At 39.2% G+C, this 72,089-nt stretch overlaps 1 protein-coding gene across 1 annotated transcript; it reads right to left on the reverse strand.

The window, feature by feature from the left end:
* Window positions 1-26,096: 26,096 nt before the first annotated feature.
* On the reverse strand, window positions 26,097-48,358 carry HDAC2 (histone deacetylase 2). The gene is made up of 14 exons (XM_054063223.1): window positions 48,206-48,358; window positions 40,989-41,101; window positions 40,415-40,532; window positions 39,466-39,540; window positions 39,028-39,166; window positions 37,541-37,682; window positions 33,861-33,953; window positions 33,639-33,747; window positions 32,073-32,213; window positions 30,090-30,198; window positions 27,841-27,971; window positions 26,807-26,962; window positions 26,420-26,477; window positions 26,097-26,211 (listed from the first exon to the last, which is right to left on the reverse strand). The coding sequence occupies exons 1-14, from the start codon at window positions 48,255-48,257 to the stop codon at window positions 26,181-26,183; spliced, it is 1,467 nt and encodes a 488-aa protein (XP_053919198.1). The 5' UTR covers window positions 48,258-48,358; the 3' UTR covers window positions 26,097-26,180.
* Between the last annotated feature and the right edge of the window lie 23,731 nt (window positions 48,359-72,089).

Genomic DNA, 72,089 nt, shown 5'->3' on the forward strand with positions numbered 1-72,089 from the left:
GCAGTGTACATGCACAGGAAACACATAGTCCTTTCTTTCCTCCTAAAGCTCTCTCCTGCTAAAATTTAGCCTACCTGTTACATTAATGACATGACAGGCATTAAGCCTGACCTTTTCTTAAGGACTATGTAAGAGCTCTATAAAACTTATTTTCCTAATGAAAAAATATGCCTGTAGGGAAGTCCTTCCTGCCTCACCATATGCATCCCATATGAAATCCCCACTGCTCTTCGCCCTCCTCCAAAGTGCCATGGGATCAAGATCCTTTTTGGTCCCTAGAGATTTATATTCCCTGCCCCCTCTTGTTCTCAGATCTATCAAGAACTTGCACGTGGAGGATGGTCAGAGAGAAGAAATGGGTCCTCCCAGTTGCTTGGCTCCCTCCTGTTCCTTCCTCAAAGCAGATGAAATAACAAAGGATGCCAATAGCATCACCATTTACTCTGGCTGCCAACAACCAGAAAAGAGAATTAGAGTAACCCAGGCACATACTCTGTCAGGTATTCCACCCTGTATTTTTAGACAGAATCTTCCATACAAAACCATATACTCTTTCACAGGAACTGCAGCCATCAGAGACACTACACACATTGCCTGCCTGAATCCGGTATGTCAGAAACAATGCTACTCATATGTCCAGGAAGACTAGTCATGAATACACATAATCACAAACTATAAGCTAGACATCTGAAATTCTACCTAAAAAAAACTTTCCTGTTTTTTTGGGGGGGTTTTTTTTGGGTTTTTTTCTGTGACAATACTGTTGTTACACTACCAATTCCAAACCAGGAGACCAGTGCACAGCAGAGAAAGAAGTTATATTTGTATTTTCTGATTTCTCATCTTGTTAGAAGTTTTCTCTTTATACCAGAAGACTCCTCGAAGCAATGTGCTATCGCAAGACTGCCTCCATTGCAGCTATTTTCCAATGACCCATTTGGTCAGAGACAGGGAAAGCAATTAAATCTTTAAGTATTTCTTTCCAGCTGTTGACAGGATCCTATCTTTGTGCTCCAAACTGAAGGGAAACAGCCACAAATTAAATCTGCTTTTCCAGGAAGAAGAGGACCAGAATTTTATGACAAATACTCAAAGTTTTCATAAGATAAGAAGACCTGAAAAATAAGGCACCATATGGGAGCTCATCTGTCGTGCAAGATGACACTGTAGGACAGTTGATACAAGGTGCCTGTGGCCTCTGGGAAAGCCTCACTTGGAGGCCCGACTGAGAGAGGTTTTGAAGACTAGATGTAATACCCTATGACTTGTATACCTAAAGAAGAAAACATAGGTGTAACTTTCATACAGCAATTTTCCAGGCCCAAGGGGATCTGAAACTGGTATTTAGGCATTTCTGCAGGGTCTACCATTACATACAAAGCGGCCTTCCCACTGCTTTGGTAGCTGGAAGGGGTCTCCTTTTCCCATGGTGTGGTGTTTGCTGGGCTAGTTTTCTGCTGGTAGCTTTGTGAAAGCAGCGTGTCAGCTGGAGGGGGGTGTCTGTATGACCACTTGGACTGAAGGCTCGAGGTTGTCCTTCACATGTGCCCCCTGCCCCCGTTACACGTATGGTTTTAACACAATGCTGAAGAAAGGAGAGGAGAGCTTTCCACCATGTTTTCTGTGCAATACTAGCACAACAGAAATTATATTCCCATCGGTTTCTGCTGTCTAACTAACATCTCAAGGCAGAACAGATGCTGCCTTTAAGGTGCCCTGCACACAAGGAAGGCCGTGTAATGTAAGCCACTATGGGCAGTTCACCCTTTCTCATTCCACTGAGGCTGGTGACCTGATTTTATGCCCTCTGTTACACTATATTGTAGACATGGATGTCCCTCAGGAGGTAGTGTTAAGGAGCACCTTAATTCCCTAGATTTCAGCGACTGTGTCTTGCCCCTCAGGTGAGACTTGCACAAGTTCAATATAATTATGCTATTCCATACCAGTATGAGATGCAAATAGTAGCAAAATCATAGTAGAGAGTGTCTCATATGTAGGCAATATTAACTGCTCATAATCCCTTCTCTTACAGCCTGATGTTATTTTCATGCCTGTACTTCTGTTGTTTGTTTCTGCTGAAACAGAGCTTTTCAAAATTTGGGAGCCGAAGGGCTAGGTTTGCTGATATTCATGGAATCAGGAGGATAATTGAGGCTGAAACAGTTGCTGCACCAGCTCTGTGCTGCCAAGCCACTGCATTCCCTACTCAGCAGCCAAAAGAGCTTCAAGCCTGCATCTCAGAAAAGATTACCTCCTTCTTGTTGAGAACATAATATTGTTTGGTATGTATTCATAAAAGAGAATCTGAGCCCTAAAACCATGAGAGACACTGAAAGATTACCCTTGCACTTAACTTTAGCTGTGTTTTCTGATTACCGTTTCACTCACATAATGCTATTTCTTACACTGGAGCTGAATAGATTCAATGAAGATAAAAATTTAGTTCTTACTAAATTTCTGCAGCCAAAGAAGGTAGATCTTGTGGCCCCAGAAGTCTGAGAAGGGATGGTCATGGAAACAAAAGAGTAAAAGCTGCATCATAAAATAGCCCAAAGACCTTTTTGTAGTTTTTCTTGAGTCAGTCAAGAATGAGAGGATGGTGTACACAAAGAAGACTGGATCAAGACCTGGCTGAAAGAAGGAGGGCATTATGTCTATCCCACATCTCAAACTCCTCTTAGGAACCATCTTTGTTGGAAAGGTATCTAATCTAAACCTCTATATTTTTGAAGAAAGTGTTTACACAACTTGCTATGACAAATTTAATCTCTTTGTAACTCTACAAATGAAGAGTTCTCCATTTGGGCTAATTTTTCTCTGCTGCTACTTTAACCTCAGTGTTTCTGTTTTATTGTCATTAACTGGTAATAGGAATTTGATTGTAGCCTGTTCTTTTAGTATCTCTTAACAAAATCAACAATCATGTTCATTCCTGCTTCCCCCATCAAAGTAAATCTTCATTAAGAGGCAGTTAAAGTTGCTCAAGCAATGTGCCTCCAGAACAACAACTGAAAGGACAGACCTTTCCAGGTCACCCTGTCCCCATTGGGTTTGGCTGTTTTCTCTGGAACACTTCATCTGCAGCCTTGCAGCCTTTCTGCCAGACTTTTCAAACTTTGCATAACGACTCTCAGAAAATGTCATTTTTTAACTGGCTGTAGTTACAAGCTGGTGAGATTTTGAATATGAATCCTGCACAGCTTTGAATTTCACTGAACAGCCATTGCTGAAGCCTGTCGTAGTAACACCAGAGTTCAGACATTGCTGATAGACCTGAATTGGTTAGTGTTCATAAAATTCAACAAGCCTATGCTTTTGCTGTTGGGCACGTGACTAATAAGATCTTGACCTCAGCTTTGGACTAAGGTGCCGAAAGATGGACATCCCACAGAACAGCAATGATAAATTCCTATTCCAGCTCTGTTCTTGAAAAGCGGTGAATTTAAGACATAAGCTCCTTTTTCCCATTTCCAATCAGCATATACTTCGGTGTACCACTCTGCAGACTGGCTTTTGTGGGTTTGTTTCTCCGTGCTCCCAGGGACCATACTCAGATATCCTAAATTCCACCTAAGTCCATGTTTCCTCATGGTAGTGCTAAGCTCTCAGAGGCCTCTTGCTGACAAGAAATGGTGGGCTCAGAACTAGGCTTGAATTGAGGCCACCTGAATACGACCCTGATGGTTGTCTGTATGAGGCTCTTACTGCCTTAAGAGAAGGGGGTGCCTAGAAGTACTGCAATGCCATTCCTTTATCACCTGTACCAATATATTACTTCTTTTCTTGCCAGATGTCTAATAAAATAGTTTGCAGAATCTCATAGATTAGTTTTAAAATAAATTGAAAATCTCATGTAAAGAGGAAAAACCCTGAGCTATTAGCTAGTATTACAGAAAATATGAACCCACACTGTTATAGCTAAGCAGTATATATGAGACTCTATCAGAGGAATTCTGGATTCAGCAAAAAAGCAAAAATAGATATTGCTGGAGACACTGTATTTAGCACTTTTATGTTGTTCCCTGGGAGCAATACTTCAATAATTATGCTTTATCTGAATCCTGTCATTCAGAGAAGAATAATAATTTTCCATGTAGGGTAGAAATAACAATCTACATAAGCTGTTTCTGGATCCTTCTTGTCTCCAGGGAAGCACAGGTAATGCACAGTAATGGGTACTCTTTCCTGCAGAAACTTCAGGGGTAAATTGCTGATGGAGAAAGGGAAACAAGGCCAGGCTTTAGAGAGAATCACATGGCAAAACCCAAGCCAACCTTTAACACACATTTTCCTTCTGGAGCACTATTGTTACAAGTAGTATATTTACATTTACCTAAACGCCTGGCTGTTTGCCTTCCCTTTTCAAACTCACACTCAGACTTCCGTTTCTTCCATTTGCAATTCCTTGTTGCCTACTTTGCTATGTTCTTTGTTAACCGGTAGTTCATTGCCTAGCCTAAAAGACCAAAAATTATCATCCATTAAACAACATTGTACTAGCATCAATCAGAGTGCCCTGTATATTTAAAACAGAGCAAATGGCTCTAAGGGACATCTCAGTCACTGAGATAATCAGAAGCTTCTGTAAATAAAATTCTTTCGCTATAGCTATCAAAACATTAATTCAGGAAAGCTAGAACTGAAAAAAAAGTGGAGTTAACCTGTATTTGCCCTTCTCTTTACACATACATACATTTACAGAAAGTTTCTGTCTCTTCTGGTTGTGAAGATAACCTTTCAAGTATAAACTGAGGGGAATGCTGGCTTAAGTCTGGAGCCGAACACATGGAAACAATAACACTAGACATAAACTGCCTTCATTCATCTCAGTGGGATGCTAGCAATGAAGTCTGCTTATGACAATGTAAAAGCCAGACTTGTTAACTATTTCACTGCTGCATTTTGTAACATAAAATCTGATGCAGCTGATCTGTCATAGCCTTACAATCTTTTTCTTTGAAAGGATATGCCACTGATATGACTATATATTTGAAATACGTGCATAATCCATCTTTACTTTTGCCTGGACTAGATTACACTTTATGTGACTGTCTTAATAACTGATGTTCTGCATATCAAATAACTGCACATTAATACCTTTTTTTTTCCCAAGGAATTTTTTCTCTCAAGGTTTTCTTTTATTTTTTTTTCAATGAGGAATTTTGGCTGAGCAATCCAAGGACTAAATTTAATCATCCAAGTATCTGTCTGTCCTGTATTTTTTCTAGATAGCAGTGCTTCATTTCATGCAGAGAGGGAATGAACATGGTGTGTGCAGATAGAAAACAAGGTCTCAGTCAAAGGAAGTTTTCTCTAGTTCCTTACAGCGTTCACTAACAGGATCTGTAGGATCTGAAAATCAGTCTACCTTAAGTCTCTGTTGACTGAGATCTTTGGCTGTATTTACCAAGCTCAAAAGAATGAAGTATGACAAACTTCATAGCTAAACAGGAAACTTCTATGTCTGAAAAAAAAACGTTATGGCAATGTGTTTTGTAGAAGAAAATAATTTTTTTTTTTTACCATGAAGTGCATTATAAGAAAAAGCAATCATCAATTCTCCTGTCTCTGCTGTACCCATTCTTACATCTACTCTGCTTCTCTCTGCTTCAGTTGGAAGCAAGGGCCCCAGTTTGAGACAGGAGCAGTGGTTCTTGCTACCACCTCTCTCCAGTTTGTATTGAGACTGATAGGAAACAAATGTATTTACTAATATAATCCTTTTATGTTATTTACTCTTCGTGGCTATCTCTGTCCCCTGTCCTCTGTCCCTTGCAGAGCAAATAAAGCTGAAATGGAACATGATAGCATCACTCCAGTGACTGGGCTGGGTTATAACATCAGAGCGATACAAGAACTCAAAGAAGTTAATGTTCTAGCATGTTAAACCTCCATATATCCTGGATTTTAAAAGATGCTGACACTTCCTAATAATGAATCCTGTTTTGAACCTTGCAGGTTTTTTCCGAAGAAATCCTCAATAATCTGTTTCTTCATTCTTGGCCATTGATTCTATTTGCATAAAAGGTCTCATCCTACTCAGTCTTACTGGAAAATGAGGAGTGATATTTTATTTCAGTGGATTTGTGATCAGGCTTGTAATGGAGGTATGAATGGCTGTGTGGAAGTCTCTCTATGCAAACAGACTGGCTTTTGCTGAACCCCATGAAGCTGAACAAGTTGTAGCAATAGTAAGAAGTATTTGAAATGACTCAGTCTTATCAGAGACATCTGGTACACTGGATCTTGTTTTCAAGTTGCAAGTTCTTTCTCTAGAAATTTTTCTTCAGGAAAACTGCACTTTCTTCCCATTAAACTGTTTAACATAGTTCTTAATGTTTACACATAAATGTTGTGGCATTCTCTTTCTCCAGCTGCATGCTGCTGTATTTCAGAAAGTGCTTGGGTATGTAGCATGCATTTACAGAAGTTTACTTTCTTAGAAGTACCACTTCTCTAATTGTCTTTTTTAAGCTCAAAACATCATTGTGATCATTGTTTAGTTCTGTGTTTGAGTTTTTGTTGAAGGCTGCTGCTGGTGGGCCTGAGGGCTGTTCTTTGGGTTGGATGGGAGATTTAGGAGGTTCCTTGTTCTCTTCTTTCAGCATTTGGACTTCATATGTTGCCCTGTGAACATACACCCCCTGAATCCAGTTTAGCATACTGCTTTATACACGTTAAAAAGTGAATGCTTGGATGATTGAAGAAGATCAGAGACATAGGACTGGGGTATGATGTCTTCCAACACTCAGGCAAGTTAGGTCCTACCCCTCCAGAAAACCACTCGGAGCTCTTAACTAAGTGAGGGTTCTTCAGTAGCTTATATGAAATATGTGAGATGTGCTCAGCCCAGCTCCCAGGGGAAATACATCTGTCTGAGAAACGCCTGCCTGCTCCTTTTCACTCCCTCACTCATCACAGACGGGCATCTTGCTGGGGCAGGACACTGTAGGACTTCCAGCTGTGATCTCTTTACGGGAATTTGATGGGTGTGTGATCCTGTTCATAGGCTGTCTGTGGGCTGGTCGCACATGTGCAGGCTCATGGAGAGGCGTAGCAGCTTTATGAAATAAACTAAACCAGTTCAAACTAGCTGGTATTTAGTGCAGCCTGTTCAAAGCAGAACCTGGGTGTACTGGTGGGACAATATGAATTCATTTCTATCCTTTTCTTTCAAATACCTCATAGTGCTCTAGGTAAAGAGCAGAAACTGTCTTTCCATCAACATTAAAACCACACTGTTCACTTAAATGGGTAAACGCAGGCACAAACACCATTCCTAGCATAAATACAGTTTCACATCATTTGCAAGAAATATTGTGTTCCCTGGGTTCTTGCTTTACTGTTGTGATGACTGCATGTATCTGGATAAAATTCCAATGCTGACAACATTGGGAAAGGTTTGTACCTGTTAAACTGTCATTCAGTATGTTATTTTCTTGTCAGTTTGGGTACTGCTGAAAAGAGTTACAGGCTTGCTCCATTTCAGCTTTCTTTTTTCTGTTTTATACTTTCTCTCTCATCTCTTTTATTGGGGTTATAGAAAATTAAACTGTGAACTTGTCCACCTAAAAGGCTTTCTCATAACAGTACAGTCCTGGCTGAAATGAAAATTTCCAATTTGATTGTGTTGGGACATCAGCACATGCATAGAAACACACACACACACACACACATATAACGTGTAATACTGTGCTTTTTCTGTTGCTGTGATGGGAAACAGTAAAGATCTTCAACATCCATCTAGACTATTAAATAAGGTAAATGTAGCAATGTGGTGTTTTCCTTCAGCCTCTCCACTCTTGCCTGCTGATGTTGTTTGTCCTCAGCAGTGAAAAATCTATCACTTTTTTCTCAGGGTGGAAGGAATTTAAAGCTCTGGAAGATCTGAAGCTGTTTTTCTCAGGAAAATGACCATCATCAGAGGGAAGTATCCTGCCTTCCAATATAACTGTGTTTGGCTGAATTAATTTCTTGTACTTCTATCCACCTCAGCTGCTTGAGTTTCCATCCCTTCTCCAGCACTGACATGGACATTTTTACCCTGAAACCCAAGCTCCTGTGATTGAATGATCATCACAATTTCTTTTATGTTTGTACATACATTAATTTGTGATTCTCTTGAGTGCTTCGTGGTGCTTAGAATTTAGAATTCTGTCACTATGAGGCTTTCAACTTATGCATTGCAAAGAAACTATATTTCCTCAGACTAAAAGAACATTTCTGGGATTAACAAGTCCATCAGGTGACTAAAAGTTCCTATAGCAAAACTAAGCAAAACTGTATTTTATAGGGTGAACGTTTATTAGCTCAAGGCCTTGTCACTGCACTGAACAGGAACTGTCATTTATTCTGATAGCTGTAGCTGTATGAAAGGATGATGCATTCACAGGATCCACTGTAGTGACTGTGTTTCCATAGAAGATTTTCTTCACTGGGGTATACATGCAATGGTGCCGCCCAACTGGTGAGCTCAGTGACTGCAAATCAAAGCCAGCCTGAAGCTGCAAACAGCACAGAGCAGTTTCTGGGGCCATTGGGCATAGGTGTGGTGATCTACAAGCAGCCACTTTGGGCACCTGCACTGCAAGAGATGGTGACAGTCCTCTGAGTAAAGGCTTCTGTAACAGCACAAGGGACGCTTGGGTCCTGTCATGAGAACTCCACAAGCTCGCAAGGCTGATTGCAATGTTTGGGCATTTTTCTTCTGTAGATACAACACTAGGGGAAACTGGGAGAACACAAGTGTTATAAAGGGGCGAGTTGTTTGATTTAATCCATTTATAGTTGGCTTCTCCATACTGCTCTGCTAAACCGAAACAGAAAATACCAATCTGGTCAAACAGCACTGAAATACTGCTGTAAAAGCCAAAAGCTCTGGTCCACGTTTTAAAAACTAACCTTCCTACCCCAGCACTCAGGTCATAACATCACCACAGCTAAGGACAAGAGCACAAGCAGAACTCAGCCCTTCCAACCTCTGAGGCAATTCTCTGAGGTCTTCTGACCACCCAGCTGCCTTATTTCCTAAAATCTGTCTTTAGCCAGCTGCTCGGCTCTGTCTGAGAGCACCCAGAGGTGCCTAGCATGGTGCGGAAGGGTCTTGCCTTCACCACAAACTATTTTGGCTGTGCACAGGGCTAAGCTCACCCATGTCAGAGCACTTGGGGTGAAATCAAAATGTATTCGCTCTCGCAGGTTTTCTGTTTTGGCAATGAGAGCGCTTTAGAAAGCTGACAACAGTTTAGTTGCCTTGAGTTCTTCCTTTGAGCTCCTGGCATTCTGCTGGGGAGAAATCCAGCTCAACAAACATACGTGTTATTGTAAAAGGAGTTGCTGCCCAGCAGAGGGATGCTGGGGGAATGCCTGGAGGACAAGGGTGGCACCAGGACCTTCTGCAGATGTCACTGTCATGGCTAATATCCACCCTGTCTTGAAATTAAAAGCAAGAAGATGCAAAAATGGGCTGCAAAATACATAACTGCAGTTTTTCATAGCAGACAGGCATTTTTCAAGCCTCTTGTGCTGATGGTGATTCTTGAACAAATGCGTATCTTCAGCTTATAGGGCAGGCTTTGGCTGTGATGTGGGTGTGTCTGGGATTAAAGAAAAAAGCCTTGGCACTTTGGAGGCTGTTCAACTGCATATGTAGTTCCCAGGGCTCAAAACCAACAGGGCTTTGATCCAGAAGGGCATATTTTAGGGTAGCATGACCTTCTTCTATTTCCACATGAAAAACTGAATGAGAGCTCTTTAATGGAAGAAGTCTGCCTCAGACTTCTTCATTTTCGCTAAATCAGGGGCACACATGATTTGAAAGGCCAAAGCAAGTAAAACTTCATAGTTACTGGAATCTTTGAAATGTTCCTCTCATATCTTTGTAGAGGTAGGGAACATTGCCTGTCACCTTTGTGTAGAGACAGCCTTTATGTGGTGGAGAAAAATAAAAGAAGTAATAAAAATAAATCCTCTGTTGGGGTCTGCCTACAACAGAGTTTGTGTCTACAGTTTAAATGTTTGTTTCTGTTTAAATAAGTAAATGGAGACTGTGACAAGCTCTTTAAAGTGTGAATATTGTACACTCCTGGGAAGTTACAAAGAACTTTTGAAACTGTAAGCATTTCTCCAAGCTCAGTGTTATTCCCTTAAGACCACAGATGGCATTCTTGTCCCTCAGGGGATGAACTGTAGCAATCCATTATATTTTATGCTTTTGAAAAGAAAATAATTAATCAATTATGTCACACCTTTGGGTCAGTTTGACAGCCAGGCAGTGGTAATGGTTTAGGTTCCCTGCAGTTATACACCCTGGCACATAATAATGTCAAAAAATAGTCACTGGATTTTTTTTTTCCTAGTTAATTAATCAGTATAAGAAATTAATTGGCTTTATTCATTTTAATACTAATTTGTCTGTACCCTCTCATTCTCAGATATACTCTTGTTTTACTCTTAAAAATCTCTATAGATAACTTGTTTGTTGCTTTAGCAATTATGAGGTGTGAAAGCCCTCTTTTAATTCAACACATAGACACTACATGATCAGCCTTCTCAACACATATATCTAACCATTACAGTCTCTGTTCAGCAGATAACATGGTTGCAGTCCTTCTGGCCAGATACATAAATGAACTTCAGTGGCTTCAAGAAAGCCTGGTGGTTACTGAACTCACCAAGGAAACTTGGATTCTAGCCTTAATCCAAAAACCACCTCAGTAGTCTGTGGATAGTAAACTGGCGTCAAAAGGAGAAAATAAATGTAATCCTGTTCTAACAAGAGAGCTGACTTCAATTTCCACCATGCCCAATTCCAAGGTTTGAAACATCTAAGTATTGGCAGGATGAACACAAAGTGCTGCTCATTTCTCACTCCTTTTTGTGGGAATAGCTTTACTCAGATTACTGATAAAAACTTGAAGCCAGATAGGGTAACGCCTTATCCAAGGTACAAGTTTATGGTTATCATTAAGCTACTTAACACTCCTGAATGCTGGACAACTTTGCCTCCAGCAGAAATGGGTCAGCTAGGATTTTTTCTGGAAGAAATATAGGAATTAGGAGATGTAGACACACTGTTTATACACACAGAATCAGAATGGTCATTTTCACAAATTCTCACCTCAGCTTCCTGTCTCGCAGAAACACATATAGCACTATTAATGCACATGGACCCAGAAGTATTCCCTGCCTTAAAAATAAATTTACTCACATCTAAGTAATCAGCTGTATTTCTGCGGAACATACTGTCAGGCGTTCAGAGTTGCTGTGCCAGACTGTCCTGGAGGAAGGAGAAAAAATGTAATGGGAGGGAGCTAGTAAGGGCCATGCTGCCACACTTTTCTACTCCTTTTATATGTGTCTTTTTTGAATACTTATACATAAACTCTTGTTTCTCTCACACACCCCTTATGCCCACTGGTTTGCTCTGTGATGTGGATGAGGTAAACTGGAGAGGGGAAACTGGAAATATGATACAATTCTTTTCCAGGTCAGACCATTTACCATCAGAAGGTACAGCCCAAGAAAAGATAGCTTTCTACTTTATGATGTCTCCTAGTCAAGCCTGGAGGTCTTTCTGAAAGACTCACATTGCCTCTGGAGTATTGGAATGTGGAATTACACCTGATGTAAAGGGTAAGAAAAAGGTTAGAAACTTAGTAATCAGTAAAGTCCTGATTAAATCACTCCATTCAGGTAGTTGTAGACAGTGATAAAGTCTCCCCTCAGCCTCCTCTTTTCTAGGCTAAACAATCACAGTTCCCTCAGTTGCTCCTTGTAAGGCTTGTTCTCCAGCCCCTTCACCAGATTAGGTTTACTTCTAGAATTGAAATTTACTTAAAGATACTTAGTTTGCTAGGAAAAAATATCAAAATGAAAGGAAATTTTTTTAATGAAATATTTGACTGTTCTACATAGTGTTAGCTCTAAAAGTGCTCAAATGGTTTTAGTCAATTCTAAGTGACATATTTTGGGAATAAGATCTGAAAAACTTAATCTTATTCTGACTCCGAATGACCTATTTTACAGCTAAAACCAAAATTATAAAAACAAAACTGAAAAAAAAAATCTGGAAACAGCTGAAAGGTCCAATCTTTAAGTAAGGGCTGAGAGCCTGGATAATTCTAGCAGGTCATGATATCTGCATTGAGAAAAAGGGGACAGACTTACTGTGTACAGAGGTCCAAAATCTGTAACTTGTTGCATGTCTAAACAGTCCACTTGAAATAGCAGGCAGAAAGTTTGCTGGGATTGCAGAAAGCCTGAAAAGAATTTGCTTCAGAGCAGGATGGGACTGCAAAATAGTTTTGGTTTTACAAATAAAAGTGAAAGGGAACAGGAAAATTTTTGTAACGCAGAATCCTGGGCTCTGCTTCGTCAGTGGAGATCATAAACACAGATATCAGAAAGCTGCAATTGCAGCATGTGATGTACACTGCAAATAAATTATCAAGCAGAATGCATCACACAGAAAACCCACACAGGTCACATGTTTTAATACATCAAATAGTTTCACAGCACTAACACTTTTTGCTTTCAAGAACAAACACTGTAATAAGAGGCAGACACAAAATCATGGAGCTTTTCAGTTGACCCAAAAAAACAAAGCTGTCATTTTAAGGACCTTACCTCAAATTCTTATAGAACCAAGCTTCCTCCACCTACTGCAGAATAATTGTTAGAGAACTCCATGACATGATCAAAGATGTGTTGTTTCAGTAATGCTACAGCATGGTTATCAGGCTATATACACACACACACACACAAACACTCACACGTATATATAGCCATAAAGTTACAGAAAACTTGGCTCTTCCAAAAAACCACACAAATCCTCATTTCCTATGCAAGTCTGCAGAAGGTAATATACAGCACGTGCTAAGTCGCCAAGTTATAAAGAAGGATATTGTGTTTTGTTTGGCAGTGAACAACAGAGAGCCTCAGATAGATTGGCAAAGCACGGAATGCCAAAGATTTAAACAATTACAACCTCCAGCCAAAGGAGAAAAGTGATGTTTTTCAGGATTGTGCCAGGTCCTAAGGTTCACTAACACAATTTGTTTTGAAGAGGGACAAACACTTTTTTTTCAAGTGAAGGAGGCTATAAGTAGGACTTTGGCATTTGCAAATAATTCAAGGCTCTGGAAAGACTCATAATATGAAAAGGGAACCTACCAGCAGCACCAGTGATGGAAAAAAATTACACTCTCAGTGGATAAGTTGATTTCCATGTCAGCTGTTAACCTAAAATTATATATAGATCATTTCCTTAAAACAGAGGGTACACTAGTTTTATCTAGTTTTATAGACCAATGAATATATCCTCAGAACCTATATAGCTCAAACTTGTGTGTGAAACAGGTTGTAAATAATAACAAAGTACTCTTCGTGACCAGCACACACATATGAACCCTCACGGCCTTATTTCAGTAAAACAGGAGAAAGTTATCTGTACATACAAGCCATTCCAGGTAGCAAGTGTTTCTTGGAAAAAGCATCAGTGCCATGAGAGCTAAAAAAAATCAAAGCATCTCAAAAGGTATTTGCATCCCAATGCAGTCTTATGTTAAGAAAAAACACTTTTTCTCCCCCAAAATATTAATGGTCTTCTATGTCCTTACAAAAAAAATGTTTCAGTGATGCCAGAAAAAATGCAGCTTATTGTGCATTCTGCTAAACCAGACCATTTGTGGAGGGATTGATAAGATAATTAAAGCTTTTATCCAGGCCTTTAAAAACCTGACCTACAGTAATCTTTCAAAGAAACAGTGAGCGTAAACGTTCACATTGAATTCAAGATCAAGTGAGCTCAGACACCCACACAATTTTCAAATAGAAGAAAAAATCTTGATAGAATAATCCTGAACCAATACACAGAGACCCAAACTGACACCTAGAATTAAATACATCTGCTGACTGATAGAGCAGAATTAGCCCACAGCATATCAAAGGGAGTAAAAAAACTATTAACCCAACTTTCAACCGTGTAAGTGGCTGAATATTCTCTGCCTATTGAAAATCTTGAACAATACAGCTTTGCTGCCTTCCACCGAAAACAATGCGTTCAAACACTGCTATCGAAGTGGAAAAGTCCCGTATATTCGAATGAGGCTAGTAAATAACTATCTAGCAAGCAAATGTGTCAATACACTTTCTCATTTTGAGAATGCTGTATTGTACTAGCAAAGAGTCAACAAGGCTGATGTCAGTATAGCTGTGAGAGTTTTCCCCAATGCCTTTTGTTGGATGTGCTTTTACCACCCCTTCCTAAATGAGGCACTTCCTCATTGTCTGTGGCTGACCTTTTGAAAGATGTTTTGCTGCAGTTTCTGTATTAACCAACTACTTAATTTTGAATGATTTGTTCCTTTTTTTTATGGATACCTGGAAACTATGTGGTCAGTTAATGGAGAATATCCTTTATGCTAAAATAATAGATCTGCCCTTCCAGTGTATTCAACCTGAGCGTCAGACTGGCACTGATAAATTGATTAACGTGTTTCTCCATCTTGATCCTACGTGAGGTTTAGAAAATTTAAAAAATGGCCAGCATGGACATTCCTGGGATGAGAAAAGGAGATTAAGGACTTTGTGGACAGAACTACAACAGTGATTTTCAGGAAAGGATTTTTGAAAGTGTCTGTTTAAACATGTTAAGCAGTTAAGACCTATCTTTGAGTCTAAAACATGAATTGGAAGATCACATCAGCTGTGCAATGGAGTGCCAGCAGAGACAGGCAGCTGCAGCACTGCATGGAGACTGTTTTTTCAGCTTAATACAGATCAGCTGAGCCCATATAGTTCTCTGCTGAATAAGTAATATCCTTCGTGAGGACTTAATTCAGGGGAACACAATCCAATGTGATTATGCCACATCTAGCTCCAAAGACATTTCAGGAATATCCTTGTCCTTACTCCAGGATGCAATGGTGACATACTCTAAATTTTTTTTCTCAAACTAGAAACCCTTCAAGAATTTCCATATTTCCAGTCCTATTCTTTCTCAACTTCTAAACAGATTTACTTTCTGAAATGCATTGCAGCCACTGTGTTTTCTTTATATGCAATGCCTGAAGATACTGGAGAACACCATGAGCACCTACTCATTCTTTGCATTGCTAATACTCCACTACTATCCGAGCTTCATCTCAAAAGTCCTGTGGTAAGACATCATGTAGTGAGCTGGGAAGGGAGGTAAAGGCAATAATTCAGGCACAAATATGTAGAATATATACATACAGAATATATATATATAGAATATATACATTTACACAAATATGTAGTATATTTGTCATATACTCTGTTGCTATTCTGTACCCTGGAGAATAAATATCTTATTAATATAGGAATTAAAGCATCCCATGATCTTCCAAGTTGATGCTAAGATACTATCTAGTCTTAAAAACACTGCAATGGCAGAAGCACACTGGGGTTTGGAATTTGGATCTGTGGGGCATGTTTAGGGAAGGCGAACACCCAGAAGCCTGCCTGGTGTTCCTTTGCTTGTCTTTTATGAGAGCCTTGAGCCTTATGCATCCCATGAGGATGCCAATAAGGTATTCCTCCTTTTAAGGATCAGCAGTTAGGATACTCACCCAAGATGCAAAAAACTAGCTCTTTATCTTCTTCCCCAGAGAATTCAACCCCAGACAGTTTCTGACTTTTAGGAGAACTAGCCCCAAAGAAAGCATGATTTAATCATGGCTCCAGAGCTAAAATGACTTGTGCAAGAAGCAGTATTAGCCTTTGACCAACTAGGATTTGCAGAGAGAGAAAAGAACCAAATTTCTTGCTTTTTATAAAATTCAAAACTTGAGTACCTACTTTCAAGAGGCCCAGAGTAGAGAAATTGGAAGGAATGGAGCACCTCTCAATGTGCATCTGCCCAGAGATGCCTGAGAGGTAGTTTAAAAACCTACATCAGCTTTTATCAAAGCCTACGTTAAGAAGCTATCTGGTCAGAAGCCTTCCAGTGTACTTGCCTCACTTATGTGACAGATATTTAGAAACGAGACTAAAGAATCTGTATTCTTCCAAGCAATTAAAAGTTAGGTACACTGATGCTAAAATTCACAACACCTAGATCCAAATCACCCATGTAACCCCCAGCTATGCAGAGCACAGCTTCTTGGCTTTTGAGCAGAAAGGAAAATCTTACCTGATAAAATTCTACATAGTTAAAAGAGCAAAATCTTTCAAATGCTTTTTTATAGCATCCATATGATTTTAAGGGAATTACTTCTTCACTGGAGCATTCCAAATGATAGATCCAAACCACACAAATACATCACCATTCCACATTAGGTTATTTGGCCTGGTATTTGAATAGGACTTTTCCAGAAGATTAATGATACTAGGGGCTTGGGAGAAGGGGTTCGGACCTGCCTAAACCTGCCTAAACCAGGTCCTTTAAATCTTCAAAATTCCTAGTCATGTATATAACAAAGGCATTTTCTTCCATTTCAGGACAGTGTGCTACAACTGCCTTATTTGTTTTGCAGGGATGGGGTTAAAAAGAGGTGATTTATTTCTCAATATGCTGCTTTCAAGTAGCACAAGCTTCTGGCATTAAAGAACAAAGGTCAACATGAATGTATGAGTTGCTACTACTTTACTGGGTGCTACACATGCTCTTTCAATATCTGACATTTGTCTTGCCCACAGCTATTTTTGTTAGGATCTTTATCTATTGCCTGCTTCAAACCATAAAAAAAGGAGACTTGAGTGGTGGTATGAAAACATAAAGAGTTGGGAAGGAAGGAAAGAAAAAAAAAACAAAAAAGAAAAAAATCAAAGATTGTCTTTAATTTGCACTGGATTAGAACTTTCAAATTTTTGTCTCCCTGTTCCTATAAATTGAAGGAAGCAATAGAATGCACCTAATTCACAAGCTGAATTCTCTCTGAGAAGCACACAAAGTATGAGGTCATCCCATCAAGTGTTATAAAGTAACGTGTTTAAGAAGGGACCTTACATTGGTAAGCAAATAATTCTGCACCATCTCCATGACTGTTAAATTGGGATTTCATGATGAATCAGAAAAAAAACTAAGCAAATAGGGAAAGTAAGGATAGTAAAAAAAATTTTTTTAAAAAAATAAATAAAATAATCTTAAAGCAGTTGAAAGAAGCCTCAGACAATAGAACATTTGAAGGATGCATCTAAGTATTTTTGGCAGGGAAGTAACACACTAAACTCCAAAGGAATTTACAAACAAACCTTCCACCCTTAACAAAACTTCAGGCAGAAGCGAAACAGCAAATAGGACTATGCATGGTAGTGGGACTGCAACAGCAGCTTTTAGCAGCTCTTCAGTGCCAAGTTCACCAATGAGCACAGGTAAGAGGCAGCAGCATTCCACTGCCTCTGCACCTGGGACTGGAGAACTTGGACAGAAGGGAAAAAGAGCCAAAATAGTGAAGAGATCAAACAAGGCCAAATATTTTGCAGATACTTCTTTAGGTTTTACCCTGAAAAAACAGTCAGGTTTTATCACAGACTTAACAAGATGTCCTTGCTAGAGTAGAGCAGCTTAGGAACTCAGCAGGTGTTGAGCATCAAATGCACAAGGCTGCTTTTAATTGGGAACTATTCTCCTTTTAAAAAAATCAGATACTATTTTCCAGTTGTCTTATTAATCAAGTACCAGTTTGCTCACTACTGGAACATTAATAGTGAAAAGACTAGGCACCTTCCATATGGAATACTTCCATAATATTTCTTCTAAATTGATTGTTTGTGAAACAAACCCTATAAGTAACAAGGAGAAAATACACTAAAGAAAAACTGTTCGATGAACCCTTCTTTCAGTAGTGGTACTACGTTAAGTGGCCGCTGCACAAGCCTTGCAGCCGTGCCAGCTCATGAGGGAACAATCGCACAGAACCTTTTTGCTGGGTTATTCCAATCCCCAGATCAATTTCCTGACTCAGCCTGTTATGCCACATTTGAGTGGGCTTTTGGCACAGGTGAGGAGGTGTGAGGGCAAAAGAAAAAGTAATAAAGCAAACAGTGCTTGCAATGACGCCATGGACAGCAAGGCTCAGCTCTGATGGTTTGCTGAATGTGTTTTGTTCACTTCTTGTATTAGCTGTGTTTAGATTAAAGAGAGCTATCACGTGCAGGCAGCCCTTGTTTATGGTGTTTCATTGGAGGGACAGAGCTGAGTGAGGTCATACCTCCTCTGTTTGTCCTGGAGTCAGTGTCCCTGCAAGGGTGACAGTAGAACAAACTCCTGCATAACTTCCTGCATGGGGAAGGGGTGGAGCCTCTCATTTCTCTTTTGCTTGCTGCCACCTCCAGAGCCACAGATTCATGCTTCTCAGAGGTGACTCTCCAGGTTCTGGTTGGGCACAGACAGCTGGTCATGCCCACCAGCTCGCACAGCACATGGAGCACCTGCAGAACTAATCTGTGTGCTGCCCACAAGCAGAAGTGATCCACCAAAAGAAAAGGGAACAGAGGAAAGCACCCTAGCTAACCTTGCAACTTCTGAAACTCCATAAATGTCTTACCCTAAGGCTCTTCTTGCAGGGCTCAGTGTTCCTGGTAACTCCCATATCCTCTTTGTAGGAGAGCTCAAGTAAGAAATGCCATAGTTGGAACCGCACAGGCATCTTTAAACGAGCACAAATGAGACTGCTGGCATGGAGGAGACGGCTGTGGTGAAGTCTCTGGGACTAACAGTGTGAGTCCTATCACCCTCTGATGTGACTAGCAACAACAACAAATTTCCTTTCTCTCTCTCTCCTCTGTATCACATACCTTAGTTTCAGTCTAATATTTGAATTAAACTCCCTGCTGCTGGGATGAATTCAGCCAGCACCTCAAAAGCATTGTTTCATTTATACATAAGCTCAGCTTACCTGAGACATAATTTTAGATCAACCTGAGCTCAACTCTGTCCTGGCACGAGTGCTACTTAAAGTTGAGCAAGGTCATTTCAAGCCAGCGTGTTACAAGAGACCCACCTTTACCTGCAGTGTGTCTCAACACTTGAACCTGCAGGAGCTACCCTAACTGTTTTTCAAGGTTTGTATCGCTCTGGACTTCAGAGTCAAACCAGTCATGGTATCATGCGCTGTTGCTCCTTTATAGCGTGCCTAGACATGCTTACCACACACTAACAACTTGATGGGACATGCCAAGACCAGCATTGCAATTCTCTCAGCCTGCTTTCTCAAGGCAACTTAGCATTCTGAGAAAAGAAAACAAACAATGAACTCATAGCAAACTGGATTTATAACAGTTCTGGAAATATTTTTAATATTAAAAATAGAAATATATGAAGAAACTTTTCATGTCATCATGTAGCAGAGAGAAACCAGAAGAGGCCTATATGCAGTAACTAATCATTGTTGCTGTCATACAAAGACTTAAGTGATGTTCCAAAATTTCAGTTCATCGATTTAGAAACTAGAAGATGTTCAGGCTCTCCATAGCAACTTTCATTTGGAGGTGCTGATTTGCAGAACTGCTGTTTATCTGCCTCTCAACATCAAACCCTAAATGGCTCTTTAACATAAGGCACCTAAAATAGCTCATATCTTAAATTTAACACAGCATTTTAAGACTTAAGAAGCTGTCCATTTGGGAATAGGAAACACCTAGAAAGGTAAACGGAACAGAAAACACTTTTGACAAACTTTACAGATATCAGGGATATTTTTCTTCTCCCGCGCTGGCTTCCCTCTGATGCAGCAAAAGTAGGTTTAGGCAGAAGCATGAAGAATGAAGTGGGTTTCCAAACAAAATCAATTCAGGGTCTTAGAGCTGACCCCTGCGTACAGGCTAGGCTAAGAAATATGTCTGCGAGGGGTAAACATGAGAAAGTTTAAATCAGGCTAAACAGAGACCCATATTGTCCCCCATCCTTGAACTGCTGCTGAAAACTCAGCACTCTTTTTTTAAAGGTAGCACATACAAGAGACCCTCACCAGGGTTTACTGAGCAGCACAGCCTTGTAGCGGTTCTTCTTCCTCATCTTGTAAGTCAAACGCTTCCAGCACAAGCTCTTACTTCTGCAAAACACAAAGCTGTGATCTGTACAGCAGTAACCAAGGCACTGGTTTTCTTGTGCTCTCTTCACACAGAATGCTGGGCCCCTGCTAGTTGCAGGTAGAGGGAACAGGCATTTATGTATCATTCCTGCGTTGCTAATGCTTTATATCAAGATCTGGTTCTGATGAGAATGTGCCAGTTTTACTGGTTTTAATGCTTCCCTTTAAAAGGAAGCAGCATGTAAGATTCTGCATGGCAAGTCCAGTAATATACAGGTTTTTCTTTTTTCCTTTATTTTTAAAAAAGGAAGAGAAAAGGAACAAAAAAAAAAAAAAAAAGAAAAAGAAAAAAGGAGAGTGTCCAGGGTTTTGATGTTCAGGTGCATAGCACAACTCTTCAGACTGTAACATACGTATCTACAGTTACGGCAACACTGACTGTTCACAATGCCTTTAGTGTGTTACCACCCACTGACTGTGGAATAAAAGACACCTCCAAAAAATAGGAAAAAAAAATAAAGGAGGGAAGGGAAACAACCAAAAAACTCTGCACAGTAATGCAAATAGGGAAACATGCCCCTTTCATTTGCATAATGAAAAGGTTAACGTGAAGACTGTTAGCACAGAAAAAGATTCCATTTATAAAGCCATGGTGTTTTTCTTTTTGAGCTGTCAGAAATATCCCTCACAATTTTGGTCTCCATAGAAAGGTACGAAGTAGAAGATTTAAAAGAATGGTGCTATTGTGTTTAAAAACCTTTCTGACCAAATGGGGTCTCAGTAAGAAACACAACAGCGTGGTTTTCCGACTCATAACCCTTCTTGCTCACTCTGATCTTCTCTTCACTTCAAGCCCTAATGCTGATTTGTCTGCCTTCAACTGCTCACTAGCCTGAAAGTGTAACTGCCTTTAAAATAGAGTCAATTTTGTTCTGGGCTTAATACAGCAGCACGATACAATCTGCAAGGATAGAGATTTTTTTCCTCCACCAGCTAAGTCTCTGGGGCATTTTATGGAATCAAATACTGTTAAAAGCAGCATCACATAAAGTTTTTAAAATAGATTTAAAAAAACAAAGAGCAATTCAGCATATCCATGATCCATGTGGAGCTGGTTTGGCAATTGCAATGTGGAATTACTTAAAGCTTGCCCACAGCTTTTTCCTCTCGCTACTCCTCCCTCCCCCCAGCAGCACAATCATAGGAAACTTTAGGCCCAGACTATTATTGATACAAGTTTCTAACCTAGGACGTTATTCTTTATTTCTGCCTGCTGCTCTCCAGCTTCAATAGCTAGGTTTTGCCAGATCATCTATTCACAATGAATGCCATTTCAGAAAGATATGGTATTCTCTAAAGTAAGTTGAAAAGTATTAAACACTTCCCTGAATTTACTGCTGACTGAGGTATATAAACTCTTCTTAAATAAGCTCATATAATCCCGTGTTCCATTTCCATGTGTTTTTACAGAGGTGATATGACTAAACAGAATAAGTGAGCCAAGAAAAAAAAAAAGGTAAAAAGTTTTAAGGATTCTTTCACTAGAAAATAAGCAACAAAATTCTTACTCAGAAGACAGTGTTTTCAAATGGCTGCATCCATGCACAGTCTTAAGTGAGTTAAGGAGCCATTTTCAGGTACAAAGCTCTCTCACTTTAAAAAAAAAAATAAATAAAGCCCCGAAGATTGAAAGAGAGATGGTTAAATCAAGATATAGCAATAGAGGGGGAAGAAACTGCAGTTACTTTCTTGCTTTGGGATAGAGAACAAATAGTGTTTGGTGGTGCTGAGGAAACAGTTGCATGGCGAACAAAGGCAATGGCGGTAATTTACCTAATCCCCTCCCTCTGCAAAGCCATCATTCTCGCCTATGCTTCAATCATACCCAAGAACAGATGTTTACATCTGCATTTACAATTATATTTATTCAAGTCAGCTTTCAATGCCTTGGAACAAATTATAATATGGTCCCACATTAGTCTCCATTCTTGACTCTTCACATCGCAACTTGGTAATTATTACAAATTCTAAGTTTTTTTTTTTTTAAAAAAAAAGAAAAACAAGCCATGGTTTCTAACTATTGATATGTACTATTTCTGCTGCCGTGCTCTGAACAGTATGTTAAGAGGACACATATTTGCAACATCTATTAACCGCATATAATAATCCTTTCTAATATGATTCATTTTACACGTTTCTAAATCCCACTGAAAATTTGGATAAGAAGAGCCACATCATCCATCTTAAACATCTAGCATGTATGTGAACAGAAGTATTCAACTTCAGGCTCTGGGCAAAAGGAACTCTGGACTCTGAATTCCCTTTCAGATTATTCCCCCTGCTTCTCCCCCCACCCCCAAAGTCATGTTCCTAAACTGCTATTTACTGAAAGAATGGGATGCTATGAATACATGAAATGTATTTTCAGTGGGGTTTGCAAATACACATCATGTTATAAATTCAAGCTTTTAGCCACAGCTTCAAGTCTAGTTTGAAATAGCTTTTCCGCTAAAAGAGATACTACTCCTCTCTGGTTACTTCTGACCCCCTGAGACCAGTCAACCATTGCATAGTGACTAGGGAACAGAACTGAAGGACGAATCCAAATTTTTTAAAAAATATATATATTTCCTGATCCCCAATCTAAGAATCAGCTGTTGATATTTACTCATATTTATGTTCCTTTTGAACAAAAGGAAATTTACAATAAGAAAACCTGTTTCTAGTGTGTACGCAGACCTGCACGAAGTGTTTCAAATAATGTCTTAGTACAGGTATCGCAGTTCATGCAACTGGAACATCTCATATTTCTACTTGAGCATAAAGTTTCTAGCACTAAAAGCCAGCCTGCAAAATACTCAAACACTGAACTTTAGAAATATTCTTTGAGTATTCCGAGCCCTTCTCAAGACAAACCATTCACAAACTCTTTTTGAAGTGACATCGGAATGCTTTACAAGATCCTTCATAAAAGAACAGCGCTAGTAGTAATAAATACAAAGAGGGAGAAGAAAAAAGTAAGCATCCTTCAGATCATAAAGCCAGCATTTTTTTTTTTTAAACAAAAATCTATTTCTATTCTTAACTTCCAGATTTTTAAAAATTGGATCGTGACTGTTAGTGTTTGGAATATGCAAAAATCTGTTCTTGAATATGTAAAACTAAAAAGTAAGTGCTTGAAGTATCAGTCAGTTAGGGAAAGAAACTTCTTTCCTCCAGGCATAAACACTAACCAAAGTAACTTTACACAAGGCACTAGAGAAGATCATCAAATCTTGCAGAGCAAGCCTGCACAAGCTGTATAAATGTGAGCCTTTCTTAAGTCTGGGGGGTAGTGGTGGTAGGGAGCAAGTGCTTGTGTCCTAAGAACTTGTATAGTTAATTCAAGTAAAGTTGCTTGAGTAGTGAGGCTATATACAAAGTTATATATTTTAATACAACTCCCTTTAGCAAGAGAAGATTCATTAAACCCTGGCAGAATATGAGCGGCATTGCCATTTTTAATACATGATTTGAGTATTTATACAAAAAAGTTAAGCTTTTTGCTTATCTTGAGGGAGTGAAGGGTTAGTATCATGCCTATTCCTAGATTTCATTCATCTATTAAGGTCTCTACATTTTGCAACTTTGTGCTGAAGTGAGCCAAAGTCGCAAGATTGGATGTTTTCAACATCTCTACCTGGGAAATTCAGCTGATAAAGAATAGTTCTTGATCTACTTGTAATGCTGGTAGATTCCAGGCTACTTGAACAAGAATCCTGTCATAGACATGAATAAGGCATAGAACAAAAATACTAAGTCGAAAAATACTCAAAAAATACCTTGAATACTTGAAAAATACTAAGTTCGTATATACACTGCAAGTATAGGTATATATGTTACCTTCAGTTCTATAAAGTTAAATTTTGTTAGACAAATTTTTGAGTGCCAAACTCCTCACAAGTATTAGTGCACTTACTGTCACTGACATCTCTCCACCCTCTTGGTACAACCCCACAGCTTTTCTACCACCTCCCCAAACCCAGCTTTTACCCTAGAGAGCCGTCACATGGGAGAAGCCCGCCCCAGGCCTGTTCCAGTCACAAAAATCACCTGTGAAATTCCAGATGCTCTAAGAGGTGTCCAGAGAGCAGGTATGATCCACTGAAAGATTAAATAAGTTCATTTCCACAGCAAACACTCAATGCCACTCCCCCTGCCCAATTACTCTTCATCCCCATCATCACAGAGCCAGCTGCAGACCGAGATCCTTTTACAGCACACAAAGGCTGCAGAGAGGCTGCGTGCTGCTAGAAATATTAAGAGAAACAGACCATTTGGCCACAGCATGGTTCTAGATCATTTGTACCTTAATCTCCAGTCAATTAAAGAAAAAAAAAGCAACACTTCACCCCATGGGTTCTACTGCAACAAAGACATTCTCAGCCTAGCAAAAATACACACGTCAAAGAATCTACTCTACAGTGCAATTGATATTTAAAAAAACTCCATTTTATCCCCTTAAATACTGTAGTTCACCAATTTTACTCATACACACAGATCCAGCAATTAATCCACAAACTAGTTAAAATTAACAGCATTTTAAACTACAGAGAATTACCATCTTTTTGCTAAACTTCAGTCTAGAAGGTAACAAAGACTTGAAGCGCAATTTAAGAGTTCGTGCTACGCTTGGTAAAGCTAAGTTGTAAGTCTTTTGTGTAGTTATATATAGGCACATGTTAGCATAGTATTTAAATCACTGAACAAATTTCGTATTAAAATATATTATTATGCAAATACCACTGGTCAGTTCAACTGAATTGCAGCAAAAAAGTTAATCAGGGCCTGACAAACTCTAATGGGAGTCTTACAAGTACTCTCCTGGAAGGAAAAGCAGAGCACTAGTACACAGATGTCGAAAAATCCCACTATATCTCTCCCTGCATGTTTAAAAATCTAACATTTAAGTTTACCTAAGAGTCCAAATGAAAGAGGAGACTCCAAGATGAAGTAGTTGGGAAGATTAAAGTAAGAATTAGAAAAAGCCCCAAACCAAACATACTAAGAAGGCATTAAGAAAAAAAAGTTTCCCCTCCTACATATTCAAGTACACATAGTTTCAGTTACTCTCATTGGAAAAAAAAAAAAAGTCACATTACTCAACACACAACATGCCTTCAAGAAGAACCTTCAATGAATATGCCATTTGGACAGAACAAATGTATAAATAATTCAAATATTGCACTGGAATTCAAATATGAATGAATTAACTAGGCTGTAGTCCACAATCCCAGAATTTTAAGAAAAGATTAATTTTTATTTTTTAAAAAAAAAGATTGGGTAGTAATGCAGTTACTCAAACTTCTACAATCACTGCTCTGAAATCTTGATATCAAAGCTTGTGCATTTCATTTAATGTCAACCTCTAAGACAACTGCTGTAGATTGAGAAAGAGAAAAAAAGGAAGGTATGCACTCAGGTCTGTTTCAATTCAGGCACCAGAACTAACTAATGAATCAAAGAGGGCAGGGAATAAACTCCTTTGTTTCTAAATAGGGATGAAGTTTTATGTTGCTCGTAGCTGTACAAAAATCAGAATGGATTACAAGTTAAATCCAAACTTTCATTTCTTATCTTGTGAACTTTGAAAGATGACCATGTAGTAACTTTAGCAACAGCATATGAATCAGTCTTCTGGGTAATTTCTTGGGACAGTATGAGGCATGTGACTGCAGAGTTCTAAACCTTTGCATTAAAAAACCTTTGCTAGCTACCCAAAGGTAAATGCAAGTCTGCTTAATTTACATGGAGTTTCTCCTCTTTGTAGCTCAATGATGGACAAAAGACAACCAAGTACAATTTTTTTTTTTTTAATAAAGATAAAATTACAAAAAAGGTAAAATCAGCTCAGGAAAGGCAAATTACTTTAATAGATCAGTTTAAACATTTAACATAACTCACATCCATTTTTAAATACTATTACATAAAGCATGGTGAAGAAAGGAATTTCTGCCTCATAATTAGAAAACTCACAATACAACTTGCCAAAAACCAGAACAAAGCCGTTTGAAAATAAATACAGTCCATGCCAAATAGTACAAAATGAAATCAGCAGTCTCTCTCAGTACGAAAGCTTTCCTTCTTTTAGGTATTCTCCAACTCTAGTAGTTCTGCAGCTGATGAGTGGCTATCTTTTGTTCAAGGATTGTTGAGCTGTTCTGACTTTGCTCTGTGCAAAGGCAAAAATAAACCGTTGTTTCACTTTTTTGATTAGCTGTTTTAGAAAAGCACTTTTGAATTACTACTGTCATGAGTCTAAAACATTTAGTATTATGAGGAACTGAAAGTAATCTCTATAGAGCTTAAAATATTATAAAAAATTGATTTAATAAACAATTGAAAAAGGTGACATCTATTATTAATTAATTGGTGTTTACCCTTTGGCATCTGTCTTTTCACCACTGCTGTCCTTGGATTTATCCTCCTCCTTAACATCTGAAAAATAACAAGATTTTAACTATACCAAAAGATGCCTGAAAACCTCAAAATACTTAGGAAGAAAAAAGCATGCAAGTTATGTTGCTTTTTATATACTCCTATCCAGGGGAAGTAGCTTTTAGAATAAGTCACTGGTTACATATTAACATACAGCGTTTTAATGCATCCATCCAAAAGGAGTCACCCGGCACACCACAAACTGATACAAAATAACTCAATGAAAGTCTCCCTTGACTGGCCATAATAATGGTATGCAGAAATGAACTCTAGATTTGCAGGTCATTTGGAGCTCTAAACTATAGGATGCAATCACACCAGAGTCCTACCTGCTTTTTTGTCCTCCGTCTCTTTTTTGTCTTCCTCTATCCTGGCTTTCTTTGCTCCTTTCTTATGATCTGCAACATTTCGTCGTCCACCTTCCCCTTCATCTTCAGAATCAGAAAATTCTTCATCACAGGCTATGCGTTTATCAGATGCTCGAACTAGGATTCAGAGTTATGAAGTTAATTGAGCAACAAGTCCAACTACAAAAGGTCTAATAAAAAAAGAACTATCAAATTAAGAATGATTAATAATCATTTAATGTTGATGAACTAAACTATGCAGAAAATTATTGTCTTTCAAGATACTCTGGGACTCTCACAATGACTTCCAAAAATAACTTTGCAGACACACAGGGAGAATGTGGGAATACTTTAACATGTATCAAATTAATTTCAAATACTGAAAACTAAATCACAGGAGAAAACATTATGGTTTCAACAGTTCAGAAAATGAGCAGTGCACCAATAAGAGGTTATAGAATTATTCCAACTACCATCAAAAAAGGCTAACAGTACCAGGAAAATCTTAGCCGTGGCTGAAGAACAACTCATTGTCCATACAAAAGTTAACAGTAATAAAGCAAAGTAAAGGGTAGTGTATTAAGGTATGGAAAAACTCCCTCTCTCACAACAGAAAAGTAAAATAAATTTTTGAAAATGCAGTATCTCACTTTAAATCAAAGGGAAACATGACTTTTTTGTGAATAGCAACAGATAGAAGCTAAGTCTTGTATTCCTTTAGTCAAAATCCATCTAAGGTTTCTGGAATATCTATTTTAGATTTGAAATACCTAGGTTGTTTCACAAAAATGCAAAAACCACTTTCAGCACTTTTTTTTTAGACTCCGTCAACAAGTTCAGATTTGTGCATGGATGCCACTGTATGAACAGCAAAACCCGTGGACCAGTGGCAATTTCTGCTTCGGAAAGAAAACTTCTAGTCTTCCAATACTGCACTACCAAGACTGAGAGTTTGACCAATTATAACTAAAAAGACTCTACTTAGATATACTCTATCATGAGAAGGTAATTCTCACTAGAAATGCGTTTGTCTGGATCTTCTCCATCTTCATCTCCACTGTCTTCATGAACAGCATCTTCAGGAATGGCCTGCATCTGTACACCAGGTGCATGAGGTAACATGCGCAAGTTTTCAAATAAGCGTTGCCTGCAAGTAACAGACAAGGAAAGTTATTACTACACAGAAGTAGCATATCCCTGGACTTCATATTAAATCCCGAAAAGTTTTTTTTTGTTTGTTTTTTTTTAAAAAATAACAAAAAACAACAAAGACATGCCAGGTTCAGGAAATTTTGCATGCCTAACAGATCAGCAGTATCCACAGTGTACTTCAACACAGTTTTCTTTGAACTTTTAAACACTTATTTCAATCACCTTTAATCTTCAATTGCCTGCAGGATCAGCACAAGTACTGCCCACTTGGGCTGAACAATGTGACAGAATTACTCTGTTTATAATATGCTGGAGTATCAAGTTGGATAATAAAATATCCTCTAGTTTCTTAGAAAAAAAAAAATGGGCATGCTTTTTCTAGCATGAAGACTTCCCAACCATATGCAGCAATGATGTCAGGGTCAAAAGAAATCCATCTGGATAGATTCCTTGCTGACTGTTTCAGAGAGAACAGAGAGAAGTTCTCCCCTGTCTAAACAACCTGACGCAAGGGACTCCACACTCCAAAGCACCACGTGTAACAACAGCAAGGCCACTGGGCTTCTCTTGGGACTCAAAACTGTCATTCCAGAGAAATACTATAGAGAAAGGTTCAGCAAGTGTCAGATGTCAGCATTTGTAACAACTACCTTAGTATCGTTCTGCACAATTTGAAGAGCTAAAGGGGAACTGGTGCTTTTTTGGAACCGTTACACTCTGCCCCCCGTGCAAATTGCATAACCCGGCAAAGGTGTTTTACCAACCCAGGGAGTCCCCTAAAGGTAGAGAAAGTATGCAACTAACTTAAAGAACAAGGGGTCACTCCTCCTCTTGAGGGTGCAAGTATGAGGATGCAGGATTGTACCTCCAATGGCAGAAGACACAATCTGTGTCCAGGGATGTGTTAAAGAGCAAGCAAGTGTTGCAGCCTACTTGCACCAGGAAAGCTCAAGAATACACAATATACAACAAGCAGCCTGGCAGATCACCAGATGGAGCACTCTACTACTACAGAGAGATTTTATAGAATTACATCAATGAAAAGATAGGTGACTCTCTCTCCTTGCACGTTATTAAAAATTAAGTACCTTTCATTTGATTGTGATTTATATGTTTATGTTACGAACAACAATTACAGTCTATGCACCAACCACTTCAAAAATCAGTATTTTAACTGCCTTGGAGCTTTTTTTGCAATTCAAGATTTTTACAGTTTGTAGCAGTAGAACTAGCAAACTTATACAGCTACTTTCACACCTTTATTCAGCTATTTCTAGTAATCAAAATAATTCCCCTGCACTATTAACAGTCTATTAAATCCGGGACAGGAGCGAGCAATTACTCTTTTAAACCCAGAGCAGGGACAAGCCACTGTAAACTGAGTGCACTTCATGCTAACCAATATCTCTTACCAGTTGAGTAGAGGATTTTACATATGCATTACTACATCCCTGAAGTAAAATATTTGTTTATTATCAAAACTTCAGAATGTGAGGAGGAATAAACTTAGTATCAAAACTGGCACAGGCTAAAAACACCACATACCTGCTATAGCTTGGCAATGAGCACTTTTGTCTCAACTATTGTGGATTTGTCAAAACACAGACACTCAACTGCCTGCACACATATCACTATCCTTCCACAGTTTTGGATGTCGGAACTCACAAGTGACTTTCTATTTTTACAGCTGAGAGCTACAAAGAATGATAATCTTGGTTCATGTTTAGACACAAAGTTGAGAATTAGTAATTCTAGTAATCACGGAACACCAGCTTCTTTCCTGGCAGGATAAACTTTCTAGAAAATTAGAATGGGAAGCCAAGTGAAACAGTCATCTCTAGTTGCTGGGAAAAAAGTAAAAATCCAAGTTGGGTCTTAAATTTTCACATTTATAGTCTTAGGACTTCATAAGAATGCATAGTGTTGAAAGAACAGACTTCTAAGAAGTCCCTCTTCCAACAGAAGTGAAAAATGTCAGAGATTCATTACTTATTTTCAGTGTGTAATAGAAAGGCATACAGTTTCCCAAACTGCCTAATGACTAAACCTCTGGAGAAATATGGTTCTCATTTCCACATGCACCTACTCGATGCATAGCATAATCACTACTTACTTGATCTTCTCCATATATTCTGGTGTATTCTGATTAGTCATATTTGACGGACTAATATGAAGCTTGAAGTCTGGTCCAAAATACTCAAAGTAGTCATTGTATGGCAACTCTATAAAGCAAAACACAAAAGACAACTTTGGTACCCCAAAAAGATTTTAAACATTTTAAATACAACAGTAACTTTGACAAGATTTTAGCTACAGAACTATCAGGCCTGAAGCATTCAGGTAAGCAATACTTAAGTACTGCCTGAACTATTCAGTATTTTTCCTCTAAATTATTCAATAGATGAACTTAAATTTGCTTGCAAAACGCAAAGCGCAAGAGGAGGTTCTATTGTAATCATGCTAGAACACACACTGGAACAACACAAGTGACAATTTGATAAAACAGTTAAGAATGCTACTTCAGCAGAAAAGATCAGCTGATGATTTTTACAGCTTATTCTTTCTTATTTCTTATAGCTGTTTTCAAAGTTAGTCCAGTTTGAAAGGTTTAAGTGAGCAACTCAAAATATTCCTTCAGTAAAACATAAAATACATACTACCAGGCTAAAGATCACAGCTAGTTCAACATCCATGCTAAGTGCTATACAGCGGGGTTCAGTGACACCCAAGTCTGTCCCACTACCCCCTTCCCTTGCTCTTTGTATTTTCACAGGTAATGGTCCCCTACATCATATCATCAAAATGAAGTAGATTGAGATTTCTTACCCAGCAAAACAGTAGTATTTTATACTGAATATGACTGTGTCTTCCTAGATAAAGCAACAGAAATTTAAAAACCACAGAACCCTTAAGAAGTAAGACACTGAAATCCACTTCTAATTGACACCTCTGTCTTGTTTCTTCATTTATGATCATTACAAGGTAAGCGATCTTGTTAGGTGAACAGAAAGGGGATAGAAAGATTAAGCTGCTATTACAACTTTTAGAAATGCACTGTTATTTCTCAGAACAGATTTAAGATGACAGGGACCCACAAAGTCGATAGGAATGTAAAAAAAAAATCCCCAAAATGTTCATATATATCCATTGAATGGGACGTGCTAATGGAAAAAGGTCCCAAGATCAAGGAAATACTACTGTCTCTTCGAAAGCCTGGGCTGACAAAGAATATATATTAACACAAAAGATGGTAAACATACATCTTGAAAGATACTGTCCAAATATTCTTTTCTCACCACCAGCAGCATTCCACTGAATTCAGATGGAAATACTATGAATCCAGCAAGAGATTTGGGAATAGCAAAAATTGCAGTACAACAAGAAAACTGCCAGTGACTGTTTTGTTGCACATCAGTCCATATATGAATTTTATAAAAAAGGCATTCCAAGAACATGTCCAGAAACACATTGGGCCAGAAGAAGAGGATGTGCAGGATCTTTTGGGATCTTCCTCAAAGAAATCACTTCACTATTCAGCTATTTGAAAGAAGTCTACTATTTCTTTTTTTTTTATATATATAATTTTTTTAAGATAGCTTGCATAGCCAAAATGAAGTCAATTGGAGGACTTGAAGTCAAAAGTAATTGAAAGTATATTAATCCATAGATGCAATGAAGAAACAGTTACGTTTTACTATGTGAAATGGACACTTGCATACTCCCTAATTTCTTAGTAATACCACATCTGTGGCGGACAACTTATACAGGTCTACACTGTTACAATCAAAACTCCATTTATATTCTATCATACTGATGACATTCATATTAGAAATAGTTACAAGTGAGATTCTGTAAGTTTTACACATTTTTAATTTCCCAAAAATGATTCAATCATTTAAAACTTTTGCTAAGACATAAAAAAGCCTCCAATGCTTATGTTTATTTAGTTTATAAGCTACTGAATGGCTAAATCCTAACAACTTTCTACAGAGCTTATTCTAAACCAATGCACTACAGCAAATATTTCTGTAGTTAACTATCTGTTCACTTAAACCCTCACATGATTATTTCTTAATAAAATATTATTAATATTTACCATTAGGAATTTCACAATCTAAGGCAACAGCAGTTTCGTATGTCCAGCATCGAGCAACATTACGAATTGTATATCCTCCTCCTCCTAACATCAGCAATGGCAAGTTAAAAGTCTTTACAACTTCCACACACTTAGCATGACCTGTCAGACAAAAAGAGAGTTGACAATATATGCAAAACAGCTATTAAAGAAAAAAACATATAATGAACTAATCAGACATATGCAGTTTCCTTATCAAGAACCAAACTGATCCAAGCAAAACAGAACTGTCTCCCCCTAGAGCCTCAAAAGCAGTAAAGATCTACAGATAAAAACTGTGCAAGATACATTCAACATTATCCACCCCAGTCTTCAGAGACTCTGCATGATGGTCTATTGCTGCTGTTCTAAAAAGCTCTTAGAATGTTTAGTGTTTTGTCTTTCAATAACTGATGTCAACACACAGTGACAGACGTAGGGACAATTTCTCAGATGTCAAATGCAATGGGGGAAGAAGGGAAAACAGCAAATCAGTACTTGGTCCTTTCTACTTCTAAATTTGAACCTGTATTAGAGGTTGCTAAGTCTTGCTTACAGAGTGAACTGGTGCCAAGACAGTACACACTCCAGGGAGATACAGCATACTGAAAGCATCTGTAGGAGGCAGCAGCTCTCTTGGTTTCCAAGATATGTAAGATGGAAAAAAATCTGAGCTGTATGGGCAACTGAAGTAGCTTTGCCACCTGGTGCAAATCAAGAAAAGAACCCTGAAACACTGCAGACCCAACAAATACTATACTGCATTTTCATGCCTACAAAACTCTAATAGCCTCATTAAGAAAATACAAAAGAAAAAAACCCCAGAAAATGAATAATTCAAACAGGCTGAATTCAAGGCTTAGCAGAAGTTAAACATACATTTAACATTTTATCACTTAAAAATATTTAATAAATAATCAAAATTAAAAATTAATGATGAAGTAATATTTATGTTGTTTGCTAAATTAACATCTCATCCCAATTTTGAGAATCACACTTTTGGGTAGAAATGTAATAGTAAAATAAATTTATTCTACGAAAGTTAATAAGAATGAATGTTAACATAAGGCTCAGTATAAGAAACACCGCTATAAACTTAACAATGCAGTGAGCACTCTCAGTAATACCTATTTTACGCACAACAAGGTGTCTGATGTTTAGTATCTGTAGTCCTAGTACGTGAACCGCTAGTTTTATTTGCCCATTATATTATGCGTTGCAGCAGGACGACAATTGTCATCCCATTATTCCAGAGCGTTGCTTTAAAGCTACAGAAAGCCTGTGCATAGAAGAAAGAGAATCACTTGAGTGGCTAGGAAGAACATGGAAAACCAAGCTTCTTAACTTTTTTAGATGGACAGAAAGAAAGAGGCAACTTCTGGGTTTCTTTTGGCCATCCCTGTATAGCAAACAAAGAAGTGGTTAATCATAGTAATAAACAAAATCTTTGTGACTCCAGTCCTCATCATGCAAGTGTCTTGAAAGTATGAAAGGTAGAGATTTCTATTAAATAAAAAGTTACAGACAAACACATACCCTTCTGCTTACCTTTAACAGTAAGATTAAAGCAACCCAGTCTGTCACCAGACAGTGAATCTGCTCCACACTGTAATACTACAGCACTCGGCTGGTACATCTCCATTACTTTGGATATAATCTATAATTAATACCAAACAGCAAGTTGTTAATTCACATTATGAAAACAAATCCACAAAATTAAACTAGTATCTTTCCAGAGATCTTTTAATAAAAAAAAAAAAAGATACTCACTGGTTTGAATATCTGTCCATATGATTCATCATCTATGCCATCCCTCATTGGAAAGTTGACGGCATAGTATTTGCCTTTTCCAGCACCAATGTCCTATAAGCAAAGATGACAAATGTTTTATTACAAACACAGAAGTACATGACAGTATCATGGACAAAAAGACTATACAATTCTAATGAGCAATTTTGTACCATTATCACCTCTGCAAGGCAAAAGGGGCTAAGTTTCTTACTTGATTCCCATTCTCCCATAAAATAATTTTGGAGTCTAGGAATTTGTACATCAAGACTAAATTCACAGTAAGTACACTTAATTTTTATTTCAAAGATAAAACATAACTGATAAGCTTAGCCTAGTAAAAACAGTTAAGCAAAACCAAGCAAGAAACCCAAGAAAAGTAAGGTGATATGTATGTTTTCAGTGCTGTATAGAAGATTTGTAGTTAAGGTTTTTAAAATCTTGTTCTTTGTTCCAAACATAGGACAAAGAACTAGCTGCAGCAAAAGGGAGAGAAGAAAATCAAACAGATGCCACTTATAGGTGCCCTTGCAGAAAATTAAGACTTATAAAACTAAACAGAAATTAACTTGCAGGTTATTCTCAGTTCCATCCAGTGATTAGTCAGGAACCATAGCAGTCTATCTAACCAGCTCGCCTAGACAACACATGCAAGAAAAACACTCTTTGCAAAGCTCTTTGCAAAAAAACGAAGTGAATAAACCCTGAATCCATCCACTTCAGTTTTGATCATCTTAAAACCTAAAGATTGCTGCTTGCCAAGCTTTCCCATTTCTTTCCTTTAGCTCATCACTGAGACAGACAGAAACTGATGCAGTTTACAGAGTAGTAATCTGCCACTAATAATGGTGTAGCGGGGAAGACACTAAGATTTAACCTGTTCAGTTTGGCTATAAACTATTATCAAACAGCAGCTCTGCAGAAAGACCATACTTCAGGTCCAACATCCTTGAAAAAAAACTACAAGCCACTACTAGGATGGTCCAGCAATACAAATACTAAACTTCTCAACACTAGCTATTATAATGGACTTTGTCTTTGTGAGCAAAACCTCCTTTGGCAGTGAATGTAACAGTAATGGGTCAATTGCAGTAACTACTTTTTATTGCCGAAGTTGGGGGGGAACAGGGACGACAGACATGGAGACAGGGATAAATGGCCCAGTGCACCATAGGCACGATAACTGAAATTTTTTTTTTTAATTCCAGCACATTATTAACATTTCATAGTATTGCAAGACTAGTGATACTGAAAACCCCTGATGAACTCAACTCTTGCTGACTTGGAGCATGACAGTTTTTCAGAATCTCACAAAATGGATCACCTAGGCTTTCAGATGCTGATTTTTCTGAGGTGATATAAATCAATTTCATTCTAAAACACAGCAAAGCGAAATGTTCACACAATTTCCCACTGAACAGGGTAATCGCTTTCCAGCCTCAGCTACTCAATGGATGTTTTTTTGTAACTGATAGTTCCATCGGTTATAAACACTAAAGAAACAATACAGTGTTCGGGTATTTGCTGAACATGGGCAACACAGAACATGGGCCACTACATAGCACTACAGTCTCAACTGACCTATCTACATACATATGACAAGATTGGTGCTAGCATCCAAGACATGTAGTAAGTCCAGTAACTTACTAAAGATGCTCACTGGAAGTTTAGACTGCACAACACCTTCAGTGGAAAATGGATGAACACAGCTGAACTTAACAATCTAGGCGAGATCAGCTATATTAATAGAGTTGCAATTGCAGAATCTTGAGCCGATGCATTTGTTCCTGCATCAAATAAGCATAACCTGAGCAGCAAACTAGACTAGCTAACTGAAGAATGACAGAAACAAGCTTGAATGGAGCCCCCTGACAAAAATGAAGGTAAGATTTGCCTACTGAAGTTGATGGAAACAACAAGCAACAGCAGATCAGGTTGAACAGAAGCTAGCAGCACAATACTAGCCTCCAGAAGGAATACTGACTTTTCACAGAATTAGTTCTCCCTTTAGTTTAATTAGCTCAACAAGCTTTGGATACAGGAAAAAAACTAATGTTTTTTTTTCCCTATGGGGATGCAATAGTTGCAATAAAGCCTGTTGAATTCTCACAGTGCTCACACAATACTAGCTAGCAACACAAAAATAAAAGGACACATGCCTGAGGTAGTGTTTGTCACTGATACTATAAGAAAAGCAACCCCAATAACATACAATATTCTATGTATTTCATCTGTGTATCTTTAAATTCTTTGTCCTGGGTGTGGTGAGGTGAAGAATCCATAAACTTCTCTGTCAATGGGAAGTGCTGTTTCTAGAAAGCCAAGATATCCAACACATCCAAAAAAAAAAAAAAAATCTATCCAAATTCAGCAACAACAGCTTGTCTCCATAAATACACTGGGCTAAGCTACTTTTTGTTTGAAACACCACTACCACCTTGTGGCCAATCAAGTTAAACAACATGGATAAAAAGAATGCCTAATCTGATTTTTACCCAAATCAACTTTGAATGCAGTTTAACAAAATCTAACAATCATAGTAACAGCCAGCTCAAACAACTACACTGAAATGAAAGCTTAGTACCCTACTGGTATAAAGCTCAGCTTTCATTTATTCTTCTATCCTCTGGGTATCATCAGTGTACTAGGAAGCACAGATTCCAAGAATATTAGCAGAAACACAATTACCTGCATCTATTGAATCAATTTAAAGATTGTAGGAAAATAGTGCATGCTTTATACTAACTGTATGTACAAACTAATGTACAAAGTTGCTAATACCAGAGGAGTGACTTATGATATCAGTGCCTCTGATAAAAATAAGCTTAATATAAGACTTTGAAGCTAGGGATATATTCGTCCTAATCCTTTAAATGTTCTTTCAAGTTGTCAAGTGGAACAACTTCTTGTACTAATATACAAGTGTCTAACATGAGGAATGACAACCTTAAAATTCATATTAAGGGCCAAGAAAATTAATTTCCATTCTCAGCTTTGCCAGAGATTCTACAGCTGAAGTTATAATCCTGCACAGGCTAACGTTCCCTTCCTCAAGCTAGCTATAAGGTTCAGTACATAATTGTCTGCGGGGCGTACTAAAGTTCTTCAGCAGTGAGCATCATGAGAAATCTAAATAGACCTTATGACATAAGAAATAGCGTAAGACAAGTCAACTGTATTACTAGACAAACTGAACAGAGTAAATTCAAGTTGCAACTGAAGCTTTGCAGCTATAAGACTCTGGCATAAGTTTATTCTAAGAATTCAAACAGTTTTGAAACATGTGATCTCCAAACGGCTACTTTTCACTGTACGTGCAGAATCAAAATATAAAAATAATTGTATATTTAATAGTTATAAATATATCATATTGTCTTCAGAGGTCTTTGCAAAATCTGAGTGAATTAAACTATTTGTATATTTGAACTAACTTTTCAGAGTGAAGGCGTTTATTTTGTGTGGAAGTGAATAACACGTCCCCATTAACCTGTATTTTTTTTCCTAAGGTTCTACAACAAATCTATCAATCTAACATATTTTTTGAAAGCTTTCTGCTATATATTATTACCTGACATAGTTATTATCATCTAGCACTAAAACAGTATTGACAAGAAAAAGCATAAGAGAATTTATCATCTATAAAATTTCAGATTTAATCTTACCCTAAGATCACCTGTGCCTGGAAAATATTCACCATACTTATGGAATGATACTGTCATGACACGATCTGTGGTATAAAATGCTTCTTCAACACCATCACCATGATGGATATCAATATCAATATATAACACTCTTTGGTGATACCTAGAAAGAAAATAATATATAAGAAGTTGATATAGATCCCTTAAACTCTATGTTCATTGAAGAACAAAGTCTTATCAATATCAGAGGACACATTTTCATCGTGCTTTGCACAGTGCTGTAGAGCGTGGATCTAAGCAACCATAACTTCAGGTAGGCTAAGATTCACTCAAGATACTGAACAGGACAGTTTCTTATAGTTGCATAACCCTAACTATTTGAAAGTTTCCTTCCTTCACATTCATATTAAGCTAAAAAATTCAGGACTGGATCACAGAAAGTCATACCACTTTTCTTACACTGCAGACACAGATAAATACCGAATGCATACTGCTCATTAACATTAACTATTTATAAACTGTCTTTAGAAACTTTTTCCACCTTTGAAACACACTTCCAGACTAAGCTACTTCCTGCATCCCTCACCAGCAGACTCAGCCGCTCCACTCACAACAGACAAATACCTAGAATATATTTTTGTAAAAAAAGAGATTTGTATTATTAGAAGGGATATAGTCCCTTGAAGCAGCACAAGTAAAACTCAAGAATTTACACTTTAGTGGAACATTACTGATTGTAGCTAATTATATGATCACTTTTTCATTATTCCTCTCATTTTTTATTTTGCGGTCACAGCAGCACAGCTGTTATTTTATTATTTATTCATAACAGCCACATTAATTCATTTAACAATCCAAAGAAGCTCACTGCCTTGGTTCAGTAATGACTCAAATGATAGGAATCAAACAGGCATATTAAGAAACCAAAAGGGTGTATGATTATGCGCATGACTGACCTAAGGAATCAAGGCAGTGATCCACCTAGCCCACTATTCTGTCCCCATGAATAGCAACAGGAGATTAACATTTACAGAAAGCATGTAAGCCTGCTCATTTTCTGAAGTCTCTACCCTTATACTTTCATACCATCTAGAATTGCAGCATATGGCATTAAAGTTTGGATCTTTAACATCCATTTACAGACTTCATGTCCGTGATTATGTCTGATCTCTTTTTTTTAATCTGTTGTTGCAGTCCGCTTCCTTCAGTCTCCTGTAGCAGCAAGTTCCAGAAGTTCACTATCCTATGTGTAAAGAGTTACTTCTAAATATCTAGCTTAAACCTATGCCCTATTAGTTATCTTTTCAGCTGGCCTGTATTTCAGTTCAAACTTCTTGCTGAAGCCAAACCAGGCAGAGCTTGGGAGTTTTCTTAATTTTAACAGTAAGTGTTCAACATGGTGTATGAAAACTCATTGAAATAATAATTACAGTCCAGATCTTCAAACATTTCTATGTCAATTGATCTGACACTTCCTAGAACTTTAGCTTATCTCATCATAAACTTACTTCAGTAACTCAAGGATGGCAAGCACAATATCATTGACATAACAGAAACCAGATGCCTCTGATTTCTTGGCATGGTGTAGTCCTCCAGCCCAATTAACAGCCATGTCTGTTTGTTGTCTGTTCAATTTTACTGCCCCAGCTGTAAAAAGACAAACAAAAATGAAAGGAAATGTGGTCAGAAACTTCAGAAGGCCTTTGTATCTGTTACATTAAAAAGTATCTTTCTTTTTTAAACAAGTTGATCCTGGATGCGATCTCCTACCAATACTGAGATACAGACTGTCAAATATGACATATCAAGTAACTGATATGCAATTATTATTTCTTAAAAAAAAACCCATCAATTTGCTTCAAGTTTGGAATATCCTATCAAAGTTTTAAGTTGCTGACAGAAATGTAACAAAGCTACAAAATAGCTAGCAAACAACTTATACTTACCAACAGAGCCTCCAGTTGACAGCTGGCAAAACTCAAACAGGCCATCAAATACAGGACAGTCTTCACCAACATTAACTGCGAAAGAGATGTATTACTTTTCAGAAGCACCACCCCAACAGCACTGCTGTGCACATGGATAACACAGATGTAATGCACAATTCATTCAGCACTTCAACTACCCCTCCCACCTCATTTTTGTCACGCTGAATTTTAAACACTGCAAACAATGTGAAGTCTTTATAATCCAAGACGACTCCAAACTATCTTTTTTTCCTTTTTCTTTTTAGTTTCACAGGAAACCCATTAACAAGAAGCGAGATCACTTTTAGATTTTTGAAGAAGTGCTCATTAACATAGGTCATATTAAGAAACGCACAATTACGTGGAAAAGCAATTTGCTGAGAACAAGGCATCATAAAGAGGTTACAATACTGCGTAACAGTATGTTAAGCCTATTCCCAAAATTAAGGAAATAAATTAATAGAATGGGTGAGCGGTGAATAATGTACAATCTTTACTATCTTCCATTGACAGGGATGAGTAAGTCCTTTCCTTGACTAAAACACACTTTCACACTCGATTTTTACTTCTCTTTTAGAAGCCATTCTTTTTCAGTGTTGGAACACATTCTAAGACATTTTGTAAACAGCTCACAACTGAAGTTTAATCTGTCCTAAGTATTATTTCACATCTAGAACATACCCCGTGAAAGGGGAGGCAAAAAATCTTTCCATAAGCCTAAAGAACATGTTTCCCAAGATGGCCACTTTTAATAGAAAAGTCCCCAAATTAGTGTAGCTAAAGGCAGGCTGATGTTACTCTTGTTACAGTATTTCTAACCCACTCCATTAAGCCATGTTCATACCTCTGTATGGGTGAATATTTAGCTTTAAACAATGCTAACCATCAAAGCATGTACACATAGATTTAGACTAATGTTGACACTTACATCTCTGCATCTGCTTGCTGTACTCAGACATATTATCAGGCCTTATTGATCGGAGAAATTTGATATATTCATCACTATGGTACTTGGTCATTTCCTCAGCAGTAGCTTTGTGGGGTCGCTGATAACAAGAAGTTACAGAAATAATCAGTACTCTGCAAAATCAGCTAATAGTTAGCTAAAACAGACAACTCAAAAGAAATCTAATCTAGTTTGAAGTGAGAACATTGAAACTGATAATAGTGCTGTTTTACATAAAGCAAGGACTACTTCATTGGTAGTATACACCTTGATTAATTCTTTGTGCAGTTACCCCAATGTCCTCCCCCAACATTCCACTCCCTAGTCATAAAAATACCAGTGAAAAGTCTCTACCTCACTTCTTCCAGGCACAGACAACAATCTGCAGTCCTCACCACTCATAAAATAACGCTTCGTTTCCAAGTAAGAGAGCTCTGAATACTCTATTTAAGTATCTTCCATTTCCACTTCTCTCCATTTATTTATGTGAGAACACTTCAAGTCCTTTAAAAATAACTTAAAATGCTTCAGTGGACATTCTACTGCTTATACTCACGTAAATTTCCATTTTTCTGTACAAGCCATAATTCAGGAGCAAGTTGTGGGTCATTCGGATCCTGTGAGGTTTCATTGGATGCCCTTGTCCATAGTAATAGTTTCCGATATCACCTGTCAATATTACATAAGTGAATAGCTATTCATATAACAAAAATAAACTTTTTACTGCTACTTTAAAGAATCACTCTCAGAAGAAAGCAGTTACGATGATTCAAAATAAATAAAATTAGACAACAAACCAACAAGGGGTCAATTTCAAAAATACCATGAAGAAAACAAACTGCCCATAAAAGGTTCTATGTTAGAAGCAGAGGGCAAAAAAGGAGGCCAAATCTGACACCTTTAGGACAAGCAGACAGTAGTGGAGAAGCACAGATACCTACAAGTAGTGGGTTCAAATCAAGACTGAAGAAAATAGTGGGAAAGAACTGAAGAATAAAGTAATGGGAAACAAAACTGGAATTAAGAGGGGAGCAGAAATTCCAGACTGCAAAGCCACATCATACCACAACAGAGACTGTAGTAAAACCTACTACACTGCAGTAACTGGTTTTAAGATACCATCTTCAGCCTGCCCTTAACTGCTAACCCTAGCAGTTACATTCCAGAAGGAATGAAGCTACAGATCCATTGCTGCAATAGCATGTGTAAGTATTTCCCAGACACCTGCTGCTGGACATCCACAGTAGTTTAACAGAACCTTGTAATCCTGGTTAGCCCAGCTCTGTCAAACTGGAGAGCAACTAGAACACGATTAAGATAGATTTGACTCTCCCATGAAAACACTGGCTGCTATCATGGGCTAGTTACATTTTCTCTCTAACTTGGGTACTGTTAGAACATACACACCTCTACTTTGAACACTGACATCCCCAAGATACAAAGTATTTTAAACAGAACTAGCGGTCCATATGTTTCTGGAAACAGACAAGCCTAAGAGGTATGTCCAGTTTGCAATGGCTTTCAGCTGGAGAATTCCATAATCCCTTTTCACAAAAGCACCTCTTTTCTTTTTGACCAAGTTTCCTGGTAGGATCAAATGAAATTTACGGTCTTGAAATTTTTACTTTTCTTTCATATCCACCAATATGCTCTGCCTTATTCACTTGGAATGAAAGAAGTACTGGTTTTGCAATGCCATAATATTTTACAAATTTTGGTAGTCAGAGGTAAGAAGCAGCACCACTACAAAACAGTTACAGATTCGCCTCCTCAAGTGAGGTCCAGGTCAGGAGAAAAGGAAAATGTCAGCTTGCAGTAGCATCACAAAATACCAAGAAAAGCAAGTATTAGAATAAGATTCTAAGTCTCAAAGCATTCTAAAATCCAGCTTTAAGTTTTCCAGCTTTTCCTAAGGACACTTACTAAAACAGATACAAGCTCATGTAACCTAAGATGAAGTTACCTAGAAGAGCAATCACTCAGCACCTAGCTCTTAGCTACCTCATAACAATGGAAATGCAAAGTTTTAGCATTATGAACATTCATAGTTGTTATTTACGAACTTTGAAGAACTTGAACTTACTCCTAACTTAAGTATTTAAATGGAAGATTAGCACTTCTTGCCAGTTACTAAGGCCTGAAGTCTGCAGATACTTATTGTAAGCCTGCACTTTTGGTCACATTCAGGTCAAGAGCAAAAGGGATTGAGAGAGCATACTCACACCCATTCCCGCCAGGAGGAACCCTGCCAAGTTCTGTTTTACAAAACACTACCTTACTAATTGGGTGTTTTGGAAAGATCTATCATATCTGTTTGAAACTAATGACTGGAAGATGGAAACCAACCATTTACTAGCCCTAATTTGTTTTGTGAAGTCACTGTCGATTCCCAGATTTACAAAGCTTCAAGCTAGTAAGAGCTTAAAATTTTGGAATTTCTAAGACAATAGTGATTTCATAACGTGGTGCTTTTGAGGAAAATTAATTTCAAATGCATTTGTAGCTTAAAGAATATGTATGTATTCCATAACTTTCTTTTTTGTAATAGGTCATTTCAACTCTAGCTACTTCAGCTTGCATAGTCATTATCACTGACATTTTACTCAGAATGCTGATGGATAAGGAACCAGACAAATAGGAATAATTTCCTATCTTACGTAAAACAGAAGATCTGTGAGATCTCATGTAAAAGAAAAGAAAAGCTTCCCAAATATACTTGCAACTTGCAAATATATCCTTCAATATACTGCAATTAATCAATTAAACAGATTCAAAATTAAGCATATTCTACATATACATCACAGCATACACTTAAAAGGGTTTTTTTTTAAAAAAAATCAATCAATAATTTAAGCACACCTTTTAACTTTCACTTTGTTTTTTTACCAGAAAGGAGAATTTTTAACAGAATTGGCAAGTTGGTAAATTTAATGAGTGTGTTTTTAATCAAACAGAAGATCCGTGGATGAGTATCTGGCAGAAGCACACTGATCCATCCAGTGGCAATAACTAACCATAGATAGCAACATACTTTAGCAACAGGTAATAGCATTTATACCTTTCAGGTTTTAGCACTACCGACAAAGAACGGGTCTAGCAATAGCCTCAAAAAAACCCCTTCAACATATGGACAAAAAGCCCATTAAGTTTCAGTGGTCTGTTGCAGTGTGTATGTTGACAGGGACAGGGAAAGAAAAGGTATGCAAAAAAGTTCCCCTTTCTTCATTAGCACCTTGATTATCAGCCAACATCACATCACAAAGGAAACATCATCCTGTGGGGAAGGGAAAGGCATCAAAAGTCTCTCCTCCCTTACCGAGAAGGTGCCCTTCCTGACACAAACACTTAATCCACTGAGTCTGAAACTGACGTATTTCTTCTTTCTATATCATACCTTAACTGGAGTACTTTTGGGAGAAAAGCAAGGTCTACTGGGATCTAGTTTGCATGGGTATAGGACACCTCCATCATGGATAAAGCTAAAAAGCTCTGCAGCCAAACTAACTCTGACTAGAGCATGTATATGTATGTAAGAAATGGGTAAAGTGAGGCCAAGTGCATAAGACTATTATTGCAGGTAGTACACGTAGTTGATCCTACACTTGTCAATACAAAGGTAAAAATCATGTAGAAATGTTGTGAGCATATTTTATATCACTCATCAGCGTGGGGGCGCATGGAAAGTGCAAAAGAAAAGAACATTACTGAAAGAGGAAGTGAAGGGGGAAAACGTAAAGTAGTACATGCAGAAAGTTGGCAACCTTATTAATCTTTCACAGCAAGGTTTCAAACACTGAAATTTACTTTTCTACCAGGAAAAATACAGCTAAATGGCTCCCACTGACAAGTAACAATGTAACCTCTGAAAAGTTGAGTCCTTTACTAATAAAAGATGAATCAAGTGCTAGTTTAATACTAGGTTTAGTGTCCTGCATCACATGGTGAACGGAGCAAAATGTGATACCAACAAGTGACCAGAAGAACTACCTGAAAATTAAGCTGTTACACACGATGCCATGTTCTGGCACATATTAAGAAAAAAAAATTATTTCTTAATTCATATAAGCTACTTGCCTAAATTCTAAAGAGAGTTATCAAACTAAAGTAAACCCACATGATTCCTTTGATGAACATGAGTTTTAAGACACTCACTTCTCTATTCAATACAAGTCTGAAAGGAAATTCAATTATCTCTGGTAAACACACAACCGACTAGCAAAATCTGCTATGTTCCCAAAAACGCTCATCACTCTCTCTAGTTACCAAGTGATATGGAAAAAATAACACTTTTCTACTAACCATTACAAAACGGTCTTAATGGACTGAACAAAGAGGCAAGAGATGACATTTACTTATATTCTTTGATACTTAGTGACTCTTAAGTTACATTAGGTTGTAATTTTGACAGAAATTGTTCTGTAGAGTGAGCATCTCTCTCTTTATTTTAAGTGTGGTTATCGTGAAATCATAAGGTATTTCAGAGCTGTACTAAGTGCAGAAGCCTAACCACTACAATAGAAACAGCATGAGAAGAAAAATCTTAATAGTGGTAGCTACATTTGAATTGAATTCTGCAATGCTAATGGGTGAAGTCATGTAAAGATTAATCTAGAAAAAGACCATCAATGCCTGACTGGTCCAACAAACAGCTATTCAAACAGGCCTAAAATTACTGTGCCAGCACCTGAACCTCCAGTTGGGAGGTTTGTTCTGGTTGTTAAAATTAAGCACACAGCTCAAGACTAGCACAGTTATGACTTTTGAGCCAAGAGTAGAGGCTGGATACCACTGCTGTGTTTGGAAAAGACTGTGAGAAGTGCTGATAAATCTCTGAAACACTCTTCAGTTAAAGCTTACATCTGCAGAGAAGATGAACTTAAACTGTAAGTGTTAATGTACCTAATGTCTGAATATAGCAGCATACTACTCTATTGAAACAGGTTTAGTCTTGTCTTTATGAGTGGAGCCAACCACATTCTGATGCAGATGTCAAATTTTTCATCAAGGGAAAGCCTTTTGTACACCCACATTAAATTAAGCTCAACAAGCAATCTGAACTATACGGTTAGTGCACTGGCATGGAATAAATGTGCTTATTAATTGTAGCCATGCTAGCTGCTGCACGACTCTCTAGAACTGTGCTTTGCTGCACAGAAGCACGGGATTGGAAAGACCATTTGGGTCCTGTTCTCATTGCTATAGGCAACTGTACAACACATGCATACTTTGGGAGGGGCCACCGAACTACTTGAGCCACAAGCTGCAAGACCCTGGCAACAATCTGAAGACACATGGTAAGTGGCTAAAGTAAAAGCTACAGTATCTTTCTATATCTAGCAGAGTTCTAAGCAGTGTGAGCAACAGACTTCACTGAGCTGCAGCCATATATATATGTACCTATATATATAAGATTAGAAGCAGTTATTAAAATATTTTAGATAAGATGATTCAAGTATCTTAATTTGTACGGTTTTAGTACTTCCCATAGTATATGGACTAAACTTTAAATAAAATTCCTGAGCATGAGCACAAGCAATGCAAACTCTGTAACTGGATGTAGCTGACAGTCTATTACAAACAAACTGCAGAGTGTGAAATTAAGCTGCTTCTAACCCAAAGTTTATCGGTTCCAGTTACAGTGTGGAGGCTATTAAAACCGTTAATGATCAGAAAATGTTAAAAGCGACACAGTCCAAGAAAACTTGGGAAGAGACAAGCTAACTTCACAAAGCAACTTTAGATAATCACAGGTTTCACAAAAAACATGTAGGAATTTATTGTATCTTGAAAGATATGCGTATGTGCTTGTACTTTTCAGTGTACACTTTTAAAGAAACAAAGTGAAAGTACGCGTGGAGGGAAAATTATGACAAAAAGTGGCCATTTACTTTGGTTATGACATGCTTAGACATACACCACTAGCTCAGTTGCATGCCCCAGGTATCTTTGTATTTTTTGGTTTTGAGTTATTTAAGCCTTTGAACACTCCTTTTGATTCAAGACTTCGCTGGTACAACACCCTTACAAGACCTCCAGTGTTGCCAGATGAACAACAAATTAGCACTGGAAATATTTACCGCAGATATTAACTCTCTTCTAATAGCTCTGTTTCCAAAAGGAGCGTATAATAACTCTTGGCTTTAGCAATAAAAAATTAAGGCATCAAAAACATTCCAAAGCTGTTAATTTCTGTCATGGAGAAAGTATTTTTTTTAATCACTTTTACAACAGTTACTCCTTTCTCTACGTCACTCTTAATTGCATTTATCCTAGTCTACATAGTCAAGCAAGCTTTGAACTACAATGGCTTTTAAGTCGCCATTATCCTGCCATCTGAAAACTTCTTCCTTCTCCAGTTCCTTCTCTCTCTTCACTAGTATAAGTTTTTGGCTGTTAAGGGAGCCTGATGCTAGCACTGAGTACCAAAATCCAGGGATCACAGGAAAACTGAATAAATCAATATCTAGTAGACTATAGCCACCCGACTTTATTTAAAAAAAAAAAAAAAAAAAAAGCATATCTATAAAAAATAAAAGCATGCAAACATTTGCAGAGAGGAAGCTTCTAAACTATCACTGCGCTCTTCCTTTCAACAAGGCAGAAAGCGACTTAAAGAAAAGTAAGATTCCAGTCTCACCAAAATTATCCCTAGCAGGGGCCTCCTTTCCCCTTTAGGCTGAACAAAGAACCAGAGCTAGCAACAAAGAGAAAGGGGCGGCAACCACCACTCTGCCTCCTTTAGTGTGGTAAAAAAGCCAAGACAGGCCCCGCAAGAATGGCAGATTTGCTACAGCAACAGACACCTTTGATATCTTAGGAAGTTTAGCCATTCACCTTCATTTTCAAAATGGTGAAGACACCAAAGTGCTACGGCAGAACCAAACAGCCTCAACCTCCGTTTCCTGGCTACTACGAATACCGGTCAGAGAAGCCAACTTAAAGGATTGTTACAATAGGAGGCAATTTAAAAAAAAAAAAAAAAATACCCCAAATCTCCTACGTAACACGACCAACGAGTTTACCCTCCTAGTACAAAAAATGAAAACCAAATGCAAACTCAAGAAAAAAAACTGAAAAGTCCTCGCCGCTGTGGCCAGAGAACCACGAACAAGTTGCTGCAAACATCTCAAACTAAGCACAAGCATCATGCATCTTCTCGACGTGACGGAGAAAGCAGATCCCAAGTCCTCCACGACGGAGGGGCATGCAAACTTAGATGGCCTGCAAGCAACTAAAATTTCACTATTATTAAACACCTACGCATGCAACTTTCGTGTTTTGCTAGAGGAGAGGCTGATGGAAGCCAAACCCCCGCTTCGATCCGCGTTCATGGGGGCTGAGGCGGGGAGCAGGGGGACTCTGGCCGCCTTCCTCTTGCACACCAGATCGCTGCAGGAAAGCCAGAGGAAGGCCTCAGCTCAAGAATTACCAGGTACCCAAGCTACACATGGCCTAGACATTTTTTTGCAGGGGAGGAGCCAGACACGGCAGCGACTTCAGCGCTTCAGTGCTCGGCGGATGAAGGGGAGTGTCTCAAGTTTTCTTCTTGGTATTTTTTTTTTTCGGGGACACACACACACACAATAGGCACCGCCGGGCCCCGCAGCCGCTCTGCGGGCAGCCCTCCGACCCACACCTCGCCCGGATCCAACCTCCCCCCGCCTCCCCTTCCCCCTCGCCCGGCGGAGGCGGCGGGGACCCCTGTGAGGGGGAGGCGGCCCTAATGGCGGCCCTCAGAGGGACTCCCCCCGGCCCGCGCTCCCTCCCGCTCACCATCGTAATAGTAGCAGACTTTCTTCTTGCCGCCGCCCTGACTGTACGCCATAGGGCCGCCGAGCCGGGCTCGGGGGGAAGGGAGCGGGAGGCCGAGGCGAGCGCCGAGCCGGCACGGAGGGAGGGTGGGAGGGAAGGGGGCGGGAGAGCGGGAACTCGCGACGCCGGGCCGCGGGCAGTGCGAGCGGACCCGACCATCCGCGGCGGGGGGAGCCAGCGGGCGGGGCGGGCCCAATCCCCCGCCGCCGGGGGGGGAGAGCGAGAGAGAGATAGGGGCGGGTAGGACGCGCGAGAGCGAGCAGCGTCAGGCGCCTGCTTGTCCTGGTCTTCTTCCACAATCACACGCGCTGACAGGGAAGGAGCCAGGGAGGAGTCCTCATAAAGGAATTCTTGGAGGAAATTCTTTCTTCGCCACCCCCATGCCGTGCAGTGGTGCAGCCCACCGGCGGGCGCCGGGATTTGTCCCCGCCCCCTAGCGGCGCCCTGCGGCGCCTGCGCGGAGCGGCCGCCGCAGCGGGGTTGTATGGGGCGGGTATCGCGGCGGCGCGTGGAGGGGGAGCGCGGGGCGTCCCTTGGCCGCGTCCCCTGCTTGGCAATAGGGTTGTGGCGACTCCCCTCAGCTGCTTCTGCCCCGGAGCTGCTCCCCCGGGCAGCGCGCCTCTCTGTACTGCGCCCCCAGCCCGTCTCCCCGGGGCGGGTGCAGCTGCTCGGCAGGCTTGGGGGGGGAGCGGGAGCGTCGTGTCCTGGGTCTCCCCTAAGGGGGGAGTCACGCAGTTTTGATCTTTTCCAGAACCAAACCGGTTTCCGGGTTTTGTTTATTTGTTTATTGTGGTTGTTTTATTTCAGTTTTCAGAACTGGAGTTATGCACGACTTCGGGATTGTTTTCTTTAAGTAATGAAAGGCTCGCAGGGCTATGAGCGAGCTGCTCTCTTACTCTTTCGAAGAGCTCAGCTGCACTCAGCCAGCCAGGTACTGAGGCTAGAATAGAATAGAACAGAACAGAACAGTTTGGATTGGATGGGACCTTAAAGATCATCCATCTCCAGCCGCCCTGCCACGGGCAGGGACATCCCACTAGACCAGGCTGCCCAAGGGCCCGTCCAGCCTGGCCTTGAGGAGGCTGTAGCCAGGCTTTGGGCTAATGCAGAGGTGGGAGCACTCCTGGCCTATTTACACTGTCGCTGCTGAGTGACCCTGTTGTAGAAGAAGTTTAAAGCATATTTCCTAGTAAGCATAGGCATTACTTCTTCCAAAATCAAGGCACGCCACATGAGATGAAAGTAGTGGTTTTGTATAAAGGCCTTGATATCTGAATTGAGTTTCATGTTGAGATCTACCAGCAATTTCCTGTGCCTCAGTTCGGCTACAAATGCAGGAGGAAGAAACACAGAAGGTCAATATGATTGTGTTTATACTTAGCCAGTAACTACAGCTTTCTTGTATTTGCATTTAGATAACGTCTCACACTTGTTAGAACTTCAAGTCTGTTACATCCGCAAGTATATACATCAGTTACACAAAAGATTACTGTTTCTTCAGCTGACTTGAAAATCCAATATTTAGGGTTTTACACTCAGAGAAGTCTTGACCATGGTTCCTTGATTTACTGGAGTCTCCTAAATGACCTAGAAACCACGATTGCTGCCACATACTTTTACATTGTGTAAATGCATACTTGTTATCGATATCACCCATCAAAACAGTACATGTTCAAAAACTGGTTAATTGTTCCCAGAATTAGGTTATTTTCACTCCTAGAGATATCTAGCAGGAAGCTGGGCCCTTGCATCTGATAAAAGTTGTCGTTATTTTGTTAGACAAAACCAGCTGTTATGTTTGTGTTAACTGTACGTATACACTCAAAACCCTGAGGATAAAGCAAGGACATGCTGAAATAAAGGTGATTTCTGGATTTGTTTTCCTACTCTCTATGTTGTAACAAAAGGATACTATTTTGTCACATAACTAGATGGTGTAGCATATTTTAAAAGCATTTGCTATATTACATTTAGAAATTTCTCTCTTAGGAATAACATACGAAATTTATTTCTACAGCTTATGATACAACTGATGTGCTTCTTGCTACAAGCTGCAGCAAAATGCCCACGTAACATTATAAGCTGTAATAAGCATATTACTAATTTACCACTAACTTTCTTTTAGTCTCATCCTGCTTAATGCTGTCACTGCTTAAACGGCATTAGATTGGACTGCAGAAGATGCATATGCTGGTTACCTAGTACAAAATAAAGTATTATGTACTTCTTAGACTATTGAAATTCAGTGTTTGTGAAGTTACTTGATGTTTTGTAGGTGCCTGATGAACATTTGTATCCAACAATATAGTAGTGGAAGTCAGCTGGCTCAATATGAGGAATACTTTTATATGCACCATGAAGGGAATTCAATACTAGCAGTGATGTATTGTCTAAGTTCTTCTTAGGGACTTTATCTAAACCAAAAAGTTCAAAATTACATGAAGAAGTTACACAATTAGTTTCAGATGGGTACGCAACCTCATACAGAACTATAGCTCCTTTTAGTTTAAATGAAGCCAAAGTGACAGTGGCTAAATCAAGAGAAGCTGCTTGGCTTTCAGGGTGAAAATAGCTATACATGTTCTTTTAATACCTGAATTTACCTAAGTGTAGTTCTCATTTAGAGAAGCTCCTAGGATAGTCAAGCTCCTTGACTCATACCTGAATTAAGGAAGTGCAAAGAAGCATAGAAAGTTATCTTTTATCTCGAGAGAAAAGAATACATTCACTGAATTTGCAATAATTCAGTATTACGGTAAGCTATTAATTAAGAACACTTCTAGAAATGCAAATTATGCAGATTCCTTAACAAGCAGGTTTGAATGTAAGAGCATGAGAGCCATGCTGCACAAAAGCTAATTATATGGAAAAAGCTCTGGACCAATCACTACCCACGGTAAGCACACATGAACATCAGCTACTGAAGTCCTAGGCCAGTTCCGAGACAGAAAAGAATATACAACAAAGCATAAGTGAGGAAGGTGACTATTCTAATATGTAGCTCCATGCAGACATGATTTTACAACACAATGGAGGTATTTTTATTCCTTCCTATAATTGCTTATTGCTGTTACTGGATGACTTTTAGCTTTATTTCATCCTTTCTCTGCATCATTGTACTAACATTAGCTTGTTCTTTCACACAGTATTTATGTTATACCTTAGATAGTGTTTATTTAGTAAGTGACATAAAAGAAGAATCAATAAGGAGCTTTTAAACAGAAGAATAACTTTAAGCTTCAGCATTTGTAGCCAGCACTGCAATATAAATTGTTGCTATTTCTCATGTCTCTCCTAAAGCACATCTACTGTGAAAGCTCAGTGAACACTTATGCAGACAGTGAACAAGAAATCTTCTATAGGTAAAAGTTTAAAACTTTATTTTTCCTGTCAAAAGGTGTTCAGGATAGCATTCTCAAATCCAGAAGATGCCTCCCATTAATCGCCAAGTGGACTAATGTGTTTTAAAACTAAAGGCTTAACAGAAACCTCTATAGCACCATTTTTTTTTTCTCCTAGCAGGTGCTAGAGAAGAGTGGCGTTATTCATATGCCACAGAAATCATGACTAGATCACCTTCCTTCTCTCTCCTTGCATAATCTAGGAGCAGAAAAGATACCACTAGAAAGCTTCCTATCACCTAGACCATTACTTACCCTTAACTGCGTAACTCCATGCACTCTTGTATGTACAGCCACCTCAGTTCACTTTAGCAAAGCTCAAAAACTAATCAAGTTAACAAAAAAACTCCAGAGAAATTAAACTCTAAAAAAAAAAAAAAAAAGATAAAAAGCAAAGGGAATGTTTCACCTAACAATTCCTGAGCTGCCTCTGTTTCAAGGCCCAGAAGGAACCTTTTAAACCACCTCACTCCAGACAACACACTCAAAAACGCCAAACCAGTTTAACCAAGAAACGCCCTCAAAATCTATTCATTAATTTACTTTCTCATAGAATAGTTATCTATTACATCGTTAAGTAAAGTAAAAGTCCAGTCCAGTCCAGTCGAACCCTTCTTTAACTCTAGCCATACTCATGCTCCTCTCTATTGCCCCTCGATTTTATCTGTGGAAAGTTAGCATTTTCAGGTGCTACCTATTAGTAGCATTCACACATACATAAATGCAAGGATGAAAGTCACAGACAACATTATTGATTTGTCCTACTGTTCAGTAATGCTAACAATCTCTTGACAGAACAAAAGAGAGTTAACATGGAAAAAGTAGTTTTCCCAAGACATCCATAGACCTTTACTAGAGTTCTTGATAACATAAAAGTAAATAAAGCTTTAAGGCTGCTTTCCTGAGAAGGAAACACAGGTTTCATCATGCAGATACTTTGCTAATGAAATCACTTTGCGCAGAATGTCAAAGTCATTAAAGAACAAATAGATAAAGAGAACTAAACAGAAAATTAACTGTGGAGTTTGGATTTTCTCCCTTGCTTATTTGTGCAATAAGCACTGGCAATAATGCTATCTACTAATTGCTTCTGAATTTCAAGAGCGTAGACTGCTGAATAGTCTCCCTTAATCACTGCTGCAAAGTGCTGGTGTACAATAGTCTTTACTGTCATTCTGGGAGCTAAGAGAACTTGCTGTGCTCCCGAATGCTCATGTCAGTACTAAAACACGGCAGTGAATTCAGTTTAAGTGGTAGGCTAATACAGTATTTTCTCTTACATGACTATCATTTCTCTGTGTAGTGTCTTCATGTCTATGTGATGTGTGTAAACACAGTACATCAGCACTATATTCTGTCTGGGGCAGCTGTAACCGCCCTTTGAATCTCTCCTGTAGTTGCATGAAACTGTTTCCTTGTGCAATTGTGTGCCTGGCAGTCCGATGGCCAGGAAAAGTCTGTCTTCAGTGCACACCATGTAAACACAGATGCAGTTTTTTTATTCAGAATGGTGTGTTATAATGCAATAGCTCGTGTTTTTAAAAAAATGGCTATGTAATGTTCCTAAAGCACAGAAATATCGATACACAAATGTTTTCTTTTAAACACTTTTTAAAAAGTTGTTAAGAGTAAGAAGGTGGATTGCAAGAAATCTGCAGTGCTAGGTGTAGTGTAATGAGAGTAATGTAATTAACCTTTCCTATTTATATTCAAAACTTTGACAGACCTAAAGAAAATTGTATACATTCACCTTCATAAGATCTTAGATAGTGGTCACTAGCTTTTACAGTTAAAATACGGTTTCTTGGTGACTGCTAGAGTGCCCAGTACATACAGTCTTCCAGTGTTCATTGTTTACAGAGAGAGATTAGTTTAAATTATACTGGCTTTTGGTGAGATGACTGAATAATATTCTCTGTATCTGGTAATGCCTGAAGAAGGTTAGACATCTTTTAAAAAGAAAATCTGACAGATAGTTACGACTTTCAAAAAGAAAGAGAGAAAAAAGTAACTATCCATCACAATATATTAGATTTCTTGAAGTCACAGACCTCCATATCAAGCACAGTGCTTGTGAGGTACTGCTTTACTATGCTTTATCATACCTGCTTCTGACCTAAATTCTGAAGTTGGGTGGAAGATAAACTTGTGCAAAGTAGCAGACAGGCGTTCTGAAACTATAAATGATGTTTTAATAGTTCTGTATGCCTACAAATTGCTTGGTTTAAATGTTTCTATTCTTAGTAGTAGTCCAATTTACAGAAATTGGTATGGACAAACACAGGTAAGTGTTTGTTTTCAGTAAGTAGTGGGAGATTTGTAGCGTGGTAGTGGGAGACAGTATGCTGGTAGGTAGTCCCAAGATGAGGAGCATGTCAGGACACAGATGATCTGCTTGCAGCCTATGGCTGTTCTTTAGCAACTCCTGAATAGTGAGTCCTGAACTGCTGTATCCTGTAAATCACTTCTCTATTTCTTCTTTGTCTCAGAGGTTGAACAGGTCACAGCTGATAAGACATTCTAGTCCCTGCATGATTTACTCCATCCTGATTCCTTGATTAACCCTTGATATCTCAAGCAAACGAAAACCAGTGAGCCACTGGCCATCTAGGCAAACACCCTGCCAGTGCTAATTTTTGCATATCAGGTGTTCCATGTGAAGTCTAACTAAAATAAAGCTGTATCTGCATGAGGAAAATTAGCCAATTTATCTTAAATCAAATGTTAAACCAATTTATACTGCTGTGAGACACTGTATAAACACTGTTTCAATTCAACAGTGGAAAGTTGTCTTCAGTTTAAACTGATTATGGTTGTCGGAGACTAATCTGATATAAAGCAGTGTCCACATAGTTATTTGTATGAATTAGAAAACAATTTAAGGTAAGCAGAGGAAAACCTCATGTAACTGGTGCCTATCATTTTGAATTTCCTATCTGATTGAGTCTTGACAATGAATGAGTTGCCAATGAATAAAAATAGACAAAATAAATGGAATTCTAGAGTCTGTATACAGTTCACTGCTCAGAGGACAAGACTGCTCACCACTCTGTTAGCCATACCAGTGCAAAGTTAAACAAAAAGGGTGACCTGAGGATGAATGTGTCTGAAGAGATGTGCAGTTGTCAGCATGCAGATGAGATCCTTGGCAATTCTCTTCAGCTTCATTTCGGCTGTGCAGGAATTACCACCAGGCTTTGGATCAGCAATCTCATTATTGCGCAGTCATGAATGTTCCTTCTCTCCTCATCTGTTCTTAGCATGGATATATCACAGGTGCAATGTACCACAACATTTATTTGCAGCACAGCAAACGTGAATGTCAAAGAACAGAAGCAAAGGTGAGTAAAAAGTTTTTTACAAAATGGGTCCTGAATAAAGATTTTCTCATTAGTTCTCATAAATCTAGTAAAAAAAAAATCATCATTTAGAAGTTTTTAAGCAACTATGTTTTTTTACAAGAAGTTCTGTGAAAAAAAAGTTGGTCTCTCTCCCCAAAATATCCATTCCACCCACTGACCCAGCTTAGTATTACATTCCAGAAACCATATTAATTTCCTGGTTTAGGACCTGTGATTTATTGGTAACTGTCTGTAATAATGTACCATTGTACTGAGATGAAACTACTGCATTGTATACACTGTGCATATTTTGTCCTTTTCCTAGCAGCACTGCATTTAGTAGAGGAAGAGAGTTCTTCTCTACGCTTTTCTGCCATCATTTTTCCAGGAGCCACTGATGTTGATGTGCTGGCTGTACACTCACTTTGCTGCCAAGATTTCTGTTTCCTCACCTCACCCCATTTGATAAGCAGATTTCTTCAGGAACATCACATTCATGCAGGTGGTGGCTGGGAGATCAAAGCATTTGAAGAGCAGGCTGAAGCATGTTTCTTGGCACTGAAGTGTCTGAGGAGCAAACTAAAGCAGAGGTTTTAGGTTCTTGCAGAAGAAAAACAAAAGAAAGTCCCTGTTACATTTTTATTCCCCATTAAATCACCCATGCCATTTTATTTGCTCTTTAATTAGTTTTAGCTCATAATATGGGGATTAAATAACAGACACCTTGAAGGCTGTCTGAGGGCTGGCATGGACACATCTGTCTTATTGACCCCTACAGCACTTTCCTATTTCCAGATTTGGCTGTGCATCCCAACAGCAGGGCAACTGGACCAAGAAAAGTGTCTTCATCGAGTGTCATACTTACCTCCTCAGACCCTTCCTTGGTTCCTGTGCAGATCGGCAGGTCCCTAAAAACCTCTATCAGAATGCCATTCTAGACAAAGATAAGACAGGCAGGGGCACAGGAAGTGCTGCAGTGTGCTTCACCAGCGAGAATACTGTGGTGATCAGTGTTCTCCAAAGGGAAGAGCAGTATGGTGAATCAGATCTGCTGAGTATCCCTATGATGTTACAATAATATGTAGTGTCCATTGGCATAAAAGCTAAGAAAAAGAGAAATGTGAAATGTGATGGCATAAGAAAGCATAATAGAAGGATTGCTGTCTGAAATGACCAGAAGGAATGACAAGGCAGTGATTTATTTTAGCAAGATCATAGCTGAGAGGCTATGACTAGTTGCATTTTGCATACAACCTGAGTCTAAATCTAGCATCATTCTACGATGTCTCCAACCCCGACTGGGGTCTGCCACTCTTCCCAGCATCACAAATTATAAAGTCTCCTAGTAGGCAGTCACCTCTGTGTTTTAGGTTTTCTGTGATACTTCCTGCCTGACAAGATGAGGCAAGTCAAAATGATGCACTGATTTGGTGAGAGATGCAGAGGGAGAAAGCTGGTTCAGGGCCTGAGAATGAATTCTTAAATCCTAAGCTTTTAGCTAGCTTATATCAAACATTTTTTTTTTTCTCTCCTTCTATTAAAATATGATTTACTTAAGCCTAAATGTCTACACAAACAACTGGTTTAGCACCTAAGGCAATTTTATTAGTGGAGGATCTGGACAAGTTACATTCCAAGTGATTCCCAAACTACCTGCTTTCACAACAGTTTACTTGAATAGCCCTACCTATTTTGAGAGCACTGCGTACTTGATTCCACTACGGCATTTATGTGAAAAGTTTTAACAGTTCTAAATATACCTTCAGTCTCCCAAGCGAGTTAGGTTTTAAGAACAAAATATAGCAGAAACCAAAGGCTCTAGTTCTGACACAAAAAGCAAGTAACAGAATGAAATCTTGTATCTTTTTTCAACTCAGGTATTTAGTGCTTTGTCATAGACAATATGAAAACTTGAGGTTACTCTGTCACACATAACCTGATTGACTAATTTCCCACTACTTTTATGGAGTCCTGACTTAAAGCAGGATTTAGTACTGTCCATGAGGTGTCCCTTGATTCATAATTTTAAGCAGAAATAATTAAATATCCTGAGATATTGATATGTAGCCTTCACAATGAAGGCTTATATTTGAACCATCAGATAAACATATGAATTTTCATCTTCCTACCTTCTATTCCAGGGGTGAGAAAGAAGTAGCCACAGATGTGTTTAACAAAAGCTAAGGAAACATATGTTTTCAGATTCAACACTCAGAAAGAGGAGATAGTGAATTTACCAGTTAGGAGAATCCACCTCATGCAGTTGCAGATTTTCTACTTTATCTGATGTTCAAAGAGTTCCAAAGACTGATAAAGACTTATGCGAGAACCTGACAATTGTCAAGAGAAGAAAACCAAATCAAGTCACGTTTCTTGGTGCTTTTTTAGAAAAAAAAATATTGACTTCCATTGCATCTGAAGACAAGCCTAGTCTCATTTTAAACTGTTACTCCAAGTTTTTATGTGAATTTCTCAGGGGTTACATTTCACAGCAAGTAGGTATATATAACTGAAACTTTATCAGTGAGAAGTGTTGGGTTTTTAAATAATTGTGGTTTTTTTTAGACATGGCAAAGTCTGGTTCAGTGTTCAGTGTGCATTCTGGAGTAGAAGAAGAACTCACTGTATTTCTGTCCCTGCCAACTCTTGAAGCAGTATAGACAACTAGCTGAGTCATCTTCTAAAAAAAAGAAACTGCAGTCGCCAGTTGGATGCTACTAACCAAATTTGATAGATATTCCATACAAGTCTGCAGCAGAAAAAGCAGACAGAAGGAAACCACTGGTAGAAACTATTACAGTTTCTCAGATTCAGAAGATACGACAAAAGGCCAATAGGTTTCATGAAGATTATCCACTCCACTAACCTTCTTCTATTTAAGATCTGGGAAAATGTATTTTATCTTAGAATTTGCCAAAGGAGCCATGTGAACTAATCAATTCACTTTTTCAAACACCCTGCCTTATTACTTTCATGAGTAAAAAGTTGTGGTGATGATGAAACAAATTATGTTTCATTTTACTTAATATCATAGCCTCATAAGCAGAAAAAATGCTGACGCTTTTGAACTGTTTTGCTGGATTTCTCCTGAGCTGTGTCCAAATCAGATGGCTACAGGCCATAAAACCTTACTTGTGTCTGTACTCTAGCCCCAAGGGATGACACAAACCCCTTCATTTATGAGTAGGCAACTTAACATACAGGGTATCCTGAGAGAGGGGCTCTCTCAATGTGTCTGGAAAGACTTTCTTCAGCCCTTTTTTTCTTTTACCTTGTGTGCTCTGTGACCCCTCTATTCAGTCACACCCCCCTTATGCAGCTCAGCACCTACTCCAATCTCAATCCATCGATATCTTTCAGCAAGCACACAGATATGATGTATGTGGTAGCGCATGATGGTAGGAAAGATGGGAAAGATAAGAAAGGAACAAAAGATTTCAGAGGCTTCAATGGAGGGAGCAGCATACTCACACCCAAATTACTTAAGCTCATTTTAAGGTCCATGCCACCCTGTTAGGTGCCAGTCATAATCTCAGGTCAACTGTTCTGACATAATAAGAATATAATCAAATCTTTGATGTCAAGATTTAGTTCACTGTCTTTGAAGTTTCTGGAAGTATACATTGTGTGATGACCAAGAGTTAATTTCCAGATGGTCGTGACTCACTCAAAGTGAAGGAGCATGGCTGGTGAGTGCCTGGAAGGAGATGGTGGAAGACAGCTGGTGACAGGAGGCAGTGTTGCCTGCTGACTTTCTTGGAGAAGAACTTAGAGGACTGGACTCTGGGGAAAGGGATCTCACTGCTTGCTCCCTGTTTTCATAGTTAGGGTTTCTGTGGGCAAAGCCATGGCTAGGGCAGTCCCCTGCTGCACAAGTTTAGTGCTCCATCCACTGCTTTGTAGATACTCTAAGTTATTTTCTCTGCTACCTAGCCCAGAGTTTATCATTGCCAATTTTTTTCCTTTTCCTTGAACTCGTGCTCACACGGTGGATGCAGAAATTCCCTTTTGCTGTGGCTCTCCTGAAACACTTCATTGGAAGAACGAAAGTTCCCTTACCCCAAACAGTTATTTTTGTTCTTAGTCTCCTTACAGCCTTTTTCTCCTTCCGTGAGCACTACCTCTCTGTTCATGTATATACTTGACTGGGACATGTACACATCAATACACTAAGGAATGAACCAGCTCAGGTTCATTGGCACCTTGGCAAAGATAAGGCCTCACAAAAATCTCCTGTAGAAAAAGGCTCTTGTTAGAGCATTTTAGTCTGAGTAGCAGGCTGAAGATATCATGAAGACACGTGTCTGAAACCAAGTGAGCTGCAGGTTTTTTTAAGAAAAATGTCTCATGCTTGCAGTGGAGTTTGGTGTGAAGATGCAGTGGCCGGGTTACAGTGCCTTGTGAGATGTATAATGGTGTATTTGGGCCCTTTCCAAAGAAGGAGACTACACTTTCAGAATATATGTAGGGATTTCTGGAAGTACTATGAGCACTAAATGACCATCATGTTTGCCCTGCAGATAATAAACAGATAATAAAGATAATAAAAGATAATAAAGGACCACTCTATGATGTTCCTAAATACTTTTCCAACAGCTAGGCATTGAATCTTGAAGCCATCATAAGGGAACTTTTATAGAGCTGTAGTCATCATTAGATTAACTACCATAACTGTGTTGTCTAGCCAAGTGTCCTTGGAGTAGGAAGGAAAAGCTCTGAAAGAAACTATTGCAAGAGAGTCTTTGAAGTACACTTCTGGCAGTACTTTTACTGTTAACAGGCATGTAGGATAGAAACAAAGGACTTTTGTGTGTGTTTCATATGAATAGTTAGGTCTCACATTTATTGAATTCCTAGTCCTTCTGAGGTAGTGAGAAAGAAGAAAAAAGGAAGGAAACTAGAAGATACTACCAAAGTAAAAAATCATAAAAAAATCACAACTTGATATTTTTAATTCCATCCATAACAGTAGTTGCTAAATCTTTGCCTCCACAGCTCTGCTTGAGAGAATTTATCCTTATGTGATAAGTAGCTATGTTAATAATTGATAGCATTTGTTATTTATAGAACAAAAAAACCTTTAATAAAAGATATTTTCCCAAACACAATAGTGTCATTTGATCAGATGACCAGGCATGTGAATAATACATGCATGGTCTTGTCAATATGCCCCCTGTCCTCCATAATGTGGAGGTTCCTGAGCCCAGTCCTGCTGCCTGAGCTTCATGTGTCCTTGTCTCAACCTCAGTTTGCAAAAGCAGGATATAATTGGTAAGTATTTTAAGGTCCTTTGGGGGCTGGGAGTTGGGAAAATTTGATGGTATATTGCAGTCATTCTTCTTCTGTCTCTGATAAGCAGTGATAGGAAGGTGTTGACATCTAAAACATTATCAACAGGTAGCTAAGTTGGTACTCACTGAGAAGAATGTGGGAAATTGTTCCTCAGAATGTTTTTAGTTAAGGTTCTGAAAATGCAAGCAGATGCTACTACATCTGTTACATACTCTTTCCATGTTTGAATGCATCTCTCTGACCATGTTAGCTGGAGATTTCATTCTTAGGGAAACAGCAACAAATATAGATCTTTCTTCTCAGCTCCCAAGCCTTTAGGATCTGGAGAACAAAGAAATACCATTTTAAAGATGCCGATATATCTTACAGCTTACTTGCCAAATCTAAACCTTACATATGTTAGCTCTTATTATTAACGCTTGTGACGCAGGAGAAATTTATTTTAATACATTTTGGGTAAATGGCTAAAAATGTGTGTGCTAACAACAATGTGGCTGAAAGATCTAGGAATCTATGGAAATAGCTTTTCTCCTGTCTAAGAAACATAGGGGACAAAATGCATTACATTTTTTTTTTGTGACCAATTTCATAAACAGAATAGCAAAGGAAACAAGCAGTAAATGGCCATTGATACAGTTGGTGAAGGAATCAAGAGCACAGGTTATTTTCTCTTCTATTCTTCCAGTTGTGTGCAGTGACATTAATACATGGCTCTATGGCTGGTGTCACTGACACAATTTTGGGTTTTCTGACAGTGGAAAGGCCTTCAGGCTTGCTGTCTTCAGATAGGATTCACTTGTCTTAAAAGGGGGAGAGGGTCTTTGCACAGGGACTTGCAGGGCTCATAAATAGAGCTTTAGACTAGATTAGAAGGGGGAGAGGGATAATATCAGGCTTGCCCATGACAAGATGTGGGAGGACAAGCCAAGGTTAGAGGGATGGGGTGCTGGTGGGGGCCCACAGCCTGTTGCTCAGAAATGTGCTGAGAGCTCTGCAGAACACTTGAAGCAAGGGGATGCTGAGGCAGCATGAATCGACAGGGATACAACAGGTAAATACCTCAGAGGAATGAAGAGATGCTCCTCTAAGAAGGCAACACAGCCGACATCTCTGCACAAATGCATGCAGCTTGGGCAACAAAAAAAGAGAAGATGGAAGCCACCATGCTGCTGGAAAAGTATGACTTGGTTGCCATTACTGAAACTTGTTGGAATGAATCCCATGACAGGAGTGCAGGTATTGATGGCTACTGGCTGTCTAGAAGAGACAAGCAAGGAAAGACAGGATGAGGAGTTGCCTTCTACATCAAGAAATAGATCGAGTGTGAAGAGCTGTTTCTGAAGAGTAGCCATGAGTGGATTGAAAGCCTGTGGCTAAAAGTCAGAGACCAGGGCAACAAAAGGGACCTAGTGGCTGGAGTCTGCAACAGGCTGCCTGATTAAGAGGAGGCGATTGATGAAGCCTTCATACTCCAGCTGCAGGAGGCATCACACTTGCAGGCTCTGATCCTGCTGGGAAACTTCAACCACATGGACATCTGCTGGAAAAATAGCACGGTGAGCTATCTAGGAGACTCCTGCAATGCAATTTTTTAAGTCAGGTAATAGACACTTCTGCAGGGGAGATGCAATACTTGACCTGGTCATCACTAATGGGAGTGAACTAATTGAGACATCAAGGTTGGGGTCTGCCCGGGATGTAGCAATCACGCACTGGTAGAGTTTGCTGTCCTGAGGGATATGGGTCAAGCGAAAGTAAAGTTAGGACCCTGAATTTCAGGAAAGAAAAATTCCAATTCTTCAAGGAGTTAGTCAGTAGGACTCCCTGGGAAATTGCCCTCAGAGACAAGGTAGCAGAGCAGAGCTAGCAGATCTTTGAGGATGCTCTCTACGGAGCATAAGAGCTCTCTGTTCCTGGGTGCAAGAAGTCTGGCAAGAAAGGCAAGAGAACGGTATGTCTAAGTCATGACCTGTGGCTCAAACTAAAGGGCAAGAAGGAAATGCACAGTCAGTGGAAACAGGGTCAGATATCTTCAGAAGACTACAGGGATGCTGCCCGGTTGTGTAGGGACGGGGTCAGGAAGACAACGGCACAACTGGAGCTGAACTTGGTGAGGGATGCAAAGAATAACAAGAAGAGCTCCTACAGGTATGTAAAGCGGAAAAAAAAAAGGTCAAAGTGAGTGTATCCGTGTATCCGCCATGATGATCGAGACTGACAAGCTGCCAACAACAGACGAGCAGAAGGATGAAGTACTCAAAAAATTTTTGCCTCAGTCTTCACTAGCAATCTCTCTTCCCACACCTCTTGAAGAGATGGGCTGCAAGACACGAACTGGAAGAGCAAAGTCTCGCTGTAAGAAAGAGAAGATCAGGTTTGCAACCACCTGAGGAACCTGGATGTACGCAAGTCCATGGGACTGGATGAGATGCATCCAAGAGTTCTGAGGGAATTGGGTGATGTAGTCATCAAGCCACTCTCTATGATATTTGAAAAGTTCTGGCAGTCGGGGAAGTCTTTGGAGACTGGAAAAAGGGCAACATTGCACTCAGTTTTAAAAAGGGTAGAACTAGACTAGATATCAGGAAGAAATTTTTTAAGCCAAGGGTGGTGAAACACTGGAAAATGTTGCCCAATGAGGTGGTGGATGCCCCATCCCTGCAAACATTCAAGGTCAGGTTGGATGGGCTCTGAGTAACCTGATCTAGTTGAAGATGTCCTTGCTTACTGTCGGGCAGATGGACTAGATGACTTTCACTGTCCCTTTCAGCCCACACCATTCTATGATTCTGTGATTCTATAGTTCTATGATTCTGTGACCAAGCAGTATTTCTAATAATAATAGTATTTCTAATAATACTACTTGCAATTACAGAATAGTTATATATCATTCATCTCTAAAAATGTTTGTTCTTTATTTTGTAGAAGTAATTCAACCATTTTTAATATATATTTGTTTAGCATGTTGAATTAGTTTTTCTGGCTTTGAAATATCTATGTATCTACTAGTAGCATTGTTCTTATCACGACATGCTTAGAATATACAGAATTAGGCCTAAGAGCTGTGTAACATAGTTTAAAATGATATTTAATTTCTGTTGCTGATGTTTATTTATCCAGGCAATAAATTTCAATAGCTGCACAAGTTCTCTTTTTTCCCTTTTGTAGCATTCATACTACAGTAAAACCCAATGAAACAAATCCTGTATTGCAGCCAGTGGAAGAAAACAAGCACAGCGTGTACAGACAGTGCTAATTATTAGGGAATCTCTTATAGAAATCCCCAAGAAGCTCTTTTAGAAGTCAGGAGGATACAGAAGTGATAGAGAGGAGCCTGGGGAAGGGAACAGTTATTTCATAGTTACACACTGAGCAACACATCCCTGTTTCATTCCTTTAAAGCAAGGTATGCACAACAAGAAAACAAACAATTAAATTGAAAAAAAGGGAGATTGGACTACAGAAACAGGAATAGGCACAGCATAGGACTCCTCCTTTTACTTGCTTTTTCAGCTTCAGGAAATCCTGAGTCCCTTTCTGCAGACCTGCAACAAAAGATTTGGACAGTGTTCTTTTCTTTCCTCCAGACTCTTCCAGCATCTAGAATTTAGGTGGCTTCTGGTGGCTAGGAAGATATGGGAGAGTGTCTAAGGAAGAGGAAGGAAGCCTCTGCTTCCTGTTGGTGCAGTTCCAAAGACAGATGACCCCTACCAAAGGCTGCAGCGACCACCTTCTCCTTGTGGCCTCGGGACATGCTGTCACTGGACTCCTCCACAAGCTGATTGAAGTTGCTTAGCAGAAAAGTAAACTTGTAAAGGCAGTAGGTGTTTTGCTGTTGGATTTGTGAACTGAATTTCCTCACAGGCAAAGCCTGTGTGCAGGAGAATTGACACAGAAGAGGGAATCACACCATGTGCCTTGCTATGGGGAGAGGAGCATGGTCAGGTAGTGCGAGAAGAACAGAGTAATGGGGGAGATAGGCAGATAGAGGAGGTGGTAAGAGGACGGGAGAGGAGGAGAGGTTGTGCGACCTAGTGACAAGCAGCTGTTAGGGTGCTCACTACTGAGTAGGTCACCACCTGTGAGAAGACCATCATGATCATCAGAAATGCAACTTTACTGCCTTCACTTATCAGTGTCTGCAGTATCCCAAGTGCTCCCACACCTTCACTAATTTCAGGACTGGTCACACATTTGTATAACTATCTTTCATTGGAAATGTTTTATGTCTCAGGATTTACGCCAGGCACCCTCTGCAGTGATTTTTGGTGGCATAAGAGCCTTTTCTGCCTATTCACATGCAGTGAATTGTAGCTTTCTATTTAGGATATTAATACACTGTCACACAGTTTACCACCAACCGTGACTGGCTGCTGCAGAATCTGTTTTTAATTTCACCACTGCTAGAACAAAAGAAGAAATCACAAAGCTTAACTCTGGCAGGGAGCATTGTAGGTCAAACAATCAAGGACCAGAGCTGCTTCCATTTCGATTGCCATCAGAAATTTGCCTCCCTGTAAGTGTTCTACCTGCTAAGCTATCATACAGATGGAGCAAAGCAGCTCCAGATGTGCCTTAGAAGAAAAATGGAGGAAAAAGTACAATCAGCACCAGCTTTCAAGAGAAGGCTGTGGGTTCCAAACAGACAGAGCACTTTCTTGGAGATCCTTCTGAGCATAAGATCATATTTCAGATGAAGCACTCTCCTTGGTGTTCCTTGTTAGCTGGCTGTAGGTTATCTGCAGACATCCCCTTTTCTGCATAGAGCCTGATATTAATCCCAGTCCCAGCTACCTTACTTCCCTGACTCACAATGAAGGAAGTCTTACTCGAGGTTCTGGTTTTCAGAACCTTTTCTGAGTTTCTGATCTATGTCACAAACCCACCAAAACTGCATGGCCAGTCTTTTATGTTTCTGTAGGATGGATGTCTGCAAAGTCTTCATCTATAGCAGCAAACCAAACCGCCCCAGGGTGGATTCCCAGACACTGCAGTTCAAGTGTCTGTACTGTACAACTATTGGTGGTTGCTGGTTTTGACCCAGACTGGTCATCAGTCTTCCAAACATAGGCATGGGTCAGAAGTTAGTATGGTTATGGACCATTTCCAACAGGCAGTTTGGATGAAGCCATCCGGTTTTCAAGGATTAGGTAATTTTATGTTCTGAATGTTGACTGTACTGTTCCAGTTGACTTCAATGCCATAGAGCTGTCCTAGGCTTGATTAACTTACTAGCAGAGACACAGGAAAAGAACTGATAGTATTTTGAGCTTCCTGTATTAATGCACAATCTTTAGTATTCATGTTTAATTTGGACAGAGCAAAGCCTAAATAGATGTGCCTTGTGCATAATGTCCATCTTTTTGCAGGTTTTGTTTCATAAGCGTAGCACTGAGAGTTTATTATATTGCCACCCCATGCATAACAAGACACAGTTTTTAATTCACTTGACAACACAATTAAGGAAAAGGTTTCCTGCCAGTGGAACACAAAATGGTGTATTTTGGTTGTTGTTTTTCAGGGGTTTTTTAAGCCATTCAAAACAGAAAATACTAAAGCTCTTCTTCTCCCTTTTTCATTAGGAAGAAGAAATGTTATTTCATTATTTTTTTTTCTCTTTCTTTATCCTTAGTCTCAATTCTGACTTTAAAATCAATGTCTTCCAGAAGGCTGTGCCAATGATTTTTTTCCCTAGACCATACAACCACTTCTTTAGACTGTACTTCTTTTTAATTGACTTGCTAAACTTTCTTCCAAAAGCTTCTTTTCCTCTCCTTTTCTTTTGGAATTCAGAGAAGGCAATTTGGCCTGATTTCAGTCTCGTATAGATTTTGGAAAGATTCCAGAGTCAAAGATAAAACCAAAACAAACTGGCAAAATCAATTATTTTACAATTTCAGCTTTTAGTTTAGACAATTTTGACAATAATGCTGAAAGGATCTTGGGAAATGTCACAGCCTGGTCAGGAAACTGCGGTATAATATGTGGTGAATAAATAACACACCAAGTGACACTGGTAAAGCAGTTCTGGGGAAAATGATACCCTCAAAATGTTGTCAAATTATTATACTCCAATTTCTGCTCCCACTTACACTGAACTAAACCTGCAGCAATTTCACTGACTTAATGTCAAGATTGGATTCTTTATTCCCATTCGCTTTTTTTTTTTCACAACAGGTGACACTCTTTGCAGTTATTTCAGTCAGAAATAGAGATAGTTCAAGCTTTTAGCAAAGGAAGGGGCACCAGAAGCTGAGGGATGACTGACTGCATTTCACTTAAGCAGTGGGTGCATGGCACAGACTGCTTGCATGTCTGCCTTTGCAGCAGCTATTAACATAATCCCAGGTATTAGATGTCTGGATGTATGTGCTTCTTCCCCATAAGAGCTATAGGGAGTGGACAAAGTGAGCTGAGACATTTTGCCATCCTCTGAAACCAATATATTTACTAGTAAACATATATATACTAGTGGTTTAAAAGCTATAAAAGTAATTAATTAACTCAGATTAAGCTCATTATGTACATCTTGCATAAAAAGTATTCCAGTATTTTCTTTAATCTCGAGAGTTTGGGTATAGTCCTGAGAGGCATTACCACTTTTTCTGCAAACTTTGTCATAGCAGTTCTCTTCCAATGTAATACCTTTCAGCTTCATAAGCTGATGTGCAGCTGTGAATCAGGTCCAATGTTCTCCCATCACCCAGTTGTTCACTAAGACATCCGGTGTGTACACAGTCCCACATCAGCCCTTCTGGGAGAGAGGCCAGATTAGTACTCTTTGGAGATGCTGTTGTTCAATGGCCATCCTATCCAGAAGTACCTGGGATAATTACAAAACATAAAATTATATTTTAACAGACTTTCTATGAAGGAAGCTGGGCTAACATTTCAGTTTACCTGCATGCTTCCTGTGAGACATGTCATTTCTCCTTGCTGGTGACTTTGTTGTGAATTTCTTCAAGCACCACCTCTTAATCAAACAAACAAAGAGAAGCCCAGGCCTCAAAGGAATTTTCTGTTCCTTAATGCATGAGTATACTAGGATACATAGCTGGACATTTGTAAAGCCAGGATAATAGAAATAAAATGGCTCGCATTAATCCCAAGTGAACTGTTGTTGGCTCTCATGAGAAGTGAGTTTTGCCAAAGGCAAACCTCTAACCAATGGGATAAATTACTGAATATCCATAACTGGCCAATTCCATAGCAGTAATATGTCATTATTTTGTAAAAAACTTAATTTGATCACACTTGAATCCTTTTCTTTCCAAGCAAGGTGTACATAAAATGCCCAGTCTGAGCCAGTAAGTTACTTTTATATCTTTTGCAGTGCTAATAAATGCAGCATATCTTTTTCTTTCTATGTTTGCCCCCAAAAAGGTTCCCTATCAGTACATGCTTTCCTTTATTCTCAGAAGATGAAACAAGAATGTGATTCACACTGGCTGAGGCAGCAATTCTAAGCCTAACATTTTTCCTCCTGTAGGCTAACCCTGTATTTATGTTTCTAAGAACAAAAAACTCCCCTAGCATAAAGCAAAAAATGGTGAAGGCCACGCTTCCTCCCTGCTTTTTGAGGAAGGCAGTGGCTGCTATTTTCTTGCCTTTGTCTCCTCATTGTTCACAAGCTCTGATTTTGTTGCCTGTCATCTTTCACAGGGCATGAGATTGGCAGAGTCCAAAATGCCACGCGCCACTATTTTTGCCAGCAGGAGAACTCCCGGGCCCTTGAATGGATGTCTAGAAAAATTGCTTTTTATCATCTTTTTGTTCAGCTGGCTCTGCAGTGAGGGCCTGTTGTAATTGTTTGAACAGTTTGCAATAAAGAAAGCACAAGGAATAAATGTTCGGTGTCTCCCTTGGGAGTATAACGAATGCATCTGCCTGTTAAATATCTGAGAGTTTAATTCAAAGAGTGAAGTGATCTGCCCAACAGTATGCACCTCATCCTCAGAATTTAAAATACATAACCCTTTAGATTGTTCAGGTTATGCATCTACTTTTGCTTGTTGTTTGCTCTTGACTCTCCAAGGATAGGTCACCATCCAAATGAACACCTGAAGTAGATACAGTATCTCCTTCTCTCTTCCTGGTAAGTGGTTTGGACAGCTTATGCATAGATTAGGTTTCCAGCAGGTTTGATTAGCTCGAGCAGCACCGATACTTCCCTGCTTGGTTTATGGCTTGGCATTCCAAGAGAGCAATGAGGCAAATCCTTAACTGATCCTTAACTGGCATAGCGCCTTTGATTTTAGTAAAATAAGGATAAAGTGACAAACTGTCCAATATTTACCCGATCTTGAAGCTGCCTGTGTAGCTCCAAATTGCACTTTCTCAGTCTATCAATATTGCAGTCTAATTGATTTGAAAGAACTAAGCACAGTCCTAGTGCTAAGCATAAAAATGATTTTTCAAGGTTCTTTTTAAATGAATGACTATTTGGATGTAGAATGTTATGATTATGTCTCTGCAACTTCTTGCTGGAATAGGCACAATTAATAGGTTTGCCAGACATTTAGACCTAGAAAAAAATACCGTTCTGTATCCGAAATATTACACTGTTACCAGTGACAACCTCAGCAGACAGACCAGGTTCTGGAGGAGTGCGGGAAGAAAACCACTCTCTTGCCATGGGAGAAGAGTCTTCTTTTCAGGACAGTCTAATTGATCTAACTTATCCTTATCTAATTGATGAAGGATGCTCAAGCTATACTTGCTTCATGTAAAACTGCAGAGCCACCACTTCTAACAACGGTTATTCTGTCATAAATTATTTTTATAGCAAACCAGAAAAAAACAGAACAAAGCAGGCTAGAGCCGCAATCTCGTGCTTTCATGCCTCTAATGGAAACTAAATTCACTAAAATGGACTGTAAGAAATAGTAACAGAGGTGGCTCTTTTTGCCTGTGTCTGAATACCTGTTTTCACCCTTCAGCTGGGTTCAGGCAAATCAGCCTGTTGAGGGCAACAGCCATCTTCCCTTCAAGCTATTGGCAAAAACTTTAAAACTTTTTTGTTTAGAAGCAGTGAAAACTGCAAAGCCTATTACCCACCAAAGCAGTTCTGAATGCTTCTGGCCTGAATTCCGAAAAAGGAAATGCAGGATATCCTGAGTGCAGCCCTCTGGGTTCACCTGGGTGCTAGCACAGGTGAAAAAGCACACTGGATGAAGATGCCTGTGTTCACCCCATCAGCATGATTAGCTCTCCACATGAACAACAGCCAGACTGTGACCGAAGGCACGCAAAGCGAAGGGGCAGCAGCACTAGAGGTCTGCAGGTCTAGCAGGACCCTCTGAACTGGCCAGAGGCCAACACTAGAGCGGGAGGCTTTAAGTGTCAGGTACTGAGCATTGCCTGAAAACGAGAAGCCAGGCACTGCAGCTACAGCAGGAATTATGGGGGTGAAAGCAGGAACACCATGACAATGAGCACTGAGAAGTCAGTGTCACCACCGTGATCACACATCTGCCCATCTCAGTCTGGGAAGGATGGCTTTGCTTCCAGCACAGACTGCAGTGAGGAGTTTGTGCTGGTGCTCAAGAGACCAACAACAGCTGGAAAGATGCACTTCCTACAGCTGCTCCTCTCTCAATACCCCCTTCATCTACCACAAACACAGTAATCCTGTGTAGTTGCAGGCCTTCACGAACATGCTACATACACCCAGGCAGAATTTCTTGGCCGTTACTGCCATTGCTCTCCTTCCATTCTTGTCCATTGCTCTCCTTCCATTCTTGTCCATCTCTTGTCTCATATGTGAGCCAAAATGTAGGCATGCTTCCTGCAGCACACCATTACATATCTTTTCTTTTCTTTCTTTCTTTCTTTCTTTCTTTCTTTCTTTCTTTCTTTCTTTCTTTCTTTCTTTCTTTCTTTCTTTCTTTCTTTCTTTCTTTCTTTCTTTCTTTCTTTCTTTCTTTCTTTTTTGCCTTTGGAAAGAGTGGCAAATTTCTCTTCAAGAGCATTTTGGATTGTTGTTGTGCTCTAAACCACCTACAATTGTCTATATTTATTGTTTGCATAAGCGATGGATTATTTAGTGCAGTAGGTGGTGTGGGAAATTATTTACTTCTGAAGATTCCAGAATGGATGAGGGATTGTTTTCTGGGTTTATGATAGGATGACATCAATTAATGGGAAAAAGTAATTTCATTGACAAGCAATTAATTAGCAGGTCTTTGACTGAAAGACAAAAAGTTACAGGGTGAGTGAGAAAAGATAACAGGAAATTTCTTTCCCTGAGAAAGCTTATTCATATGAAAACATTTAATGCAAAATAAGGCAGATGAGACTGGCATAGGTATTATGCTGAGCTAGGCTCACCTGTTACAGGCATAGCAACCCTTGCCTAGGACAAGGTTGTACTCGGTACAACCACAGGTTGTTCAGGAGTTGTACAAAGGAAGGACATGAATACAAAGTGTTTGCTGACGTTACAAATTCCTGTACCTGCAGGCATTGCTCAATCTGCAAACTTGTTTTTAAATAAATTATTTAGCAGTAATCAGTCACATTCAATCAAGAATAAAGCACTGGTTACTTATTTAATTTTACTGTCCTAGTGCATCTTCTATTACAGATAATCCAAAGGCTGAGATATGGTCACATTTCTACCTCAAAGGAAGCAAAGACTACTTCACTGCATTCAATACTCATAAAGAACAAAATGCTCCATTTTTGTCTGAATTTCCCTCATAATTAAAAAAAAAAGACTAATGGCAGCTCTTACGGCATGACCATACTATAACTAGGCAGCTATCTCTGAAATTAGGAGGAGATTGTTTTAAAACAAATAAAAAAGTAGTGGATAGAAAAAAAATATAAGAGGAAGGTTGAAAAAATGGAGTGAGGAGAGGGAAACAAGAGAAATTCCAATTAGGAAAATATTTTTCATGATGGGCATGGTTAAATCCAGGAACATGTTGCCCAGAGAGGATGCAGAACCTCCATCCTTGGAGGTTTCCAAAGCTCAGGTGGACAAAGGCCTGAGCAGCCTGATCTAACATTGAAGTTAGCCCTACAATGAACAAGGATATTGGACTAGGTGACCTCTGGATATCCCAACCAACCTGCAATAATCTATGTTCCTGCAAACTTCTGGAATTTGTTGCCAAAGGGTGTTGAGGGGTGCAGACCATATCAGCATATTCTACAGTGTATTAGGCAAATCCATTGGCAAGCTGTCCAAACTAAGGAAACAGGCAGGGATGTGTCCTCTAACATCCCAGTGACTATGGATGTTAGAGGTGGGCAAAGGGAATAGCATATAACACTAAATGGCCTCAGTCTCCTCCAGGGGAGGTTCAGGCTGGACATCAGAAAAAAAAATTTCACAGAAAGGGTCATCGGGCACTGGCAGAGGCTGCCCAGGGAGGGGGTGGAGTCACCATCGCTGGAGGTATTTAAAAGATGGGTGGATGAGATAACCAGGGGCATGGTTTAGTGGTTGATGGGAATGGTGGGACTCGATGATCCTGGAGGTCTTTTCCAACCTTGTGATTCTGTGATTCTATGATTCTGTGATTCTGTGATTCTGTGACTATGCTCATGATGTCTCCCTAAGTAACACCTCCTATTGACACAGCCAAGCGGAAAACACTTTGCAAATGAACAGTTGATCTGATCCACAGGACGTATGTTCTTACCATTCATTCTTCTTATTTAACTCATTTCTTGGCTGCAACACTATTGCTGCTATGTCTCTGAGACATTTCCTGGATCCTTTACTGTCGTCATCCGCTCACATGACTTATCTCAAGACCTTTGATTTCTCTGTTTCTGAAATCTTTTCTGGTTTTCGCAAAA

Source organism: Cuculus canorus, chromosome 3 (genome assembly GCF_017976375.1).
Source record: "Cuculus canorus isolate bCucCan1 chromosome 3, bCucCan1.pri, whole genome shotgun sequence".
Classification (NCBI taxonomy): domain Eukaryota; kingdom Metazoa; phylum Chordata; class Aves; order Cuculiformes; family Cuculidae; genus Cuculus; species Cuculus canorus.

Bases quoted from the DNA above. Each gene is read 5' to 3' on its own strand.
- HDAC2 (XM_054063223.1), bottom strand. From the start codon at position 48,257: ATGGCGTACAGTCAGGGCGGCGGCAAGAAGAAAGTCTGCTACTATTAC. The intron at 39,541-40,414 runs GTAAGTGTCAAC...TCTCTTTCGCAG, and splicing joins CAGCAAGCAGATGCAGAGAT to TTAATGTTGGTGAAGACTGT. The intron at 26,478-26,806 runs GTAGGACTCTGG...GTTATTTTTCAG, and splicing joins GACGGAGGACAAAAAAGCAG to ATGTTAAGGAGGAGGATAAA.